This window comes from Pseudophryne corroboree, chromosome 3 (assembly GCF_028390025.1).
Source record: "Pseudophryne corroboree isolate aPseCor3 chromosome 3, aPseCor3.hap2, whole genome shotgun sequence".
Classification (NCBI taxonomy): domain Eukaryota; kingdom Metazoa; phylum Chordata; class Amphibia; order Anura; family Myobatrachidae; genus Pseudophryne; species Pseudophryne corroboree.
The window spans coordinates 141,715,849-141,786,633 of NC_086446.1; the positions used below are offsets into that span (position 1 = coordinate 141,715,849).

Genomic DNA, 70,785 nt, shown 5'->3' on the forward strand with positions numbered 1-70,785 from the left:
TGATAACAGCGGAGCCTCTAAAAAGAAGGCTCACAACAATAATAACCCGATTTTTGTAACAATAACTATGTACAAGTATTGCAGACAATCCGCACTTGGGATGGGCGCCCAGCATCCACTACGGACTACGAGAAATAGATTTATCGGTAAGTAAAATCTTATTTTCTCTGACGTCCTAGTGGATGCTGGGACTCCGTAAGGACCATGGGGATTATACCAAAGCTCCCAAACGGGCGGGAGAGTGCGGATGACTCTGCAGCACCGAATGAGAGAACTCCAGGTCCTCCTCAGCCAGGGTATCAAATTTGTAGAATTTAGCAAACGTGTTTGCCCCTGACCAAGTAGCTGCTCGGCAAAGTTGTAAAGCCGAGACCCCTCGGGCAGCCGCCCAAGATGAGCCCACTTTCCTTGTGGAATGGGCTTTCACAGATTTTGGCTGTGGCAGGCCTGCCACAGAATGTGCAAGTTGAATTGTACTACAAATCCAACGAGCAATAGTCTGCTTAGAAGCAGGAGCACCCAGCTTGTTGGGTGCATACAGGATAAACAGCGAGTCAGACTTTCTGACTCCCGCCGTCCTGGAAACATATATTTTCAGGGCCCTGACAACGTCAAGTAACTTGGAGTCCTCCAAGTCCCTAGTAGCCGCAGGCACCACAATAGGTTGGTTCATGTGAAAAGCAGAAACCACCTTAGGGAGAAATTGAGGACGAGTCCTCAATTCTGCCCTGTCAGAATGAAAAATTAAGTAAGGGCTTTTATATGATAAAGCCGCCAATTCTGACACACGCCTGGCTGAAGCCAGGGCTAACAGCATCGTCACCTTCCATGTGAGATATTTTAAGTCCACAGTGGTGAGTGGTTCAAACCAATGTGACTTAAGGAACCTCAAAACAACATTGAGTTCCCAAGGTGCCACTGGAGGCACAAAAGGAGGTTGTATATGCAGTACCCCTTTTACAAATGTCTGAACTTCAGGTACTGAAGCCAGTTCTTTCTGGAAGAAAATCGACAGGGCCGAAATTTGAACCTTAATGGACCCTAATTTTAGGCCCATAGACAGTCCTGTTTGCAGGAAATGGAGGAAACGACCCAGTTGAAATTCCTCTGTAGGGGCCTTCTTGGCCTCACACCACGCAACATATTTTCGCCAAATGCGGTGATAATGTTTTGCGGTTACATCCTTCCTGGCTTTGACCAGGGTAGGGATGACTTCATCTGGAATGCCTTTTTCCTTCAGGATCCGGCGTTCAACCGCCATGCCGTCAAACGCAGCCGCGGTAAGTCTTGGAACAGACAAGGCCCCTGTTGGAGCAGGTCCTTTCTTAGAGGTAGAGGCCACGGGTCTTCCGTGAGCATCTCTTGAAGTTCCGGGTACCAAGTCCTTCTTGGCCAATCCGGAACCACGAGTATCGTTCTTACTCCTCTCCTTCTTATGATTCTCAGTACTTTTGGTATGAGAGGCAGAGGAGGGAACACATACACTGACTGGTACACCCACGGTGTCACCAGAGCGTCCACCGCTATTGCCTGAGGGTCCCTTGACCTGGCGCAATATCTGTCTAGTTTTTTGTTTAGACGTGACGCCATCATGTCCACCTTTGGTTTTTCCCAACGGTTTACAATCAGGTGGAAGACTTCTGGGTGAAGTCCCCACTCTCCCGGGTGAAGGTCGTGTCTGCTGAGGAAGTCTGCTTCCCAGTTGTCCACTCCCGGAATGAACACTGCTGACAGAGCTACCACATGATTTTCCGCCCAGCGAAGAATCCTTGCAGCTTCTGCCATTGCCCTCCTGCTTCTCGTGCCGCCCTGTCTGTTTACGTGGGCGACTGACGTGATGTTGTCCGATTGGATCAATACCGCCTGACCCTGAAGCAGGGGTTTCGCTTGACTTAGGGCATTGTAAATGGCCCTTAGTTCCAGAATGTTTATATGAAGAGATGTTTCCATGCTTGACCACAAGCCCTGGAAATTTTTTCCCTGTGTGACTGCCCCCCAGCCTCTCAGGCTGGCGTCCGTGGTCACCAGGACCCAATCCTGAATGCCAAATCTGCGGCCCTCTAGTAGATGAGCACTCTGCAGCCACCACAGAAGAGACACCCTTGTCCTTGTCGACAGGGTTATCCGCTGATGCATCTGAAGATGCGATCCGGACCATTTGTCCAGTAGATCCCACTGAAACGTTCTTGCATGGAATCTTCCGAATGGAATCGCTTCGTAAGAAGCCACCATTTTTCCCAGGACCCTCGTGCACTGATGCACTGACACCTGGTCTGGTTTTAGGAGGTTCCTGACTAGCTCGGATAACTCCCTGGCCTTCTCCTCCGGGAGAAACACCTTTTTCTGGACTGTGTCCAGAATCATTCCTAGGAACAGTAGACGTGTCGTTGGAATCAGCTGCGATTTTGGAATATTTAGGATCCACCCGTGCTGACGTAACACTACCTGAGATAGTGCTACTCCGATTTCTAACTGTTCCCTGGACCTTGCCCTTATCAGGAGATCGTCCAAGTAAGGGATAATTAAGATGCCTTTTCTTCGAAGAAGAATCATCATTTCGGCCATTACCTTGGTAAAGACCCGAGGTGCCGTGGACAACCCAAACGGCAGCGTCTGAAACTGATAATGACAGTTTTGTACTACAAACCTGAGGTACCCTTGGTGAGACGGGTAGATTGGGACGTGGAGATAAGCATCCTTGATGTCCAGAGACACCATATAGTCCCCTTCTTCCAGGTTTGCTATCACCGCTCTGAGTGATTCCATCTTGAATTTGAACCTCTTTATGTAAGTGTTCAGGGATTTTAGATTTAAAATTGGTCTCACCGAGCCGTCCGGCTTCGGTACCACAAACAGCGTGGAATAATACCCCTTTCCCTGTTGTAGGAGGGGTACCTTGATTATCACCTGCTGGGAATACAGCTTGTGAATGGCTTCCAAAACTGCCTCCCTGTCGGAGGGAGACTTTGGTAGAGCAGACTTCAGGAACCGGCGAGGGGGAAACGCCTCGAATTCCAGTTTGTACCCCTGCGATACCACCTGTAGAATCCAGGGGTCCACTTGCGAGTGAGCCCACTGCGCGTTGAAATTCTTGAGACGGGCCCCCACCATGTCTGAGTCTGCTTGTAAAGCCCCAGCGTCATGCTGAAGACTTGGCAGAAGCAGGGGATGGCTTCTGCTCCTGGGAAGCGGCTGCATGGTGCAGTCTTTTTCCCCTTCCTCTGCCCCGGGGCAGGAAGGAATGGCCTTTAGCTCGCTTGTACTTATGGGAACGAAAGGACTGAGTTTGAAAAGACGGTGTCTTTTTCTGCTGATGTGAAGTGACCTGGGGTAAAAAGGTGGATTTTCCAGCCGTTGCCGTGGCCACCAGGTCCGATAGACCAGCCCCAAATAACTCCTCCCCTTTATACGGCAATACTTCCATATGTCGTTTGGAATCCGCATCGCCTGACCACTGTCGCGTCCATAACGCTCTTCTGGCAGAAATGGACATAGCACTTACTCTTGATGCCAGGGTGCAAATATCCCTCTGTGCATCACGCATATATAGTAATGCATCCTTCAAATGCTCTATAGTTAACAGTATATTGTCCCTATCCAGGGTATCAATATTTTCAGTCAGGGAATCCGACCACGCGACGCCAGCACTGCACATCCAGGCTGAAGCGATTGCTGGTCGCAGTATAACACCAGTATGTGTGTATATACTTTTAAGAATATTTTCCAGCCTTCTATCTGCTGGTTCTTTGAGGGTGGCCGTATCAGGAGACGGTAACGCTACTTGTTTAGATAAACGTGTGAGCGCTTTATCTACCCTAGGGGGTGTTTCCCAACGTGTCCTAACCTCTAACGGGAAAGGATATAGTGCCAATAATTTTTTAGAAATTAGCAGTTTTTTGTCGGGGGAAACCCACGCTTTATCACACACCTCATTTAACTCATCTGACTCAGGGAAAACTATTGGTAGTTTTTTCACACCCCACATAATACCCTTCTTTGTGGTACTTGTAGTGTCAGAAATGTTCAATGCTTCCTTCATTGCCGTGATCATGTAACGTGTGGCCCTACTGGACATTACGTTTGTCTCCTCACCGTCGACACTAGACTCAGTATCTGTGTCTGGATCTGTGTCGACCCACTGAGGTAACGGGCGTTTTAGGGCCCCTGACGGTGTCTGAGACGCCTGGACAGGCACTAATTGATTTGCCGGCTGTCTCATGTCATCAACCGTTCTTTGCAAAGTGCTGACATTATCACTTAATTCTTTAAATACGATCATCCAGTCAGGTGTCGACTCCCTAGGGGGTGACATCACTAACCCAGGCAATTGCTCCGCCTCCACATCATTTTCCTCCTCATACATGTCGACACACACGTACCGACACACAGCACACACACCGGGAATGCTCTGATAGAGGACAGGACCCCACAAGCCCTTTGGAGAGACAGAGGGAGAGTCTGCCAGCACACACCAAGCGCTATATATATATACAGGGATAACCTTATATAAGTGTTAATCCCTTATAGCTGCTGTTTATATAGTTTTTAGCTGCCAATAGTGCCCCCCCTTCTCTTTTTTACCCTGATTCAGTAGCAAGTCTGCAGGGGAGAGTCAGGGAGCCGTCCTTCCAGCGGAGCTGTGAGGGAAAATGGCGCTTGTGTGCTGAGGAGATAGGCTCCGCCCCTTCACGACCACCTTATCTCCCGCTTTTTCTGTAAAAAATGGCAGGGGTTAAAATACATCCATATAGCCCCAGAGCTATATGTGATGTATTCTTTAGCCAATCTAAGGTATATCATGTTATATTGCGTCTCAGGGCGCTCCCCCCCAGCGCCCTGCACCCTCAGTGACCGGAGTGTGAAGTGTGCTGAGAGCAATGGCGCACAGCTGCGGTGCTGTGCGCTACCTTAGTCTGAAGACAGGATCGTCTTCTGCCGCCGATTTCACCGGACCTCTTCGCTCTTCTGGCTCTGTAAGGGGGCCGGCGGCGCGGCTCCGGGACCCATCCATGCTGAACCTGTGATCGTCCCTCTGGAGCTAATGTCCAGTAGCCTAAGAAACCCGATCCACTCTGCACGCAGGTGAGTCCGTTTCTTCTCCCCTTAGTCCCACGATGCAGTGAGCCTGTTGCCAGCAGGACTCACTGAAAATAAAAAACCTAAAATATACTTTTATTCTAAGCAGCTCAGGAGAGCCACCTAGCCTGCACCCTTCTCGTTCGGGCACAAAAATCTAACTGGGGCTTGGAGGAGGGTCATAGGGGGAGGAGCCAGTGCACACCACCTGATCCTACAGCTTTTATTCTTGTGCCCTGTCTCCTGCGGAGCCGCTATTCCCCATGGTCCTTACGGAGTCCCAGCATCCACTAGGACGTCAGAGAAAATACCTATTAAAAAGGTACAGTTGGAGGGTATGTCACTGTGACTGGAATGATGACATATGCACAGTGACAGGACACTACCACAGCACCCTACAGCAGCCATATGCGGTACAAGACACTGGAGTATTAGTAATGTACTGTAGTATACTGAGCACCACAAGACAATGAGCAGTGATACGGAGCACTGATGAGATTACTAGAACTGACACAGAGCAGCCAGATGCAGCACTGGACTATTAGTAATGTTCTGTAGTATACTGAGCACCACAATGCAGCACAAAACAATGAGCAGTGATACTGAGCACTGATGAGGATACTAGAACTGACACTGAGCAGCAAGATGCAGCACTGGACTATTAGTAATGTACTCTAGTATACTGAGCACCACAATGCAGCACAAGACAATGAGCAGTGATACTGAGCACTGATGAGGATACTACTGAGAACTGACACTGAGCAGGAGAGACACACTACAATTTCATCTTGCGCCTCTTTTTTTATTTATCTTTGCATCATGTGCTGTTTGGGGCTATTTTTTTAAGTGCCATCTTGTCTGACACTGCAGTGCCACTCCTAGATGGGCCAGGTGTTTGTGCTGCCCACTTGGGTCGCTTAGCTTAGTCATCCAGGGACCTTGGTGCAAATTTTAGGACTAAAAATAATATTGGGAGGTGTGAGGTGTTCAGAATAGACTGGAAAGAAGTAGAAATTGGTTATTGAGCTTAATACTATAGGATCAAAATTTAGAGATGAGCGCCTGAAATTTTTCGGGTTTTGTGTTTTGGTTTTGGGTTCGGTTCCGCGGCCGTGTTTTGGGTTCGAACGCGTTTTGGCAAAACCTCACCAAATTTTTTTTGTCGGATTCGGGTGTGTTTTGGATTCGGGTGTTTTTTTCAAAAAACACTAAAAAACAGCTTAAATCATAGAATTTGGGGGTCATTTTGATCCCAAAGTATTATTAACCTCAAAAACCATAATTTACACTCATTTTCAGTCTATTCTGAATACCTCACACCTCACAATATTATTTTTAGTCCTAAAATTTGCACCGAGGTCGCTGTGTGAGTAAGATAAGCGACCCTAGTGGCCGACACAAACACCGGGCCCATCTAGGAGTGGCACTGCAGTGTCACGCAGGATGTCCCTTCCAAAAAACCCTCCCCAAACAGCACATGACGCAAAGAAAAAAAGAGGCGCAATGAGGTAGCTGTGTGAGTAAGATTAGCGACCCTAGTGGCCGACACAAACACCGGGCCCATCTAGGAGTGGCACTGCAGTGTCACGCAGGATGGCCCTTCCAAAAAACCCTCCCCAAACAGCACATGACGCAAAGAAAAAAAGAGGCGCAATGAGGTAGCTGACTGTGTGAGTAAGATTAGCGACCCTAGTGGCCGACACAAACACCAGGCACATCTAGGAGTGGCACTGCAGTGTCACGCAGGATGTCCCTTCCAAAAAACCCTCCCCAAACAGCACATGACGCAAAGAAAAAAAGAGGCGCAATGAGGTAGCTGTGTGAGTAAGATTAGCGACCCTAGTGGCCGACACAAACACCGGGCCCATCTAGGAGTGGCACTGCAGTGTCACGCAGGGTGTCCCTTCCAAAAAACCCACCCCAATCAGCACATGATGCAAAGAAAAAGAAAAGAAAAAAGAGGTGCAAGATGGAATTATCCTTGGGCCCTCCCACCCACCCTTATGTTGTATAAACAAAACACGACATGCACACTTTAACCAACCCATCATTTCAGTGACAGGGTCTGCCACACGACTGTGACTGATATGACGGGTTGGTTTGGACCCCCCCCAAAAAAGAAGCAATTAATCTCTCCTTGCACAAACTGGCTCTACAGAGGCAAGATGTCCACCTCATCTTCACCCTCCGATATATCACCGTGTACATCCCCCTCCTCACAGATTATCAATTCGTCCCCACTGGAATCCACCATCTCAGCTCCCTGTGTACTTTGTGGAGGCAATTGCTGCTGGTCAATGTCTCCGCGGAGGAATTGATTATAATTCATTTTAATGAACATCATCTTCTCCACATTTTCTGGATGTAACCTCGTACGCCGATTGCTGACAAGGTGAGCGGCGGCACTAAACACTCTTTCGGAGTACACACTTGTGGGAGGGCAACTTAGGTAGAATAAAGCCAGTTTGTGCAAGGGCCTCCAAATTGCCTCTTTTTCCTGCCAGTATAAGTACGGACTGTGTGACGTGCCTACTTGGATGCGGTCACTCATATAATCCTCCACCATTCTATCAATGTTGAGAGAATCATATGCAGTGACAGTAGACGACATGTCCGTAATCGTTGTCAGGTCCTTCAGTCCGGACCAGATGTCAGCATCAGCAGTCGCTCCAGACTGCCCTGCATCACCGCCAGCGGGTGGGCTCGGAATTCTGAGCCTTTTCCTCGCACCCCCAGTTGCGGGAGAATGTGAAGGAGGAGATGTTGACAGGTCGCGTTCCGCTTGACTTGACAATTTTGTCACCAGCAGGTCTTTCAACCCCAGCAGACCTGTGTCTGCTGGAAAGAGAGATCCAAGGTAGGCTTTAAATCTAGGATCGAGCACGGTGGCCAAAATGTAGTGCTCTGATTTCAACAGATTGACCACCCGTGAATCCTTGTTAAGCGAATTAAGGGCTGCATCCACAAGTCCCACATGCCTAGCGGAATCGCTCCGTGTTAGCTCCTCCTTCAATGCCTCCAGCTTCTTCTGCAAAAGCCTGATGAGGGGAATGACCTGACTCAGGCTGGCAGTGTCTGAACTGACTTCACGTGTGGCAAGTTCAAAGGGCATCAGAACCTTGCACAACGTTGAAATCATTCTCCACTGCACTTGAGACAGGTGCATTCCACCTACTATATCGTGCTCAATTGTATAGGCTTGAATGGCCTTTTGCTGCTCCTCCAACCTCTGAAGCATATAGAGGGTTGAATTCCACCTCGTTACCACTTCTTGCTTCAGATGATGGCAGGGCAGGTTCAGTAGTTTTTGGTGGTGCTCCAGTTTTCTGTACGTGGTGCCTGTACGCCGAAAGTGTCCCGCAATTCTTCTGGCCACCGACAGCATCTCTTGCACGCCCCTGTCGTTTTTTAAAAAATTCTGCACCACCAAATTCAAGGTATGTGCAAAACATGGGACGTGCTGGAATTGGCCCAGATTTAATGCACACACAATATTGCTGGCGTTGTCCGATGCCACAAATCCACAGGAGAGTCCAATTGGGGTAAGCCATTCCGCGATGATCTTCCTCAGTTGCCGTAAGAGGTTTTCAGCTGTGTGCGTATTCTGGAAAGCGGTGATACAAAGCGTAGCCTGCCTAGGAAAGAGTTGGCGTTTGCGAGATGCTGCTACTGGTGCCGCCGCTGCTGTTCTTGCGGCGGGAGTCCATACATCTACCCAGTGGGCTGTCACAGTCATATAGTCCTGACCCTGCCCTGCTCCACTTGTCCACATGTCCGTGGTTAAGTGGACATTGGGTACAGCTGCATTTTTTAGGACACTGGTGACTCTTTTTCTGAGGTCTGTGTACATTTTCGGTATCGCCTGCCTAGAGAAATGGAACCTAGATGGTATTTGGTACCGGGGACACAGTACCTCCAACAAGTCTCTAGTTGGCTCTGCAGTAATGATGGATACCGGAACCACGTTTCTCACCACCCAGGATGCCAAGGCCTCAGTTATCCGCTTTGCAGTAGGATGACTGCTGTGATATTTCATCTTCCTCGCAAAGGACTGTTGAACAGTCAATTGCTTACTGGAAGTAGTACAAGTGGGCTTACGACTTCCCCTCTGGGATGACCATCGACTCCCAGCGGCAACAACAGCAGCGCCAGCAGCAGTAGGCGTTACACGCAAGGATGCATCGGAGGAATCCCAGGCAGGAGAGGACTCGTCAGACTTGCCAGTGACATGGCCTGCAGGACTATTGGCATTCCTGGGGAAGGAGGAAATTGACACTGAGGGAGTTGGTGGGGTGGTTTGCGTGAGCTTGGTTACAAGAGGAAGGGATTTACTGGTCAGTGGACTGCTTCCGCTGTCACCCAAAGTTTTTGAACTTGTCACTGACTTATTATGAATGCGCTGCAGGTGACGTATAAGGGAGGATGTTCCGAGGTGGTTAACGTCCTTACCCCTACTTATTACAGCTTGACAAAGGGAACACACGGCTTGACACCTGTTGTCCGCATTTGTGGTGAAATACCTCCACACCGAAGAGCTGATTTTTTTGGTATTTTCACCTGGCATGTCAACGGCCATATTCCTCCCACGGACAACAGGTGTCTCCCCGGGTGCCTGACTTAAACAAACCACCTCACCATCAGAATCCTCCTGGTCAATTTCCTCCCCAGCGCCAGCAACACCCATATCCTCCTCATCCTGGTGTACTTCAACACTGACATCTTCAATCTGACTATCAGGAACTGGACTGCGGGTGCTCCTTCCAGCACTTGCAGGGGGCATGCAAATAGTGGAAGGCGCATGCTCTTCACGTCCAGTGTTGGGAAGGTCAGGCATCGCAAACGACACAATTGGACTCTCCTTGTGGATTTGGGATTTCAAAGAACGCACAGTTCTTTGCGGTGCTTTTGCCAGCTTGAGTCTTTTCAGTTTTCTAGCGAGAGGCTGAGTGCTTCCATCCTCATGTGAAGCTGAACCACTAGCCATGAACATAGGCCAGGGCCTCAGCCGTTCCTTGCCACTCCGTGTGGTAAATGGCATATTGGCAAGTTTACGCTTCTCCTCCGACAATTTTATTTTAGGTTTTGGAGTCCTTTTTTTTCTGATATTTGGTGTTTTGGATTTGACATGCTCTGTACTATGACATTGGGCATCGGCCTTGGCAGACGACGTTGCTGGCATTTCATCGTCTCGGCCATGACTAGTGGCAGCAGCTTCAGCACGAGGTGGAAGTGGATCTTGATCTTTCCCTAATTTTGGAACCTCAACTTTTTTGTTCTCCATATTTTATAGGCAGAACTAAAAGGCACCTCAGGTAAACAATGGAGATGGATGGATTGGATACTAGTATACAATTATGGACGGACTGCCACGGTTAGGTGGTATAAAAAAACCACGGTTAGGTGGTATATATTATAATAATAATACAATTATGGATGGACGGACTGCCTGCCGACTGCCGACACAGAGGTAGCCACAGCCGTGAACTACCGCACTGTACACTGGTTGATAAAGAGATAGTAGTATACTCGTAACAATTAGGATGACACTATGACGGTATAAAGAATGAAAAAAAAACCACGGTTAGGTGGTAGGTATATAATAATAAATAATACAATTCTGGTCGGACGGACTGCCTGCCGTGTGCCGACACAGAGGTAGCCACAGCCGTGAACTACCGCACTGTACACTGGTTGATAAAGAGATAGTAGTATACTCGTAACAATTAGGATGACACTATGACGGTATAAAGAATGAAAAAAAAAACCACGGTTAGGTGGTAGGTATATAATAATAAATAATACAATTCTGGTCGGACGGACTGCCTGCCGTGTGCCGACACAGAGGTAGCCACAGCCGTGAACTACCGCACTGTACACTGGTTGATAAAGAGATAGTAGTATACTCGTAACAATTAGGATGACACTATGACGGTATAAAGAATGAAAAAAAAACCACGGTTAGGTGGTAGGTATATAATAATAAATAATACAATTCTGGTCGGACGGACTGCCTGCCGTGTGCCGACACAGAGGTAGCCACAGCCGTGAACTACCGCACTGTACACTGGTTGATAAAGAGATAGTAGTATACTCGTAACAATTAGGATGACACTATGACGGTATAAAGAATGAAAAAAAAAACCACGGTTAGGTGGTAGGTATATAATAATAAATAATACAATTCTGGTCGGACGGACTGCCTGCCGTGTGCCGACACAGAGGTAGCCACAGCCGTGAACTACCGCACTGTACACTGGTTGATAAAGAGATAGTAGTATACTCGTAACAATTAGGATGACACTATGACGGTATAAAGAATGAAAAAAAAAACCACGGTTAGGTGGTAGGTATATAATAATAAATAATACAATTCTGGTCGGACGGACTGCCTGCCGTGTGCCGACACAGAGGTAGCCACAGCCGTGAACTACCGCACTGTACACTGGTTGATAAAGAGATAGTAGTATACTCGTAACAATTAGGATGACACTATGACGGTATAAAGAATGAAAAAAAAAACCACGGTTAGGTGGTAGGTATATAATAATAAATAATACAATTCTGGTCGGACGGACTGCCTGCCGTGTGCCGACACAGAGGTAGCCACAGCCGTGAACTACCGCACTGTACACTGGTTGATAAAGAGATAGTAGTATACTCGTAACAATTAGGATGACACTATGACGGTATAAAGAATGAAAAAAAAACCACGGTTAGGTGGTAGGTATATAATAATAAATAATACAATTCTGGTCGGACGGACTGCCTGCCGTGTGCCGACACAGAGGTAGCCACAGCCGTGAACTACCGCACTGTACACTGGTTGATAAAGAGATAGTAGTATACTCGTAACAATTAGGATGACACTATGACGGTATAAAGAATGAAAAAAAAACCACGGTTAGGTGGTAGGTATATAATAATAAATAATACAATTCTGGTCGGACGGACTGCCTGCCGTGTGCCGACACAGAGGTAGCCACAGCCGTGAACTACCGCACTGTACACTGGTTGATAAAGAGATAGTAGTATACTCGTAACAATTAGGATGACACTATGACGGTATAAAGAATGAAAAAAAAACCACGGTTAGGTGGTAGGTATATAATAATAAATAATACAATTCTGGTCGGACGGACTGCCTGCCGTGTGCCGACACAGAGGTAGCCACAGCCGTGAACTACCGCACTGTACACTGGTTGATAAAGAGATAGTAGTATACTCGTAACAATTAGGATGACACTATGACGGTATAAAGAATGAAAAAAAAACCACGGTTAGGTGGTAGGTATATAATAATAAATAATACAATTCTGGTCGGACGGACTGCCTGCCGTGTGCCGACACAGAGGTAGCCACAGCCGTGAACTACCGCACTGTACACTGGTTGATAAAGAGATAGTAGTATACTCGTAACAATTAGGATGACACTATGACGGTATAAAGAATGAAAAAAAAAACCACGGTTAGGTGGTAGGTATATAATAATAAATAATACAATTCTGGTCGGACGGACTGCCTGCCGTGTGCCGACACAGAGGTAGCCACAGCCGTGAACTACCGCACTGTACTGTGTCTGCTGCTAATATAGACTGGTTGATATTTAAAGAGATATTAGTAGTATACAACAATACTATACTGGTGGTCAGGCACTGGTCACCACTCCTGCAGCAAAAGTGTGCACTGTTAATTAATATAATTGTACTCCTGGCTCCTGCTAACAACCTGCAGTGCTCCCCAGTCTCCCCCACAATTAATTATAAGCTTTTAATTTATACATTGATGACTGTGCAGCACACTGGGCTGAGCTGAGTGCACACAGACTGAGTCACACTGTGTGACTGACTGTGCTGTGTATCGTTTTTTTTTTCAGGCAGAGAACGGATATAGCAGAGAGAAGTGAACGGATATATTATATTAAATAAAAGTTAACTAGCAACTGCACTGGTCACTGACTGTGGTAAACTAACTCTGTCTGCGACTCTGCACAATCTCTCTCTCTCTATCTAATCTATCTCTATTCTAATGGAGAGGACGCCAGACACGTCCTCTCCCTATCAATCTCAATGCACGAGTGAAAATGGCGGCGACGCGCGGCTCCTTATATAGAATCCGAGTCTCGCGATAGAATCCGAGCCTCGCGAGAATCCGACAGCGTCATGATGACGTTCGGGCGCGCTCGGGTTAACCGAGCAAGGCGGGAAGATCCGAGTCGCTCGGACCCGTGAAAAAAAACATGAAGTTCGGGCGGGTTCGGATTCCGAGGAACCGAACCCGCTCATCTCTATCAAAATTACCCCCAAATTCTATGATTTTAGCTGTTTGAGGTTTTAAAAAAAAATCACCCGAATCCAAAACCCGAAAGGGTGGTTTTGCCAAAACGCGTCCGTATCCAAAACACAACTGCGGATCCGAAACCAAAACCAAAACATGAAACACGAAAAATGCCCGCTGCACATCTCTAGTTAGGGGAGAAGCATGTAGCCTTGTAGACTATGCACAGCTATATCTAGAAAAATATACGATCTAATCTTTAACCAACCAATGCAAGAAAGTATTTAATGTGAAAATACGAAACACTAGACTAATTGGAGGTGCGCCCTAAAGCAAATTACAATGTTAGGATTAGGGGGTTCGGAAAGACCTCTAGTGTATACACTACTATATACATTTTAAGATAGGAAGGTACAAATTACATATTCACATTGCATCTATGGGCTGGATTCAAATGTCCCTTTCCTCCCTCAATCGTGCCCGTCAGCAGCTATTCTAATGTTGCTGCCAACGGGTGCGACATGTTTATTTCAGCTCGCTACCCCCAGGGGAAACAAGCTGAAATGTGTGCAAAGAGACCCATTTGGGCAACCAAACGGTGTCTTTTCACGATCGCGCCCATTACTTTATTCAGGTTTAGGTGCTTTGTGCACCTAAACCAGAGTGTAATGGGCGCAATAATTGAATGCATTTGAATTTCCCTTATATGTGTGTGTGTGATATACAAACAGACACACATACTGTATTTCTTTATATAATGGACACCTCAGTTTCTATTCATTCATGTCCTGCCCCCTACTCTGTCAGACCCCTTCCCCTCTACTTTTTTGACCCCAAACGCCACTCATTCTTGTTGAGTGCTGGTGGGCCCATTCAGAATTTTGCTATGGGGCCCACAAAGGTCTAGTTACGCCACTGGGCAGGGTTATAGAGGAGGCGGTGCAAGGCATCCTGGGAACAGTCAAAGCTTTAGCCTGTTGGTGCCTTGGATCAACATCCAACTCTACACCCCGATGTTAGTGTAGTGCCTTTTGGGGTTAAGGTTTTACAGAAAGTTACAGTTTTTTTTAATTTAGTAAAATATGCCCCATTTTAAAGATAGGGCATTTAAATTTGTTGCACCTGTGCAGTACATAGCAGCCTGCAGGGCATGTACAGTGGCTTCATTTGGGTGCACATACATTGCCGACTCCTGGTCGCAAACTGAAATTATTGTGTGTAAGTGGAATTAGCGGTGTTTATGTCATACAGGGGGGTGGGGGAGGTTTGTGGTTGGCGGGGGGCACGCTGTGCGATTATTATCCTGCATCTATACATACATGCGCTAACACCTGGACATACACTGATGTACCCACACCTAATATCCATACATACACGCCCTGACACCTGGACATACACCAACATTCCCACACCTGCATCTATACATACACATGCTGACACCTGGACATACACCAACATACAAGCACCTGCATCTATATATACACGCGCTGACAAATGGACATACACCGACGTACCCACACTTGCATCTATACATACATGCACTGACATCTGGACATACAAGCACCTGCATCTATACATACACGCGCTGACACCTGAACCTACACTGACGTTCCCACACCTGCATCTATACATACACATTCTGACACCTGGACATACACAGACGTACCCACACCTGCATCTATACATACACGCGTTGACACCTGGACGTACACTGACGTACACACACCTACATCTATATATGCATGGATGCAAATGTGGGTACGTCTGTATACGTCCAGTTGTTAGCATGTGTATGTATAGATGTTAGGTGTGGGTACATCAGTGTATGTCCAGGTGTCAGCACATGTATGTATAGATTCACATGTGGGTACGTTGGTGTACGTTTAGGGGTCAGCGTGTTTATGTATAGATGTTGGTGTGTGTATATCAGTGTACGTACAGATATAGGTGTGTGTATGTATGTATGTATGTATGTATATGTATAGAGGAAGGTGTGATACATACATATAACACATACATGATAGATACATACATATATCACACACACGATAGATAGATAGATAGATAGATAGATAGATAGATAGATAGATAGAACACATACATACAAGATAGATAGATACATACATACATACATACATACATACATGATAGATACATATATACACACACATACGATAGATAGATAGATAGATAAATAGATAGATAGATAGATAGATAGATACATATATATATATATATATATCACAAACATATATGATTCATACATATATCACACACACATACATGATACATACATGAGAAAGACCTGGGATGGTGATGAGGCCCGGGCCCCCTGCTGATGTTGCGTTGAGGAAGGCAGTGTTCCAGGGCGGATGCCAGTCGGGGAGAGCGCTGCGCAGCCCGGGAAAAATACTGCTGAGGAGCTACATCTGGAAGAGCCCCAGGGAGGGAGAGTGTCACATGCCCCATCCTGCGCGGCACACTCTGCAGGCCTGCACATGGGAAGGGAGGTCTCTGGCCACACATACTCACCCTGCTGCTGAAGCCCGCTGCTGTCCCCATCAGCGCTCTCCAGCGGGGAGCGGGGCCAGGATGAACCTCAACCTGTGAGAACTATCTTCATGATCAAGAGATCTCATATGCAAGATAAGTATGTGTTGGGAAAGGGCTGGGGAGGGCGGCTGCTCGGGCACACCCTCGTCAAGTTAAGGAGATTTAACTGAGGAACACAAGGGAACTCTCGTCTGGGGACAACAACTGCAGGGAGACCACATCTTTTCAGATGAACATGGGAGGGCGGAAGGCTGCCTAATACTGAAGCACCCTCAGACATTAAACCATATGCAACAACTATTGCAAGCATTCCTGGGGGAAGGTCTGCAGCAGACGGATTTGCATTCAGTGATGTCATCCAAGCAGTGGGCCAAAGTTGGCTGGAACCCTCATCTGTATATGAAAAGAGAAAAGGGGCATGTGGGGCATGGCGGTCTTTTGCGGCGCTTGGATAACCCCAAGTTTGCATTAAACACCCCCACCCTCCTTCGGTGTGGGGCTCATGTTGGCCATGCCCAAGCCCCTGAAGCATTCAAGCTGATTTCTTGCAGCAGCTGGGCACTGTAACAGCTTCAGAGCTGATCTACAAGACAAGTAAAAGGGTGTGGGCCCTGCAGCACCACCGGTAGTTTGCATACACACATATATAGGACAGCATCTCTTATATGCCCCAGGGTCAATAAAATAGTATCCTTGTCTAGGCTATCCATCCCCTCAGATAAGGCATTTGTCCATGCCGCTACAGCACTACACACCCAGGTCGACGCAATTGCCGGTCTGAGTAAGGTACCTGAATGTGTATAAATGGACTTCAGGGTAATCTCCTGTTTGCGGTCAGCACACTCTTTGAGGGTAGCCGTATCCTGGGACGGGAGGGCTACCTTCTTGGATAAGCGTGTTAATGCTTTGTCCACCCTAGGGGAGGATTCCCATCGTAACCTATCCGTTGATGGGAAAGGATACGCCATAAGAATCCTTTTGGAAATCTGCAGTCTTTTATCTGGAGATTTCCAAGCTTTTTCACATAACTCGTTCAGCTCGTGTGAGGGGGGAAAGGTTACCTCAGGCTTCTTTCCCTTGTACATATGTACCCTCTTGTCAGCGACAGGGGGTTACTCTGTGATGTGCAAAACATTTTTTATTGCCATAATCATAAATCGAATGGATTTTGCCAATTTTGGCTGTAACTTTGCATCATCTTAATCGACACTGGAGTCAGAATCCGTGTCGGTATCTGTGTCAACAAACTGGGATAGTGGGCGCTTATGAGACCCTGACAGTCCCTGCAACATAGGATCAGGCATGGGTTGAGACCCTGACTGTCCCAAAGCTTCTGCCTTGTCTAATCTTTTGTGCAATGAGTTTACACTAGCATTTAAAACATTCCACATATCCATCCAATCAGCTGTCGGCAGAGACACCACATTCATTTGCTCCCGCTCCTCTCTAATATAGCCTTCTTCCTCAGACATGTCGACACACGTGTACCGACACACCACACACACAGGGAATGCTTTTTCTGAAGACAGTTTCCCCACAAGGCCCTTTGGAGAGACAGAGAGGGAGTATGCCAGCACACACCCCAGCGCTATATAACCCAGGAATAAAACAGTAACTTAATGTTTGCCCAGTAGTGCTGCTGTATGTAATTTGCGAATTATGTGCCCCCCCCCCCTCTTTTCAACCCTCTTGTCTAACGTGGTATAAGCATGGTAGAGTCCGGGGAGCTTCCTCTCAGCGGTGCTGTGGAGAAAAAATGGCGCTGGTGAGTGCTGAGGGAGAAGCCCCGCCCCCTCGGAGGCGGGCTTCTGTCCCGCTTAAACTGTAAAATTGGTGGGGGCTCATACATATATACAGTGCCCAGCTGTATATATGTTATATTTTTGCGAAAGAGGTTTATATTGCTGCCCAGGGCGCCCCCCCTGCGCCCTGCACCCTTACAGTGACCGGAGTATGTGAGGTGTATGGGAGCAAAGGCACACAGCTGCAGTGCTGTGCGTTACCTCAGTGAAGATCATGAAGTCTTCTGCCGCCTCTGAAGTCTTCTTTTCTTCTCATACTCACCCGGCTTCTATCTTCCGGCTCTGCGAGGGGGACGGAGGCGCGGCTCTGGGACGGACGGCGAGGGTGAGATCCTGCGTACCAATCCCTCTGGAGCTAATGGTGTCCAGTAGCCTAAGAAGCAGGACCTTGCAACTCAGAGAGTAGGGCTGCTTCTCTCCCCTCAGTCCCTCGATGAGGGAGTCTGTTGCCAGCAGTGCTCCCTGAAAATTAAAAACCTAACAAAATACTTTCTGTCAGAAAGCTCAGGAGAGCTCCTGAAAAGCACCCAGTCTCCACTGGGCACAGTATCAAACTGAGGTCTGGAGGAGGGGCATAGAGGGAGGAGCCAGTGCACACCCAGAACTAAAGTCTTTCTTAAAGTGCCCATGTCTCCTGCGGAGCCCGTCTATCCCCATGGTCCTTACGGAGTCCCCAGCATCCTCTAGGACTTTAGAGAAAATAGGATTTTAATACCTACTGGTAAATCCTTTTCTCTTAGTCCGTAGAGGATGCTGGGCACCCGTCCCAGTGCGTACTGTGTCTGCAGTTATTAAATGGCCCTTAACTCCAGAACATTTATGTGGAGACAACTTTCCTGACTTGACCATCTTCCTTGGATGTTTTCCCCCTGTGTGACCGCTCCCCAGCCTCGGAGGGTTGCATCCGTGGTCCCTAGGATCCCGTCCTGGATCCCAAACCATCGCCCCTCTAGGTGGTGAGAACTGTGCACAGCCACCAATGGAGTGAGATTCTGGTCTTGGAAGACAGGATTATCCTCCGGTGCATGTGTAGGTGGGATCCGGACCACTTGTCCAACAGGTCCCACTGGAACACTCTGGCATGGAGCCTGCCAAACTGAATGGCCTCGTAGGCCGCAACCATCTTCCCCAGCAACCGAATGCATTGATGGATTAACACTCTTGCTGGTTTCAGAATTTGTTTGACCAGACTCTGGATCTCCAGAGCCATTCCACTAGAAGAAAACCTCTTCTGTGTCCAGTATCACTCCCAAAAACAACAACCGCGTCATTAGGACCAACTGCAATTTTGGCAAGTTTAGGAGCCAACCATGTTGTTAAAGAACTGTCAGGGAGAGTAGATGTTTTGCACCAACTGGTACCTGGATCTCGCCTTTATCAGGAGATCATCCAAGTACGGGATAATTGTGACTCCTTGCTTGCGAAGGAGAACCATCATTTCCGCCATCACCCTGGTGAAAATCCTCGGAGCCGTGGACAGACCAAACGGCAACGTCTGAAATTGATAATGACAATCCTGAATTGCAAACCTCAGGTAGCTTGATGCAGTGGCTAAATGGGAACATGTAAGTAGGCATCCTTTATGTCTACCAAAACCAGGAAATCTCCTTTATCCCCCGGACTGGAGATCACTACCCTGAGAGATTCCATCTTGAAATTGAATTTCTTTAGGTAGAAATTAAGGGATTTCAGATTTAAGATTGGTCTGACTGAGCCGTCCGGCTTCGGGACCACGAAGAGGCTTGAATAAAAACCTTCTCCCTGCTGACTAAGGCTGATTTGAACAATCGGTGAGGGGGAACTTCTTGAAACCCCAGTTTGTACCCTTGGGACACTATTTGTAAAACCCACGAGTCCAGGTCCGAATGAATCCAGAACTGACTGAAGAGTTTTAGACGTGCCCCCCAGTGGTGGAACTAGCGTGCAGTGGGCCTATGTGCGACAAAATGGCTTGGGCCCCCCCCCCCATCCCTTCCCATCCAAGTCCACCCCCTCACCCCTGAAGAGGATCTGGTTAGGGGGGCCTGCTCAGGGAAGTGGATACTTAGCAACAGTGCCGTAACTAGACATTTTAGCAGTGTGTGCAAGAAACGGCATTGGAGCCCCACCCCTGCATGCAAAACAGGGGCAGTGCGCGCCGTAGGCGCGCGCAAAAAAACATAGTGGCGTGGCTTCGTGGTTAAGGGGTGTGGCCACAAAATAATACCAATTCATAAAACGGTGCACAGTAGTCTCCATTATTCAAATTACGCCGCACAGTAGCACCACTACACCAGGTAGAGACCCTTTTACACCTTACGGCGGACAGATTCCTCTTTTTACACATTACAGCAGACAGCGTCCTCTTTTTACACATTACAGCAGACAGCGTCCCCTTTTTACACATTACGGCAGACAGCATCCCCCTTTTTTACACAACGGCAGACAGCGTGCCCTTGTTACACATAGCGGCAGACAGCGTACATTTTTTTCACATAACGGCAGACAGCCTGCCCTTGTTAAACATAGCGGCAGACAGCGTACACTTTTTACACATAACGGCAGACAGCCTGCCCTTGTTAAACATAGCGGCAGACAGCGTACACTTTTTTCACATAACAGCAGTCAGCCTGCCCTTGTTACACATAATGGCAGACATCGTACACTTTTTACACATTACAGCAGACAGCTTGCCCTTGTTACACATTACAGCAGACAGCTTGCCCTTGTTACACATTATGGCAGACAGCGTGCCCTTGTTACACATTACGGCAGACAGCATCCCCCTTGTTACACATTACGGCAGGCAGATTCCCCCTTGTTACACATTGCGGCAAGCAGATTCCCCCTTTTTACACATTGCGGCAAGCAGCTTCCCCCTTTTTACACATTGCGGCAGGCAGATTCCCCCTTTTTACACATTGCGGCAGGCAGTCCCCCTTTTTACACATAGCTGCAGGCAGATTCCCCCTTTTTACACATAGCGGCAGGCAGATTCCCCCTTTTTACACATTGCGGCAGGTAGTCCCCCTTTTTACACATAGCTGCAGGCAGATTCCCCCTTTTAACACATAGCTGCAGGCAGATTCCCCCCTTTTACACATAGCTGCAGGCAGATTCCCCCTTTTTACACATAGCGGCAGGCAGATTCCCCCTTTTTACACATAGCGGCAGGCAGATTCCCCCTTTTTACACATAGCGGCAGGCAGATTCCCCCTTTTTACACATAGCGGCAGGCAGTCCCAACAAAGAAAGAAAGAGACGAAAGAAAGAAAGAAAGAAAGAAAGAAAGAAAGAAAGAAAGAAAGAAAGAAAGAAAGAAAGAAAGAAAGAAAGAAAGAAAGAAAGAAAGAAAGAAAGAAAGAAAGAAAGAAAGAAGAATTATACTTACCCTCTCCGCTGGCTCAGGCTTCTCGTGCAGCTTGACGATTCCCGGGCAGTAGAGAAGGAGGAGGAGGGAGGTGGAGGAGGGAGCCGCAGCAGCGCTGTCTTATTGGTGGAGGCGCTGCTGCTGCTGCCCCTCTGCTTCACTATAGGCTGTTCTCGGAAGACAGCCTATAGTGAAGCAGAGGGGCAGCAGCAGCAGCGCCTCCACCAGTAACAAAGCGCTGCTGCGGCTCCTTCCTTCACCTCCCTCCTCCTCCTCCTCCCGCCCGTGCCGCTGCTCCTCTCATCTCCAAGCGACCCTCCTCCCTCTTCGTGTGTTACAGAGGCGGCAGCGTGTCTGGTGCTGCGGCTGCTGCCCGTAGTGCCCTGGCCTGATCTGTTCGTTACGACGGGCGGGCGGCGGGAGTCGCAGGACGCAGACCTGACGGGAGCGCTGGTGTGCGGCTGCGGCATAATACAATGAGTCATTGTGACTCATTGTAATGCCGGCGGCTGTGGGCCCTTGAGTGCGGTGGGGCACCAGTGCAATGCACTGCCTGCCCTGCCAGTAGTTCCGCCCCTGGTGCCCCCCACTGGTGTGGGCTCCTGCAAGAGAGCCCCAGCGTCATGCAGTGGATTTGGCAGAAGCAGAGGACTCTGCTCCTGCGATCTTGAAGAGGCTTCTTGGAGTCAGCATCAGCATTCCCTTGGTGAATCCACAATGCCCTTCTATCCGAGACTGCCATGAAATTGGCCCGTGAGCACTTGTGCCCGGTGTAGGATTTTTAAATATGTGTAGTTTACTGTATGCAAGGGTTTAAAACCTTTTAGGAACTGAGATCTAAGGTGTATTACATGTAGTTTAAAAAAAACAAAAAAGGTTTATTTTATGGCAGTAGTTTCCAAACTGGGGTTCTTGCACTGGTAGCATAGTTTGGTGGTCCAGGACCAATTAAAATTATTTATACTTTATTAAATTGGCAAAACCATTCCCTCACAACATAACTGAACCTGAGGATGACATGCTATAAACACAATTTACTTAATTTTATATTTTTTTCTGAATTTCTCAATTAAAAAAAACTTTGGCCTAGGGGTGCCGTGAAACAAATTTTGATACTATTTATTTATATAGTGCTCTTTCTCCAACAGGACTTGAGATATGGCTTCTGGAACTGAACACAGGATTCTAAATGTGGCTGTACCAAGGACCTATACAGTGGCATTACAGGTTGAGTATCCCTTATCCAAAATGCTTGGGACCAGAGGAATTTTGGATATCGGATTTTTCTGTATTTTGGAATAATTGCATACCATAACGAGATATTATGGTGATGGGACCTAAATCTAAGCACAGAATGCATTTATGTTTCATATATACCATATATACACAGCCTGAAGGTAATTTTAGCCAATATTTTTTATAACTTTGTGCATTAAACAAAGTGTGTGTACATTCACAGAATTCATTTATGTGTCATATACACCTTATACACACAGTCTGAAGTTCATTTAATACAATATTTTTAATAACTTTGAGTATTAAACAAAGTTTGTGTACACTGAGCCATCAAAAAACAAAGGTTTCACTATCTCAGTCTCACTCAAAAAAGTCCGTATTTCGGAATATTCCGTATTTCGGAATATTTGGATATGGGATACTCAACCTGTATTACTTTTTTCTGCTACTGGTTCTTTACCTAAGCATCTGACTTGCCTTTCCTATTGCTTTGTTACATTGCTCACCTGAAATAGTAATACTTAGATAGCTTTCCTCTTGCCATTATAATGCCCTTAATATTATAGTTAGCCTTTGTATTTTTGAGACGTGTATGATTTTGCATTTTTTGGCATTAAATGTTGCCATGTTCTTGACCATTCCTCTAGTCCAGGGGCGGAACTGCCAGAGACAACGGAGTCAGTTGCCGCCGGGCTCCAGCCCTAAAGGGGCTTCCTCCATTGCCCTCCGGCTGTTACGTGCCCTTCCTACTAAATAGACAAAGGCTCTACCAGCAGGGTCTCGCAGTTTGTACATTCCATGCCGTAACACCCTTCTTTCCACCTTTTTCAAGACCCAGCCCAGCAGCCTCGCCGCTGCCACCACCGCTAGCTGCAGCACTGCCAGCGGTGGGGTGCCCCTGCTTCTTCTCACACCACAGATAGCTGGGCAGCACTGCAACTGCCTGCCTGATTGCTCCGCCCCTTCCGGCTCCCAAGCACCTCTGCTGCCCAGTGATCCAGGAGCCTGCTGCTAGGAAGAAGTGGCCGAGCTTCAGCAAGCGAGTCTGGACACTGGCGGAGGAAGCCATGATAACCAGATAATGGGGAGTGGAGAGCCAGTTCCAAGGTAATACTTTATACAGCTGGTTGAGATCCTGGTCGGTGGATATGGATTCCAAGAAAACCCTGGAGGTGCTTCCTTTCAAGGGAGACACTCTCTTTGGAGAAGACCTCAATAAGATTGTAGCTGATCTGGCTACTGCTAAAACAGCTTGCCTACCTAGTATGACTCCTACCACGCAGAAGGCTAAAAGTACTTTCCCTTGGCCCTTTCATCCTCAAGGTAAAGCGTACCCAAGGTCAGGCATACCCAAAGCAAGCTCATGCTTCCAGACCTGCCAAGCCCAGACTGAAGCAAGCCTGGGCTGCCCATCAGCCTGCTTCCAAAACGGACAAGCCTGCCGCATGACGGTGCAGGCCTCCCTCTGGGGGATCCCAGGGTGGGGGGCCCGACTTCTAGGTTTGGCATAATTCTAAGCTAGAGAATTCTGTTTGGAGCTTACCTTGTACTTTGTGAAGAAATAATCAGCATTGTGGCTGAGCAGATACATGTAGTGTGTGGCTGCAAACTGCATGGATCTGCTGCGTTGTAATGCTGATACTTTTTTTTTCAAAGTACCAATAGCTTCATATAATGTTCACAATTTTTATGCAGGATAAAATAGCTCAATAGGTAGGGTGTTTGATTAGAATTCAACAGGTTATAGGTTTGAATCCTGGGTATGGTAGTTTGAGATGTGTTATTTAATAAAGTATGTTGTTCTGACTGCCGGCATCCTATCACCTGGGATATCATACTAAATAAATGGAGTTGATCAATTTTTTTTTATTTTTTTTATAAACTAGGGACAATTTCCAGATACTTTTCTTTATAACTGAGATTGCCCCCTTGAACTTCACATCAGTTGACAACTATGCATGAGTGGGCAGTGCTTGCTCTGGATCTGCCCACCCATTTATGTGCCGTCATAAAAGAAAGCACAACTGACAGTTATCCTGGGCGTACACTACACAATTATCTGTCAGGCTATCTATCCAGTCTGGATGGATGGAATGAAAATCTGGTAATGTATAGGAGCAAATGTCAATTAACCATTTGCTCCCAAACACTAGAAAAGTGGTCAAAAATGGTCATTACACAAATTGGTTAAACCCAAAATTTAACCAATTTGTTTAGGGGACCATTTTTGTCCATTTTCTAGTGTTTGAGAGTAAATCGTTGATGGTCATTTGCTCACATAGATAACCGGATTTCTATTCCAACCAGCCAGTGTTGGAGATATGGTCTGCCAGATTACATAATGCATACCAGAGCCATAACTAGACTTTTTGGTGCCCTGTGACAGATCATTATATGCCCCCCCCCTCCCCATTTTTGCAATATGGACAAAAGGCGCATGCCTTGTGGGGAAGGGGCATAACAAGATTGGTCTCAGAGAAAGCACATGAGATATGAAGATATATCTAGTATACTTGACACTCAATGGTTTGTGGTATTGCCGGGGTGCCCTCCTTAAATGCATATACAGTCACACATGGCGTGTTTGTGCAAATGGCATATCAGCAGTCAGCACTAACTGGTGACATGCCATTTGTACAAGTAAGCCATGTGTGACTAATATATAAACATACTTTATTAAATAACACCTCAAACTATCATACCCAGGATTCAAACCTATAACCTGTTGAATTCTAATCAAATACCTTACCCATTGAGCTACTTGATCCTGCATCTATTCAAACCTCCAAAAACAGATTCAGTTGCATTTTCCAGCGTGTTTTGTTTGCGCCTTTGCAAATGTCTTACATCGACAAACTTATTTAGTACTATTTTGCAAATAGGGTTACATTGTCGCAACATTGTGTTCCCTAATTGCTTGATTTTTTTAAATGCAACAATTGATAAAGACACCTGATAATTGCTCTGTGGAGTCTTATTTTGTGTCTACTTCTTATCTACATTTAATTCCCTACCTCTAATCAAGGCATTTTTAAATGCTGGGGGCTGCCAGGACGTGAGGCCTACCTAGACTTTAGATCTGAATTTGAATGTACTTGTGAACTAACTTAATTTTCTACTTCTAAATTCATTCCTAAATTCACTACTTACATTAATCCTGTAGTTGGGCATTTTGAGCCTTCAATTGTGGGCATTGTTTTGTGTCCAGACCAGCAGCTGGTGGTGTGCATTTGCTGGAAAGGCATCGAAGACCTCCGATATGCTGCATCTCCTGATGTGTGTCTCCCTCAAGTGGCTGTCAGCAAATGCATGATAGACACCCCATTCCAAGCTGATTGTGACATCACGGAACATGCATCATAGAACAGGCATGCTAGAATATGGGTCTTCAACCTGCGACCCTCCAGCTGCTGTGGAACTACATATACCAGCATGCCCTGCCTCAGTTTTAGCATACCTTAATAGCAAAACTGTGGCAGGGCATGCTGGGATGTGTAGTTTCACAGCAGCTGGAGAGCCACAGGATGAAGACCCATGTGCTAGAGCCAAGCCGCAGGTACATTGAATGCTAGCAAGCTGAATGTTTAAATCATTTTTGTTCCGCAGCATTCCAATGCGGAAGATTCCATGGAACCAGAGATTATTCCATTGAGAAGGACATGCTGCCTTGATGACTGCACTGTGCAAATTAAATCACGGAGCCAGTTGGCTTGTGGGTGGCTCTGGTGACTGGGTGGTTGGGTGGGCTGTGTGTCGGAGGTGGAGCACATGCAAATGAATGTGTATCATCCAGCTAGTGAGAGTGAAAACTCATGCAGGAGTGTGCCTGCTTGTCAGTGGGTTATGCACCTTGCCAGGCGTCAAATCTACATGGAGCAGCTGGAGGGGACAAGAGCAGGTTTGCAAAATATAGATAGAAGAGCATATATGCTGGCGCATTCTCCATGATTGTGTCAGCTTATGTTTTGGTGCACTGCACTTTCCTTCACTAAGTTTTAGCCATTTTGGTTAAACGCAAGTGTAGTTGCTACTCGCCCTTTTGGCTGTGATCTTGTATCGTGGTTGAAGAGTCTGCTGGAGGGATTGTTTTCTTCATTGGCGAGAGACTGAAGATATTCCAGGATGGAAGGCTTGGGAACACTATCCGTTTTTCAGTTGTGGAAGAGTTGAAAGACCGGATTGGACTACATTCTATAGTAAAGGATATCTTTGTATTTATTAATCCTCCATTTATATGTGTCTGTCTTTCAATAAAGCTTCGGGCTTGTGATTCCTTCACCCTCTTACACTCCACACCCATAGCCTTATTAACTGTTGTATTATTGTATTGTTTAAATGTATAGTGCAGTTCATGATTTATAGTGTAGGCTGGCCTGTGCTGTAGTTCTTGAACTGTACTATACCGACAGCATTTGTATTGTGTTTTGGCTGTGCTGCAACACGGTACTTATGTGTGTAATGTTTATGTATGTTTTTTTGCTTCTTTATGTCAATAAAGACTGCTTTTTCAATCCAATATCTGAAAACAATCAATGTTTATCTTTGATGGCAATAGAAGTGGTATGATATTTGCTGCTTTTTAAAGGCAATATCTGATATGTCCCCTATCTGGGAACCATATATTAAATGGCTTTTCAGAAAAGGGAGATGGGAGAAGAGCTTTCAGTACTTGTAGGACCGATGCTCATTTCCTATTCTAGCCTCCAAAAACAGATTCAGTTGCATTTTCCAGCGTGTTTTGGATGCGCCTTTGCAAATGTCTTACATCGACAAACTTATTTAGTACTATTTTGCAAATAGGGTTACATTGTTGCAACATTGTGTTCCCTAATTGCTTGATTTTTTAAATGCAACAATTGATAAAGACAGCTGATAACTGCTCTGTGGAGTCTTATTTTGTGTCTACTTCTTATCTACATTTAATTCTCTACCTCTAATCAAGGCATTTTTAAATGCTGGGGGCTGCCAGGACGTGAGGCCTACCTAGACTTTAGATCTGAATTTGAATGTACTTGTGAACTAACTTAATTTCCTACTTCTAAATTCATTCCTAAATCCACTACTTACATGAATCCTGTAGTTGGGCATTTTGGGACTTCGATTGTGGGCATTGTTTTGTGTCCAGACCAGCAGCAGGTGGTGTGCATTTGCTGGAAAGGCATCGAAGACCTCCGATATGCTGCATCTCCTGATGTGTGTCTCCCTCAAGTGTCTGTCAGCAAATGCCTGCTAGACACCCCATTCCAAGCTGATTGTGACATCACGGTACATGCATCATAGAACAGGCATGCTAGAACATGGGTCTTCAACCTGCGACCCTCCAGCTGCTGTGGAACTACACATCCCAGCATGCCCTGCCTCAGTTTTAGCATACCTTAATAGCAAAACTGTGGCAGGGCATGCTGGGATGTGTAGTTTCACAGCAGCTGGAGGGCCACAGGATGAAGACCCATGTGCTAGAGCCAAGCCGCAGGTACATTGAATGCTAGCAAGCTGAATATTTAAATCCTTTTTGTTCCGCAGCATTCCAATGTGGAAGATTCCATGGAACCAGAGATCCTTCCATTGAGAAGGACATGCTGCCTGGATGACTACACTGTGCAAATTAAATCACGGAGCCAGTTGGTTTGTGGGTGGCTCTGGTGACTGGGTGGTTGGGTGGGTGGTGTGTCGGAGGTGGAGCACATGCAAATGATTGTGTATCATCCAGCTAGTGAGAGAGAAAACTCATGCAGGAGTGTGCCTGCTTGTCAGTGGGTTATGCACCTTGCCAGACGTCAAATCTACATAGAGCAGCTGGAGGGGACAAGAGCAGGTTTGCAAAATATAGATAGAAGAGCATATCTGCTGGCACATTCTCCATGATTGTGTCAGCTTATGTTTTGGTGCACTGCACTTTCGTCCACTAAGTTTTAGCCATTTTTGTTAAGCTCAAGTGTAGTTGCTTCTCGGCCTTTTGGCTGTGATCTTGTATCGTGGTTGAAGGGTCTGCTGGAGGGAGGGATTGTTTTCTTCATTGGCGAAAGACCAAAGATATTCCAGGATGGAAGGCTTGGGAACACTATCCGTTTTTCAGTTGTGGAAGAGCACAGAGGTCGGATTGGACTACATTCTATAGTAAAGGATACCTTTCTATTTATTGCCCCTCCCCTTATATGTGTCTGTGTTACAATAAAGCTTCGGTCTTGTGATTCCCTCACCCTCTTACACTCCACACACATAGCCTTATTAACTGTTGTATTATTGTATAGTTTAAATGTATAGTGCAGTTCATGATTTATAGTGTAGGCTGGCCTGTGCTGTAGTTCTTGAACTGTACTATACCGACAGCATTTGTATTGTGTTTTGGCTGTGCTGCAACACAGTACTTATGTGTGTAATGTTTATGTATGTTTTTTTGCTTCTTTATGTCAATAAAGACTGCTTTTTCAATCCAATATCTGAAAACAATCAATGTTTATCTTTGATGGCAATAGAAGTGGTATGATATTTGCTGCTTTTGAAAGGCAATATCTGATATGTCCCCTATCTGGGAACCATATATTAAATGGCTTTTCAGAAAAGGAAGATGGTAGAAGAGCTTTCAGTACTTGTTGGACCGATGCACATTTCCTATTCTAGCCTCCAAAAACAGATTCAGTTGCATTTTCCAGTGTGTTTTAAATGCGCCTTTGCAAATGTCTTACATCGACAAACTTATTTAGTACTATTTTGCAAATAGGGTTACATTGTTGCAACATTGTGTTCCCTAATTGCTTGATTTTTTAAATGCAACAATTGATAAAGACACCTGATAACTGCTCTGTGGAGTCTTATTTTGCGTCTACTTCTTATCTACATTTAATTCCCTACCTCTAATCAAGGCATTTTTAAATGCTGGGGGCTGCCAGGACGTGAGGCCTACCTAGACTTTAGATCTGAATTTGAATGTACTTGTGAACTAACTTAATTTCCTACTTCTAAATTCATTCCTAAATTCACTACTTACATGAATCCTGTAGTTGGGCATTTTGGGACTTCGATTGTGGGCATTGTTTTGTGTCCAGACCAGCAGCAGGTGGTGTGCATTTGCTGGAAAGGCATCGAAGACCTCCGATATGCTGCATCTCCTGATGTGTGTCTACCTCAAGTGGCTGTCAGCAAATGCCTGCTAGATACCCCATTCCAAGCTGATTGTGACATCACGGAACATGCATCATAGAACAGGCATGCTAGAACATGGGTCTTCAACCTGCGACCCTCCAGCTGCTGTGGAACTACACATCCCAGCATGCCCTGCCTCAGTTTTAGCATACCTTAATAGCAAAACTGTGGCAGGGCATGCTGGGATGTGTAGTTTCACAGCAGCTGGAGGGCCACAGGATGAAGACCCATGTGCTAGAGCCAAGCCGCAGGTACATTGAATGCTAGCAAGCTGAATGTTTAAATCCTTTTTGTTCCGCAGCATTCCAATGCGGAAGATTCCATGGAACCAGAGATTATTCCATTGAGAAGGACATGCTGCCTGGATGACTGCACTGTGCAAATTAAGTCACGGAGCCAGTTGGCTTGTGGGTGGCTCTGGTGACTGGGTGGTTGGGTGGGCGGTGTGTCGGAGGTGGAGCACATGCAAATGAATGTGTATCATCCAGCTAGTGAGAGTGAAAACTCATGCAGGAGTGTGCCTGCTTGTCAGTGGGTTATGCACCTTGCCAGACGTCAAATCTACATGGAGCAGCTGGAGGGGACAAGAGCAGGTTTGCAAAATATAGATAGAAGAGCATATATGCTGGCGCATTCTCCATGATTGTGTCAGCTTATGTTTTGGTGCACTGCACTTTCCTCCACTAAGTTTTAGCTATTTTGGTTAAACAAAAGTGTAGTTGCTTCTCGCCCTTTTGGCTGTGATCTTGTATCGTGGTTGAAGAGTCTGCTGGAGGGATTGTTTTCTTCATTGGCGAGAGACTGAAGATATTCCAGGATGGAAGGCTTGGGAACACTATCCGTTTTTAAGTTGTGGAAGAGTTGAAAGACCGGATTGGACTACATTCTATAGTAAAGGATATCTTTGTATTTATTAATCCTCCCTTTATATGTGTCTGTCTTTCAATAAAGCTTCGGGCTTGTGATTCCCTCACCCTCTTACACTCCACACCCATAGCCTTATTAACTGTTGTATTATTGTATTGTTTAAATGTATAGTGCAGTTCATGATTTATAGTGTAGGCTGGCCTGTGCTGTAGTTCTTGAACTGTACTTTACCGACAGCATTTGTATTGTGTTTTATCTGTGCTGCAACACAGTACTTATGTGTGTAATGTTTATGTATGTTTTTTTGCTTCTTTATGTCAATAAAGACTGCTTTTTCAATCCAATATCTGAAAACAATCAATGTTTATCTTTGATGGCAATAGAAGTGGTATGATATTTGCTGCTTTTGAAAGGCAATATCTGATATGTCCCCTATCTGGGAACCATATATTAAATGGCTTTTCAGAAAAGGGAGATGGGAGAAGAGCTTTCAGTACTTGTAGGACCGATGCACATTTCCTATTCTAGCCTCCAAAAACAGATTCAGTTGCATTTTCCAGCGTGTTTTGGATGCGCCTTTGCAAATGTCTTACATCGACAAACTTATTCAGTACTATTTTGCAAATAGGGTTACATTGTTGCAACATTGTGTTCCCTAATTGCTTGATTTTTTAAATGCAACAATTGATAAAGACACCTGATAACTGCTCTGTGGAGTCTTATTTTGTGTCTACTTTTTATCTACATTTAATTCTCTACCTCTAATCAAGGCATTTTTAAGTGCTGGGGGCTGCCAGGACGTGAGGCCTACCTAGACTTTAGATCTGAATTTGAATGTACTTGTGAACTAACTTAATTTCCTACTTCTAAATTCATTCCTAAATTCACTACTTACATGAATCCTGTAGTTGGGCATTTTGGGACTTCGATTGTGGGCATTGTTTTGTGTCCAGACCAGCAGCAGGTGGTGTGCATTTGCTGGAAAGGCATCGAAGACCTCCGATATGCTGCATCTCCTGATGTGTGTCTCCCTCAAGTGGCTGTCAGCAAATGCCTGCTAGACACCCCATTCCAAGCTGATTGTGACATCACGGTACATGCATCATAGAACAGGCATGCTAGAACATGGGTCTTCAACCTGCAACCCTCCAGCTGCTGTGGAACTACACATCCCAGCATGCCCTGCCTCAGTTTTAGCATACCTTAATAGCAAAACTGTGGCAGGGCATGCTGGGATGTGTAGTTTCACAGCAGCTGGAGGGCCACAGGATGAAGACCCATGTGCTAAAGCCAAGCCGCAGGTACATTGAATGCTAGCAAGCTGAATATTTAAATCCTTTTATTCCGCAGCATTCCAATGTGGAAGATTCCATGGAACCAGAGATCCTTCCATTGAGAAGGACATGCTGCCTGGATGACTACACTGTGCAAATTAAATCACGGAGCCAGTTGGCTTGTGGGTGGCTCTGGTCACTGGGTGGTTGGGTGGGTGGTGTGTCGGAGGTGGAGCACATGCAAATGATTGTGTATCATCCAGCTAGTGAGAGAGAAAACTCATGCAGGAGTGTGCCTGCTTGTCAGTGGGTTATGCACCTTTCCAGACGTCAAATCTACATGGAGCAGCTGGAGAGGACAAGAGCAGGTTTGCAAAATATAGACAGAAGAGCTCTCCAGCCTAGTTTGCTGTCTGTTTCCACTTCTCTTTTCTTGAGCCGCTCCCTTCTATGCCCTTGCGCACTATCCTGACTTCTCCCATCTGCTTACTTTGTGCCTTCCAACGCACAATGCGAACTACAGGTAGTGCTGCAGGGCCCACACCCTTTTACTTGCCATACAGAGCAGCTCTGGAGTTGTTACAGTGCCCAGCTTCTGCAAGAAATCAGCTTGAATGCTTCAGGGGCTGGGGCATAGCCAACATGAGCCCCGCACCGAAGGAGGGTGGAGGTGTTTAATGCGAACTATAGGTCATCCAAGCGCCGCAAAAGGCCGCCATGCCCTGCATGCCCCTTTTCTCTTTTCATATGCAGACGAGGGTTGAAGCCAACTTTGACCCACTGCTTGGATGACATCACCATATGCAAATCCATCTGCTGCAGGCCTTCCCCCAGGAATGCTTGCACTAGTTGTTGCATTTGGTTTGTTGTTTGGGGGTGCTTCAGTATTAGGCAGCCTTCTGCCCTCCCATGTTCATCTGAAAATATGTGTTCTCCCTGCAGTTGTTGTCCCCAGATGAGAGTTCCCTTGTGCTGCCTCAGTTGAATCTTCTTTACTTGACAGAGATGTGCCTGAGCATCGGCCCTCCCCAGCCCTATCCCAAATCATACTTATTTTGCATAGGAGATACCATGGTCATGAAGATTGTTCTCCCAGGGTGAGGTTCATTCATTGCATTCTGGGTATGCTGACTCCTGTGATTTCCCCAAATGTGGGAAACTTGACTGCATTATTTGTGGTAGTGGGGGAATGTGTTTGTGCTTTCCTCTGGTCAGCTCTGGTAAAAGTCAGATTTCTTTGTCTCAGATCTTCCTCTAGCCTTGTTCTTCTTTCGAGAGTTCCCTTGTGCTGCCTCAGTTGGATCTCCTTTACTTGACAGGGGGGTGCCCAAGCAGCGACCCTCCCCAGCTCTAGCCCAACTCCTACTTATCTGCCAGGTGAGATACTATGATCATGAAGGTGCTTCTCCCAGGGCAAGGCTCACCCATTGCACTCTGGGTGTGCTGCCCCTGTGATTTCCCCAAATGTGGGAAACTTGACTGCATAATTTGTGTTTCCACTGGTCGGCTTTCATATAATTCAGATCTCTTTGTCTCAGGTCTCTCTCCAGCCTAGTTTGCAGTCTGTTTCCACTTCTTTTTTTTTTGAGCCCCTCCCTTCTATACCCTTGTGCACTATCCTGACTTCTCCTCCTGTCTGCTTACTTTGTGCCTTCCAATGCACAATGCAAACTACAGGTAGTGCTGCAGGGCCCACAAACTTTTACTTGCATTACAGAGCAGCTCTGGAGCTGTTACAGTGCCAAGCTGCTGCAAGAAATCAGCTTGAATGCTTCAGGGGCTGGGGCATTGCCAACATGAGCCCCACACCGAAGGAGGGTGGGGGTGTTTAATGCGAACTAAGGGTCATCTAAGCGCCGCAAAAGGCCGCCATTCCCTGCATACCCCTTTTCTCTTTTCATATGCAGATGAGGGTTCCAGCCAACTTTGGCCCACTGCTTGGATGACATCACTGTATGCAAATCCGTCTTCTGCAGACCTTCCCCCAGGAATGCTTGTACTAGTTGTTGCATTTGGTTTGTTGTTTGGGGGTGCTTCAGTATTAGGCAGCCTTCTGCCCTCCCATGTTCATCTGAAAATATGTGTTCTCCCTGCAGTTGTTGTCCCCAGATGAGAGTTCCCTTGTGCTGCCTCAGTTGAATCTCCTTTACTTGACAGAGATGTGCCTGAGCAGCGGCCCTCCCCAGCCCTATCCCAAATCATACTTATTTTGCATAGGAGATATCATGGTAATGAAGACTGTTATCCCAGGGTGAGGTTCATTCATTGCATTCTGGGTATGCTGACCCCTGTGATTTCCCCAAATGTGGGAAACTCGACTTCATTATTTGTGGTAGTGGGGGACTGTGTTTGTGCTTTCCTCTGGTCAGCTCTGGTAAAAGTCAGATTTATTTGTCTCAGATCTTCCTCTAGCCTTGTTCTTCTTTCGAGAGTACCCTTGTGCTGACTCAGTTGGATCTCCTTCACTTGACAGGGAAGTGCCCGAGCAGCGACCCTACCCAGCTCTAGCCCAACTCCTACTTACCTGCCAGGTGAGATACTATGATCATGAAGGTGCTTCTCCCAGGGCAAGGCTCACCCATTGCACTCTGGGTGTGCTGCTCTTGCGATTTCCCCAAATGTGGGAAACTTGACTGCATAATTTGTGTTTCCCCTGGTCGGCTCTCGTATAATTCAGATCTCTTTGTCTCAGGTCTCTCTCCAGCTTAGTTTGCTGTCTGTTTCCACTTCTCTTTTCTTGAGCCGCTCCCTTCTATGCCCTTGCGCACTATTATGACCTCTCCTTGTCTGCTTACTTTGTGCCTTCCAACGTCAATGCAAACTACAGGTAGTGCTGCAGGGCCCACACCCTTTTACATGCTTTACAGAGCAGCTCTGGAGCTGTTACAGTGCCCAGCTGCTGCAAGAAATCAGCTTGAATGCTTCAGGGGCTGGGGCATAGCCAACATGAGCACCACACCGAAGGAGGGTGGAGGTGTTTAATGTGAATTAGGGGTCATCCAAGCGCCGCAAAAGGCCGCCATGCCCTGCACATCCCTTTTTTCTTTTCATATGCAGACGAGGGTTGAAGCCAACTTTGACCCACTGCTTGGATGACATCACCATATGCAAATCCATCTGCTGCAGGCCTTCCCCCAGGAATGCTTGCACTAGTTGTTGCATTTGGTTTGTTGTTTGGGGGTGCTTCAGTATTAGGCAGCCTTCTGCCCTCCCATGTTCATCTGAAAATATGTGTTCTCCCTGCAGTAGTTGTCCCCAGATGAGAGTTCCCTTGTGCTGCCTCAGTTGAATCTCCTTTACTTGACAGAGATGTGCCTGAGCAGCGGCCCTCCCCAGCTCTATCCCAAATCATACTTATTTTGCATAGGAGATACCATGGTCATGAAGATTGTTCTCCCAGATTGAGGTTCATTCTTTGCATTCTGGGTATGCTGACCCCTGTGATTTCCCCAAATGTGGGAAACTTGACTGCATTATTTGTGGTAGTGGGGGACTGTGTTTGTGCTTTCCTCTGGTCAGCTCTGGTAAAAGTCAGATTTCTTTGTCTCAGATCTTCCTCTAGCCTTGTTCTTCTTTCGAGAGTTCCCTTGTGCTGCCTCAGTTGGATCTCCTTCACTTGACAGGGGGGTGCCCGAGCAGCGACCCTCCCCAGCTCTAGCCCAACTCCTACTTACCTGCCAGGTGAGATACTATGATCATGTAGGTGCTTCTCCCAGGGCAAGGCTCACCCATCGCACTCTGGGTGTGCTGCCCCTGTGATTTCCCCAAATGTGGGAAACTTGACTGCATAATTTGTGTTTCCCCTGGTCGGCTCTCGTATAATTCAGATGTCTTTGTCTCAGGTCTCTCTCCAGCCTAGTTTGCTGTCTGTTTCCACTTCTCTTTTCTTGAGCCGCTCCCTTCTATGCCCTTGCGCACTATCCTGACTTCTCCCGTCTGCTTACTTTGTGCCTTCCAACGCACAATGCGAACTACAGGTAGTGCTGCATGGCCCACACCCTTTTACTTGCCTTACAGAGCAGCTCTGGAGCTGTTACAGTGCCCAGCTGCTGCAAGAAATCAGCTTGAATGCTTCAGGGGCTGGGGCATAGCCAACATGAGCCCCACACCGAAGGAGGGTGGAGGTGTTTAATGCGAACTAGGGGTCATCCAAGCGCCGCAAAAGGCCGCCATGCCCTGCACGCCCCTCTTCTCTATTCATATGCAGATGAGGGTTGAAGCCAACTTTGACCCACTGCTTGGATGACATCACCATATGCAAATCCATCTGCTGCAGGCCTTCCCCCAGGAATGCTTGCACTAGTTGTTGCATTTGGTTTGTTGTTTGGGGGTGCTTCAGTATTAGGCAGCCTTCTGCCCTCCCATGTTCATCTGAAAATATGTGTTCTCCCTGCAGTTGTTGTCCCCAGATGAGAGTTCCCTTGTGCTGCCTCAGTTGAATCTCCTTTACTTGACAGAGATGTGCCTGAGCAGCGGCCCTCCCCAGCTCTATCCCAAATCATACTTATTTTGCATAGGAGATACCATGGTCATGAAGATTGTTTTCCCAGGGTGAGGTTCATTCATTGCATTCTGGGTATGCTGACCCCTGTGATTTCCCCAAATGTGGGAAACTGGACTGCATTATTTGTGGTAGTGAGGGACTGTGTTTGTGCTTTCCTCTGGTCAGCTCTGGTAAAAGTCAGATTTCTTTGTCTCAGATCTTCCTCTAGCCTTGTTCTTCTTTCGAGAGTTCCCTTGTGCTGCCTCAGTTGGATCTCCTTCACTTGACAGGGGGGTGCCCGAGCAGCGACCCTCCCCAGCTCTAGCCCAGCTCCTACTTACCTGCCAGGTGAGATACTATGATCATGAAGGTGCTTCTCCCAGGGCAAGGCTCACCCATTGCACTCTGGGTGTGCTGCTCCTGCGGTTTCCCCAAATGTTGGACACATGACTGCATAATTTGTGTTTCACCTGGTCGGCTCTCGTATAATTCAGATCTCTTTGTCTCAGGTCTCTCTCCAGCCTAATTTGCAGTCTGTTTCCACTTCTCTTTTCTTGAGTTGCTCCCTTCTATGCCCTTGCGCACTATCCTGACTTCTCCTGTCTGCTTACTTTGTGCCTTCCAACGCACAATGCAAACTACAGGTAGTGCTGCAGGGCCCACACCCTTTTACTTGCCTTACAGAGCAGCTTTGGAGCTGTTACAGTGCCCAGCTGCTGCAAGAAATCAGCTTGAATGCTTCAGGGGCTGGGGCATAGCCATCATGAGCCCCACACCGAGGGAGCAACTCGAAAGAAGAACAAGGCTAGAGGAAGATCTGAGACAAAGAAATCTGACTTTTACCAGAGCTGACCAGAGGAAAGCACAAACACAGTCCCTCACTACCACAAATAATGCAGTCCAGTTTCCCACATTTGGGGAAATCACAGGGGTCAGCATACCCAGAATGCAATGAATGAACCTCACCCTGGGAGAACAATCTTCATGACCATGGTATCTCCTATGCAAAATAAGTATGATTTGGGGATAGAGCTGGGGAGGGCCGCTGCTCAGGCACATCTCTGTCAAGTAAAGGAGATTCAACTGAGGCAGCACAAGGGAACTCTCATCTGGGGACAACAACTGCAGGGAGAACACATATTTTCAGATGAACATGGGAGGGCAGAAGGCTGCCTAATACTGAAGCACCCCCAAACAACAAACCAAATGCAACAACTAGTGCAAGCATTCCTGGGGGAAGGCCTGCAGCAGATGGATTTGCATATGGTGATGTCATCCAAGCAGTGGGTCAAAGTTGGCTTCAACCCTCGTCTGCATATGAAAAGAAAAAAGGGATGTGCAGGGCATGGCGGCCTTTTGCGGCGCTTGGATGACCCCTAATTCACATTAAACACCTCCACCCTCCTTCGGTGTGGGGCTCATGTTGGCTATGCCCCAGCCCCTGAAGCATTCAAGCTGATTTCTTGCAGCAGCTGGGCACTGTAACAGCTCCAGAGCTGCTCTGTAAAGCATGTAAAAGGGTGTGGGCCCTGCAGCACTACCTGTAGTTTGCATTGTGCATTGGAAGGCACAAAGTAAGCAGACAGGAGGAGAAGTCAGGATAGTGCACAAGTGTATAGAAGGGAGGGGCTCAAAAAAAAAGAAGTGGAAACAGACTGCAAACTAGGCTGGAGAGAGACCTGAGACAAAGAGATCTGAATTATATGAAAGCCGACCAGTGGAAACACAAATTATGCAGTCAAGTTTCCCACATTTGGGGAAATCGCAAGAGCAGCACACCCAGAGTGCAATGGGTGAGCCTTGCCCTGGGAGAAGCACCTTCATGATCATAGTATCTCACCTGGCAGGTAAGTAGGAGTTGGGCTATAGCTGGGTAGGGTCGCTGCTCGGGCACTTCCCTGTCAAGTGAAGGAGATCCAACTGAGTCAGCACAAGGGAACTCTCGAAAGAAGAACAAGGCTAGAGGAAGATCTGAGACAAAGAAATCTGACTTTTACCAGAGCTGACCAGAGGAAAGCACAAACACAGTCCCCCACTACCACAAATAATGCAGTCAAGTTTCCCACATTTGGGGAAATCACAGGGGTCAGCATACCCAGAATGCAATGAATGAACCTCACCCTGGGATAACAGTCTTCATTACCATGATATCTCCTATGCAAAATAAGTATGATTTGGGATAGGGCTGGGGAGGGCCGCTGCTCAGGCACATCTCTGTCAAGTAAAGGAGATTCAACTGAGGCAGCACAAGGGAACTCTCATCTGGGGACAACAACTGCAGGGAGAACACATATTTTCAGATGAACATGGGAGGGCAGAAGGCTGCCTAATACTGAAGCACCCCCAAACAACAAACCAAATGCAACAACTAGTACAAGCATTCCTGGGGGAAGGTCTGCAGAAGCCGGATTTGCATACAGTGATGTCATCCAAGCAGTGGGCCAAAGTTGGCTGGAACCCTCATCTGCATATGAAAAGAGCAAAAGGGGTATGCAGGGAATGGCGGCCTTTTGCGGCGCTTGGATGACCCTTAGTTCGCATTAAACACCCCCACCCTCCTTCGGTGTGGGGCTCATGTTGGCAATGCCCCAGCCCCTGAAGCATTCAAGCTGATTTCTTGCAGCAGCTTGGCACTGTAACAGCTCCAGAGCTGCTCTGTAATGCAAGTAAAAGTTTGTGGGCCCTGCAGCACTACCTGTAGTTTGCATTGTGCATTGGAAGGCACAAAGTAAGCAGACAGGAGGAGAAGTCAGGATAGTGCACAAGGGTATAGAAGGGAGGGGCTCAAAAAAAAAGAAGTGGAAACAGACTGCAAACTAGGCTGGAGAGAGACCTGAGACAAAGAGATCTGAATTATATGAAAGCCGACCAGTGGAAACACAAATTATGCCGTCAAGTTTCCCACATTTGGGGAAATCGCAAGAGCAGCACACCCAGAGTGCAATGGGTGAGCCTTGCCCTGGGAGAAGCACCTTCATGATCATAGTATCTCACCTGGCAGGTAAGTAGGAGTTGGGCTAGAGCTGGGTAGGGTCGCTGCTCGGGCACTTCCCTGTCAAGTGAAGGAGATCCAACTGAGTCAGCACAAGGGAACTCTCGAAAGAAGAACAAGGCTAGAGGAAGATCTGAGACAAAGAAATCTGACTTCTACCAGAGCTGACCAGAGGAAAGCACAAACACAGTCCCCCACTACCACAAATAATGCAGTCAAGTTTCCCACATTTGGGGAAATCACAGGGGTCAGCATACCCAGAATGCAATGAATGAACCTCACCCTGGGTTAACAGTCTTCATTACCATGATATCTCCTATGCAAAATAAGTATGATTTGGGATAGGGCTGGGGAGGGCCGCTGCTCAGGCACATCTCTGTCAAGTAAAGGAGATTCAACTGAGGCAGCACAAGGGAACTCTCATCTGGGAACAACAACTGCAGGGAGAACACATATTTTCAGATGAACATGGGAGGGCAGAAGGCTGCCTAATACTGAAGCACCCCCAAACAACAAACCAAATGCAACAACTAGTACAAGCATTCCTGGGGGAAGGTCTGCAGAAGCCGGATTTGCATACAGTGATGTCATCCAAGCAGTGGGCCAAAGTTGGCTGGAACCCTCATCTGCATATGAAAAGAGAAAAGGGGTATGCAGGGAATGGCGGCCTTTTGCGGCGCTTGGATGACCCTTAGTTCGCATTAAACACCCCCACCCTCCTTCGGTGTGGGGCTCATGTTGGCAATGCCCCAGCCCCTGAAGCATTCAAGCTGATTTCTTGCAGCAGCTTGGCACTGTAACAGCTCCAGAGCTGCTCTGTAATGCAAGTAAAAGTTTGTGGGCCCTGCAGCACTACCTGTAGTTTGCATTGTGCATTGGAAGGCACAAAGTAAGCAGACAGGAGGAGAAGTCAGGATAGTGCACAAGGGTATAGAAGGGAGGGGCTCAAAAAAGAAGAAGTGGAAACAGACTGCAAACTAGGCTGGAGAGAGACCTGAGACAAAGAGATCTGAATTATATGAAAGCCGACCAGTAGAAACACAAATTATGCAGTCAAGTTTCCCACATTTGGGGAAATCACAGGGGCAGCACACCCAGAGTGCAATGAGTGACCCTTGCCCTGGGAGAAGCACCTTCATGATCATAGTATCTCACCTGGCAGGTAAGTAGGAGTTGGGCTAGAGCTGGGGAGGGTCGCTGCTTGGGCACCCCCCTGTCAAGTAAAGGAGATCCAACTGAGGCAGCACAAGGGAACTCTCGAAAGAAGAACAAGGCTAGAGGAAGATCTGAGACAAAGAAATCTGACTTTTACCAGAGCTGACCAGAGGAAAGCACAAACACAGTCCCCCACTACCACAAATAATGCAGTCAAGTTTCCCAAATTTGGGGAAATCACAGGGGTCAGCATACCCAGAATGCAATGAATGAACCTCACCCTGGGAGAACAATCTTCATGACCATGGTATCTCCTATGCAAAATAAGTATGATTTGGGGATAGAGCTGGGGAGGGCCGCTGCTCAGGCACATCTCTGTCAAGTAAAGGAGATTCAACTGAGGCAGCACAAGGGAACTCTCATCTGGGGACAACAACTGCAGGGAGAACACATATTTTCAGATGAACATGGGAGGGCAGAAGGCTGCCTAATACTGAAGCACCCCCAAACAACAAACCAAATGCAACAACTAGTGCAAGCATTCCTGGGGGAAGGCCTGCAGCAGATGGATTTGCATATGGTGATGTCATCCAAGCAGTGGGTCAAAGTTGGCTTCAACCCTCGTCTGCATATGAAAAGAAAAAAGGGATGTGCAGGGCATGGCGGCCTTTTGCGGCGCTTGGATGACCCCTAATTCACATTAAACACCTCCACCCTCCTTCGGTGTGGGGCTCATGTTGGCTATGCCCCAGCCCCTGAAGCATTCAAGCTGATTTCTTGCAGCAGCTGGGCACTGTAACAGCTCCAGAGCTGCTCTGTAAAGCATGTAAAAGGGTGTGGGCCCTGCAGCACTACCTGTAGTTTGCATTGTGCATTGGAAGGCACAAAGTAAGCAGACAGGAGGAGAAGTCAGGATAGTGCACAAGGGTATAGAAGGGAGGGGCTCAAAAAAGAAGAAGTGGAAACAGACTGCAAACTAGGCTGGAGAGAGACCTGAGACAAAGAGATCTGAATTATATGAAAGCCGACCAGTAGAAACACAAATTATGCAGTCAAGTTTCCCACATTTGGGGAAATCACAGGGGCAGCACACCCAGAGTGCAATGAGTGACCCTTGCCCTGGGAGAAGCACCTTCATGATCATAGTATCTCACCTGGCAGGTAAGTAGGAGTTGGGCTAGAGCTGGGGAGGGTCGCTGCTTGGGCACCCCCCTGTCAAGTAAAGGAGATCCAACTGAGGCAGCACAAGGGAACTCTCGAAAGAAGAACAAGGCTAGAGGAAGATCTGAGACAAAGAAATCTGACTTTTACCAGAGCTGACCAGAGGAAAGCACAAACACAGTCCCCCACTACCACAAATAATGCAGTCAAGTTTCCCAAATTTGGGGAAATCACAGGGGTCAGCATACCCAGAATGCAATGAATGAACCTCACCCTGGGAGAACAATCTTCATGACCATGGTATCTCCTATGCAAAATAAGTATGATTTGGGATAGGGCTGGGGAGGGCCGCTGCTCAGGCACATCTCTGTCAAGTAAAGAAGATTCAACTGAGGCAGCACAAGGGAACTCTCATCTGGGGACAACAACTGCAGGGAGAACACATATTTTCAGATGAACATGGGAGGGCAGAAGGCTGCCTAATACTGAAGCACCCCCAAACAACAAACCAAATGCAACAACTAGTGCAAGCATTCCTGCGGGAAGGCCTGCAGCAGATGGATTTGCATATGGTGATGTCATCCAAGCAGTGGGTCAAAGTTGGCTTCAACCCTCGTCTGCATATGAAAAGAGAAAAGGGGCGTGCAGGGCATGGCGGCCTTTTGCGGCGCTTGGATGACCTATAGTTTGCATTAAACACCTCCACCCTCCTTCGGTGTGGGGCTCATGTTGGCTATGCCCCAGCCCCTGAAGCATTCAAGCTGATTTCTTGCAGAAGCTGGGCACTGTAACAGCTCCAGAGATGCTCTGTATGGCAAGTAAAAGGGTGTGGGCCCTGCAGCACTACCTGTAGTTCGCATTGTGCGTTGGAAGGCACAAAGTAAGCAGATGGGAGAAGTCAGGATAGTGCGCAAGGGCATAGAAGGGAGCGGCTCAAGAAAAGAGAAGTGGAAACAGACAGCAAACTAGGCTGGAGAGCTCTTCTGTCTATATTTTGCAAACCTGCTCTTGTCCTCTCCAGCTGCTCCATGTAGATTTGACGTCTGGAAAGGTGCATAACCCACTGACAAGCAGGCACACTCCTGCATGAGTTTTCTCTCTCACTAGCTGGATGATACACAATCATTTGCATGTGCTCCACCTCCGACACACCACCCACCCAACCACCCAGTGACCAGAGCCACCCACAAGCCAACTGGCTCCGTGATTTAATTTGCACAGTGTAGTCATCCAGGCAGCATGTCCTTCTCAATGGAAGGATCTCTGGTTCCATGGAATCTTCCACATTGGAATGCTGCGGAATAAAAAGGATTTAAATATTCAGCTTGCTAGCATTCAATGTACCTGCGGCTTGGCTTTAGCACATGGGTCTTCATCCTGTGGCCCTCCAGCTGCTGTGAAACTACACATCCCAGCATGCCCTGCCACAGTTTTGCTATTAAGGTATGCTAAAACTGAGGCAGGGCATGCTGGGATGTGTAGTTCCACAGCAGCTGGAGGGTCGCAGGTTGAAGACCCATGTTCTAGCATGCCTGTTCTATGATGCATGTACCGTGATGTCACAATCAGCTTGGAATGGGGTGTCTAGCAGGCATTTGCTGACAGCCACTTGAGGGAGACACACATCAGGAGATGCAGCATATCGGAGGTCTTCGATGCCTTTCCAGCAAATGCACACCACCTGCTGCTGGTCTGGACACAAAACAATGCCCACAATCGAAGTCCCAAAATGCCCAACTACAGGATTCATGTAAGTAGTGAATTTAGGAATGAATTTAGAAGTAGGAAATTAAGTTAGTTCACAAGTACATTCAAATTCAGATCTAAAGTCTAGGTAGGCCTCACGTCCTGGCAGCCCCCAGCACTTAAAAATGCCTTGATTAGAGGTAGAGAATTAAATGTAGATAAAAAGTAGACACAAAATAAGACTCCACAGAGCAGTTATCAGGTGTCTTTATCAATTGTTGCATTTAAAAAATCAAGCAATTAGGGAACACAATGTTGCAACAATGTAACCCTATTTGCAAAATAGTACTAAATAAGTTTGTCGATGTAAGACATTTGCAAAGGCGCATCCAAAACACGCTGGAAAATGCAACTGAATCTGTTTTTGGAGGCTAGAATAGGAAATGTGCATCGGTCCTACAAGTACTGAAAGCTCTTCTACCATCTCCCTTTTCTGAAAAGCCATTTAATATATGGTTCCCAGATAGGGGACATATCAGATATTGCCTTTCAAAAGCAGCAAATATCATACCACTTCTATTGCCATCAAAGATAAACATTGATTGTTTTCAGATATTGGATTGAAAAAGCAGTCTTTATTGACATAAAGAAGCAAAAAAACATACATAAACATTACACACATAAGTACTGTGTTGCAGCACAGCCAAAACACAATACAAATGCTGTCGGTATAGTACAGTTCAAGAACTACAGCACAGGCCAGCCTACACTATAAATCATGAACTGCACTATACATTTAAACTATACAATAATACAACAGTTAATAAGGCTATGTGTGTGGAGTGTAAGAGGGTGAGGGAATCACAAGACCGAAGCTTTATTGTAACACAGACACATATAAGGGGAGGGGCAATAAATAGAAAGGTATCCTTTACTATAGAATGTAGTCTAATCCGACCTCTGTGCTCTTCCACAACTGAAAAACGGATAGTGTTCCCAAGCCTTCCATCCTGGAATATCTGTGGTCTTTCGCCAATGAAGAAAACAATCCCTCCCTCCAGCAGACCCTTCAACCACGATACAAGATCACAGCCAAAAGGCCGAGATGCAACTACACTTGAGCTTAACAAAAATGGCTAAAACTTAGTGGAGGAAAGTGCAGTGCACCAAAACATAAGCTGACACAATCATGGAGAATGTGCCAGCATATATGCTCTTCTATCTATATTTTGCAAACCTGCTCTTGTCCCCTCCAGCTGCTCTATGTAGATTTGACGTCTGGCAAGGTGCATAACCCACTGACAAGCAGGCACACTCCTGCATGTGTTTTCGCTCTCACTAGCTGGATGATACACAATCATTTGCATGTGCTCCACCTCCGACACACCACCCACCCAACCACCCAGTCACCAGAGCCACCCACAAACCAACTGGCTCCGTGATTTAATTTGCACAGTGTAGTCATCCAGGCAGCATGTCCTTCTCAATGGAAGGATCTCTGGTTCCATGGAATCTTCCACATTGGAATGCTGCGGAACAAAAAGGATTTAAATATTCAGCTTGCTAGCATTCAATGTACCTGCGGCTTGGCTCTAGCACATGGGTCTTCATCCTGTGGCCCTCCAGCTGCTGTGAAACTACACATCCCAGCATGCCCTGCCACAGTTTTGCTATTAAGGTATGCTAAAACTGAGGCAGGGCATGCTGGGATGTGTAGTTCCACAGCAGCTGGAGGGTCGCAGGTTGAAGACCCATGTTCTAGCATGCCTGTTCTATGATGCATGTACCGTGATGTCACAATCAGCTTGAAATGGGGTGTCTAGCAGGCATTTGCTGACAGACACTTGAGGGAGACACACATCAGGAGATGCAGCATATCGGAGGTCTTCGATGCCTTTCCAGCAAATGCACACCACCTGCTGCTGGTCTGGACACAAAACATTGCCCACAATCGAAGTCCCAAAATGCCCAACTACAGGATTCATGTAAGTAGTGAATTTAGGAATGAATTTAGAAGTAGGAAATTAAGTTAGTTCACAAGTACATTCAAATTCAGATCTAAAGTCTAGGTAGGCCTCACGTCCAGGCAGCCCCCGGCATTTAAAAATGCCTTGATTAGAGGTAGAGAATTAAATGTAGATAAGAAGTAGACACAAAATAAGACTCCACAGAGCAGTTATCAGGTGTCTTTATCAATTGTTGCATTTAAAAAATCAAGCAATTAGGGAACACAATGTTGCAACAATGTAACCCTATTTGCAAAATAGTACTAAATAAGTTTGTCGATGTAAGACATTTGCAAAGGCGCATCCAAAACACGCTGGAAAATGCAACTGAATCTGTTTTTGGAGGCTAGAATAGGAAATGAGCATCGGTCCTACAAGTACTGAAAGCTCTTCTCCCATCTCCCTTTTCTGAAAAGCCATTTAATATATGGTTCCCAGATAGGGGACATATCAGATATTGCCATTCAAAAGCATCAAATATCATACCACTTCTATTGCCATCAAAGATAAACATTGATTGTTTTCAGATATTGGATTGAAAAAGCAGTCTTTATTGACATAAAGAAGCAAAAAAACATACATAAACATTACACACATAAGTACTGTGTTGCAGCACAGCCAAAACACAATACAAATGCTGTCGGTATAGTACAGTTCAAGAACTACAGCACAGGCCAGCCTACACTATAAATCATGAACTGCACTATACATTTAAACAATACAATAATACAACAGTTAATAAGGCTATGGGTGTGGAGTGTAAGAGGGTGAAGGAATCACAAGCCCGAAGCTTTATTGAAAGACAGACACATATAAAGAGAGGATTAATAAATACAAAGATATCCTTTACTATAGAATGTAGTCCAATCCGGTCTTTCAACTCTTCCACAACTGAAAAACGGATAGTGTTCCCAAGCCTTCCATCCTGGAATATCTTCAGTCTCTCGCCAATGAAGAAAACAATCCCTCCAGCAGACTCTTCAACCACGATACAAGATCACAGCCAAAAGGGCGAGAAGCAACTACACTTGCGTTTAACCAAAATGGCTAAAACTTAGTGAAGGAAAGTGCAGTGCACCAAAACATAAGCTGACACAATCATGGAGAATGCGCCAGCATATATGCTCTTCTGCGGCCCACTAGTAGATGAGCACTCTGCAGCCACCACAGAAGAGACACCCTTGTCCTCGGAGACATGGTTATCCGCTGATGCATCTGAAGATGCGATCCGGACCATTTGTCCAGCAGATCCCACTGAAAAGTTCTTGCGTGAAATCTGCTGAATGGAATCGCTTCGTAAGAAGCCACCATTTTTCCCAGGACCCTTGTGCAATGATGCACTGACACTTTTCCTGGTTTTAGGAGGTTCCTGACTAGCTCGGATAACTCCCTGGCTTTCTCCTCCGGGAGAAACACCTTTTTCTGGACTGTGTCCAGAATCATCCCTAGGAACAGCAGACGTGTCGTCGGGATCAGCTGCGATTTTGGAATATTTAGAATCCACCCGTGCTGTTGTAGCAGTACCCGAGATAGTGCTACTCTGACCTCCAACTGTTCCCTGGACTTTGCCCTTATCAGGAGATCGTCCAAGTAAGGGATAATTAAGACGCCTTTTCTTCGAAGAAGAATCATCATTTCGGCCATTACCTTGGTAAAGACCCGGGGGGCCGTGGACAATCCAAACGGCAGCGTCTGAAACTGATAATGACAGTTCTGTACTACGAACCTGAGGTACCCTTGGTGAGAAGGGCAATTTGGGACATGAAGGTAAGCATCCTTGATGTCCAGGGACACCATATAGTCCCCTTCTTCCAGGTTCGCTATCACTGCTCTGAGTGACTCCATCTTGAATTTGAACCTTTGTATGTAAGTGTTCAAAGATTTCAGATTTAGAATAGGTCTCACCGAGCCGTCTGGCTTCGGTACCACAAATAGTGTGGAATAATACCCCTTTCCCTGTTGTAGGAGGGGTACTTTGATTATCACCTGCTGGGAATACAGCTTGTGAATTGCTTCCAATACTGCCTCCCTGTCGGAGGGAGACGTTGGTAAAGCAGACTTCAGGAACCTGCGAGGGGGAGACGTCTCGAATTCCAATCTGTACCCCTGGGATACTACCTGTAGGATCCAGGGGTCCACTTGCGAGTGAGCCCACTGCGCGCTGAAACTCTTGAGACGACCCCCCACCGCACCTGAGTCCGCTTGTAAGGCCCCAGCGTCATGCTGAGGACTTGGCAGAAGCGGTGGAGGGCTTCTGTTCCTGGGAAGAGGCTGTCTGCTGCAGTCTTTTTCCCTTTCCTCTACCCCGGGGCAGATATGACTGGCCTTTTGCCCGCTTGCCCTTATGGGGACGAAAGGACTGAGGCTGAAAAGACGGTGTCTTTTTCTGCTGAGAGGTGAGTTGGGGTAAAAAGGTGGATTTTCCAGCTGTTGCCGTGGCCACCAGGTCCGAAAGACCGACCCCAAATAACTCCTCCCCTTTATACGGCAATACTTCCATATGCCGTTTGGAATCCGCATCACCTGACCACTGTCGTGTCCATAAACATCTTCTGGTAGAAATGGACATCGCACTTACTCTTGATGCCAGGGTGCAAATATCCCTCTGTGCATCACGCATATATAGAAACGCATCTTTTAAACGCTCTATAGTCAATAAAATACTGTCCCTGTCCAGGGTATCAATATTTTCAGTCAGGGACTCCGACCACGCCACCCCAGCGCTGCACATCCAGGCTGAGGCAATCGCTGGTCGCAGTATAACACCAGTATGTGTGTATATACTTTTTAGGACATTTTCCAGCTTCCTATCAACTGGCTCCTTGAGGGCGGCCGTATCAGGAGACGGTAACGCCACTTGTTTTGATAAGCGTGTGAGTGCCTTATCCACCCTAGGGGGTGTTTCCCAACGCGCCCTAACTTCTGGCGGGAAAGGGTATAATGCCAATAATTTCTTAGATATCAGCAATTTTTTATCGGGGGAGACCCACGCATCATCACACACTTCATTTAATTCTTCTGATTCAGGAAAAACTACGGGTAGTTTTTTCACACCCCACATAATACCCTTTTTTGTGGTACTTGTAGTATCAGAAATATGCAAAGCCTCCTTCATTGCCGTGATCATGTAACGTGTGGCCCTACTGGAAAATACGTTTGTTTCTTCACCGTCGACACTGGAGTCAGTGTCCGTGTCTGTGTCGACCGACTGAGGTAATGGGCGCTTTAGAGCCCCTGACGGTGTTTGAGACGCCTGGACAGGCACTAACTGACTTGCCGGCTGTCTCATGTCGTCAACAGTTTTTTGTAAAGTGCTGACACTATCACATAATTCCTTAAATAAGACCATCCAGTCAGGTGTCGACTCCTTATCGGGTAATATCACTACTACAGGCAATTGCTCCGCCTCCACACCATTTTCCTCCTCATACATGTCGACACACGCGTACCGACACACAGGACACACACAGGGAATGCTCTGATAGAGGACAGGACCCCACTAGCCCTTTGGGGAGACAGAGGGAGAGTTTGCCAGCACACACCAGAGCGCTATATATGTATAGGGACAACCTTATAAATAAGTGTTTCTCCCTTATAGCTGCTATATATGTTTTTATATGCCAAATTAGTGCCCCCCCCTCTCTTTTTTACCCTGTTTCTGTAGTGCAGGACTGCAGGGGAGAGTCAGGGAGACGTCCTTCCAGCGGAGCTGTGAGGGAAAATGGCGCTTGTGTGCTGAGGAGATAGGCTCCGCCCCCTTCACGGCGGCCTTTCTCCCGCTTTTTATGAGGTAAAATGGCAGGGGTTAAATACATCCATATAGCCCAGGAGCTATATGTGATGTATTTTTTACCATAAATAGTGTTTTCATTGCGTCTCAGGGCGCCCCCCCCAGCGCCCTGCACCCTCAGTGACCGGAGTGTGAAGTGTGCTGAGAGCAATGGCGCACAGCTGCAGTGCTGTGCGCTACCTTTCTTGAAGACAAGATGCCTTCTGCCGCCGATTTCTGGACCTCTTCACTCTTCTGGCTCTGTAAGGGGGCCGGCGGCGCGGCTCCGGGACCCATCCATGGCTGGGCCTGTGATCGTCCCTCTGGAGCTAATGTCCAGTAGCCAAGAAGCCCAATCCACTCTGCACGCAGGTGAGTTCGCTTCTTCTCCCCTTAGTCCCTCGATGCAGTGAGCCTGTTGCCAGCAGGACTCACTGAAAATAAAAAAACCTAAGTCTATACTTTTATTCTAAGCAGCTCAGGAGAGCTACCTAGATTGCACCCTTCTCAGCCGGGCACAAAAACCTAACTGAGGCTTGGAGGAGGGTCATAGGGGGAGGAGCCAGTGCACACCACCTAGTCCTAAAGCTTTTACTTTTGTGCCCTGTCTCCTGCGGAGCCGCTAATCCCCCATGGTCCTGACGGAGTCCCCAGCATCCACTTAGGACGTCAGAGAAAATGATGCTTATCTTTTTGAAGATGGAGAGTCAGTGGAGGTACACCCAACGCGTTTCGTCCTTAGACTTCATCACCCCTTGATGAAGTCTAAGGACGAAACGCGTTGGGTGTACCTCCACTGACTCTCCATCTTCAAAAAGATAAGCATCATTTTTATCATCCTGAAATATTTTTTATCAGTATGAAATTGTTTTTACTGATTTTACATGATTTTGGATTCTAGCTAAATTATATACTCTATTTTTACCTGTTTATGTTTTTAAAATCTTTTTTTTTTACTGCATATCAAAAAAAAATTTTTTACCTACTTTTTTATCCCATCATTATATTATAAATTGCATAAATAAATATATTGTTACCCTTTTTCTAAAACCGTATCCTGCTATATTCTTCATAGTTACTTTAATTTGATAGACACTGTAAGTCGCTGGTACCCCTATTCCCCTTTTTTTCATATATATATATATATATATATATGCACACACACTCATGTATATACATGCATATACATGTATACACAAATACACGTATGTACATGTTTATGTATGTATAATACACTGATAGAGTACATTATATTTATGAATTAATTGCTTCCCGATTCTGCAGCATCATCATCAGCACCACCAGTGTTACTCACAGTCACTTCACACTGACTGCTGCACAACACATCACTTAATTTCCGGGCCGCCCGCCACCTGGTGAAGAGACATGGGAGATGAAGGACCAGCAGTGCCACGTTGAGCGGAAGTATTGTGAATTAGTTACCCACACACTCCTTGTGACACCTGCTCCCCGTCTGCCCTCCCACCCGCCGCCTGCCGTCCGGAACCCACACTGACAAGTAAGTCTCAGCAGAATGTGTCTGCCAGCAGCTCCCAGTCCCTCCTAGAGGAACACTGCCAGTGGTGTGGCGGCCGCGGCACACTAGGACTGAGAGACCGCAGCAGGAGGAAAGCACAGGTGGGCGGGAGGAGAGCATGGGCGGACATCACCACGTCACATTGCAAGGTGACGCCAGTCCCCCCAGTGAGGCTGCCGACGAATGCACTCAGCATAGTATTAGCAGCAGGCAGAGGGGGGGCGGGTGCAGCGGTGGTGGGAGGTACGGAAATGAGCTGCAGGCTAGGCTCCACCGATCACACACTCAGCGATCACTGTGCTACAGCAAGCGTGGCGTGCAGCGGTGCTGGACATTAGGGAGTGCCTGTGCGCACCAGGCACCCCCTGTACGCACGCCTATGCGCTACCACCCCCCATATGCCACACTACATCACTATGCTACAGCCCTCCCATATGCTGCACTTCATAATTACACTATACCCCCCATACAACATACTACATCACCACACTACACTACTCACAATAAAATTAAAACATCCCAGTTCCTAATTCTTAATGAGCTCACGTGAGTTCTCTCCCCAACGGAGCTCCAGACCAAGTAACAATGAAGACACCAGCAGCGTGTAGGGGGCAGGCCTGGTCCACTTGTCAGGAGAGAGCAGTCACAGGAGGGTAAGAAGGGGGCGGGGCCTAGTCCTACAGACGGGAGAGAGCACAGACAGGAGAGAGCAAGGTACAGGGGTAGAAGGGGACGGCTGATGTGAAGAAGGGGGCGGGGCCTATTCTTACAGGCTTTCAAAATTCGACTTTAAAATTCGACATTTGACAAATTCGACTTTTCTGCAATGGTACAAATGCGGCAATTCGACAAAAGTATATTCAATTGAAGTTTGTAAATTCGATAACAGTGCTTTTAAACAGTAAATTCGTCATTCTCAATCTGCAACACTTTGCTGGCGGAATCTAATTAAAAAAATTTAAAAACATGTTTTTTTTTGCTGTTTTTTTTTTTTTTTGGTAATAGCATATCTATTTATATTAGAAGGGATTAGGTACTTGGTTTGTCTTTTTTGGAGGCACAAGTATTATTTATATATTTTTTAAAATATTATTTATTTTTTAAATGGAATGTGAAAAACCCAGAAAAAAAATTGTGTGGGTCCCCCCTCCAAAGCATAACCAGCCTCGGGCTCTTCGAGCCGGTCCTGGTTCTAAAAATCCGAGGGAAAAACGGACAGGGGATCCCCCGTATTTTTAAAACCAGCACCGGGCTCTGCGCCTGGTGCTGGTGCAAAAAATACGGGGGACAAAAAGAGTAAGGATCCCCCGTATTTTTTACACCAGCATCGGGCTCCACTAGCTGGACAGATAATGCCACAGCCGGGGGTCACTTTTATACAGTGCCCTGCGGCCGTGGCATTTAATATCCAACTAGTCACCCCTGGCCGGGGTACCCTGGGGGAGTGGGGACCCCTTCAATCAAGGGGTCCCCCCCCCAGCCACCCAAGGGCCAGGGGTGAAGCCCGAGGCTGTCCCCCCCCATCCAAGGGCTGCGGATGGGAGGCTGATAGCCTTGAGAAAATTTAAAGAATATTGTTTTTTCTAGTAGTACTACAAGTCCCAGCAAGCCTCCCCCGCAAGCTGGTACTTGGAGAACCACAAGTACCAGCATGCAGGAGAAAAACGGGCCCGCTGGTACCTGTAGTTCTACTGGGAAAAAAATACCCAAATAAAAACAGGACACAGGCACCGTGAAAGTATAACTTTATTTCACACCTGCCGACACACACATACTTACCTATGTTGACATGAAGCAGTCGGTCCTCTTCTCCAAGTAGAATCCACGGGTACCTGAAAATAAGATAATTATACTCACCTGATCCAGGTTCCAGATTAAATCCACGTACTTGGCAAAACAACAAACCGAACACCCGGACCAGACGGACTGAAAGGGGTCCCATGTTTACACATGGGACCCCTTTCCACGAATGCAGACATCCGAATCTCGCGAGAATCCGACAGCGGGATGATGACGTTCGTGCGCGCTCGGGCTAGCCGAGCAAGGCGGGAAGGTTCGAACCTGCCTCGGACCCATGTAAAATGGGTGAAGTTCGGGGGGTTCGGATTCCGACGAACCGAACCCACTCATCACTAGTATGTACGTGTGTGTCAGGTGCCGTGCGCGTACGTACGTGTCAGTGCCTTGCGTGTACGTACGTGTGTGTCAGGTGTCGTGCGTGTATGTGTGTGTGTGTGTCAGGTGGCGCGTACCTACATGTGTGTATGTCAGGTGCTGTGCATGTGTGTACGTACACGCGTGTGTCAGGTGCCGCGCGTGTACGTGTGTGTGTGTGTGTGTGTGTGTGTGTGTGTGTGTGCCAGGAGCCGCGCGTGTACATGTGTGTGGGTGTCAGGAGCCGTGCGTATACGTACATACGTGTAGGTGTCAGGTGCCGAGCATATACGTACATACGTGTGTGTGTGTCAGGAGCAGCGCGTGTTCGTACATGTGTGTGTGTCAGGAGCCACGCGTGCTTGTGTGTGTGTGTGTCAGGAGCCATGCGTGTGCATACGTGTGTGTGTCAGGTGCCACACGTGTACGTACGTGTGTGTCAGGTGCCGCACGTGTATGTGTGTGTGTGTTAAATGCCGCGTGTGTATGTACGTATGTGTGTGCCTGGAGCCGCGCGTGTACATACATGTGTGTGTGTCAGGTGCTGTACGTGTATGTGTGTGTCTCAGGTGCTGCACGTGTATATGTGTGTATCTCAGGTGCTGCATTTGTATGCGTCAGCTGCCACGTGGGTGTCAGGTGTTGAGCGTGTATGTGTTTGTGTCGCATCTGTATGTGTGTGACTGTCAGGTGCTGCGCGTGTATGTGTGTGTCAGGTGCTGCATGTGTATATATGTGTGAGTGGCAGGTGCTGCGTGTGTATACGAGTGTTTGTGAGGTGCTGCGAGTGTATGTGTGTGTTAGGTGCTCTGAGTGTATATGATTGTGTGTCAGGTGCTGTGCGTGTGTGCGTTAAATGCCACATGTATGTATGTGTGTCAGGTGCTGTGTGTGTGTGTGGGTGTGTCAGGTGCTGCATGTCTGTGTGTGTGGGTGTCTCAGGTGCTGCGTGTGTGTGTGTGTCTGTCAGGTGCTGCATGTGTGTGTCAGGTGCTGCATGTCTGCGTGTGTGTGTCAGGCGCTGCATGTCTGTGTGTCAGGTGCTGCGTGTGTGTGTGTGTGTGTGTCAGGTGCTGTGTGTGTGTGTGTGTGTGTCAGGTGCTGCGTATGTGTGTGTGTGTCAGGTGCTGCGTGTGTGTGTCAGGTGCTGCGTGTCTGCGTGTGTGTGTCAGGTGCTGCGTGTCTGCGTGTGTGTGTCAGGTGCTGCGTGTGTGTGTCAGGTGCTGCGTGTCTGCGTGTGTGTGTCAGGTGCTGCGTGTGTGTGTGTCAGGCACTGCATGTCTGTCAGGTGCTGCGTGTGTGTGTGTGTGTGTCAGGTGCTGTGTGTGTGTGTGTGTGTGTTTCAGGTGCTGCGTGTGTGTGTGTGTGTCGGGTGCTGCGTGTGTGTGTGTCAGGTGCTGCGTGTCTGCGTGTGTGTGTCAGGAGCTGCGTGTGTGTGTGTGTCAGGTGCTGCCTGTCTGCGTGTGTGTCAGGTGCTGCGTGTGTGTGTGTGTGTGTGTGTGTGTGTGTGTCAGGTGCTGCATGTCTGTGTGTCAGGTGCTGTGTGTGTGTGTGTGTGTCAGGTGCTGTGTGTGTGTGTGTGTGTCAGGTGCTTTGTGTGTGTGTGTGTGTGTGTGTGTCAGGTGCTGCGTGTGTGTCAGGTGCTGCGTGTCTGCGTGTGTCAGGTGCTGCGTGTCTGCGTGTGTGTGTGTGTGTCAGGTGCTGCGTGTCTTCGTGTGTGTGTCAGGTGCTGCATGTCTGCGTGTTTGTGTGTCAGGTGCTGTGTGTGTGTCAGGTGCTGCGTGTCTGCGTGTATGTCAGATGCTGCGTGTGAGTGCGTGTGTCAGGTGCATGAGTATGAGTGTCAGGTGCGTGTGAGTGTGTGTGTCAGGTGCTGCGTGTGCGTGTGTGTCAGGTGCTGCGTGTGCGTGAGGTGCTGCGTGTGTGTCAGATGCTGCGTGTGCGTGTGTGTCAGGTGCGTAAGTGTGCGTGTGTGTCAGGTGCGTAAGTGTGCGTGTGTGTCAGGTGCGTGAGTGTGCGTGTGCGTCAGGTGCGTGAGTGTGTGTGTGTGTCAGGTGCGTGAGTGTGTGTGTGTCAGGTGCGTGAGTGTGTGTGTGTCAGGTGCGTGAGTGTGTGTGTGTCAGGCGCTGCGTGTCTGTGTGTGTCAGGCGCTGCGTGTCTGTGTGTGTCAGGCGCTGCGTGGCTGTGTGTGTCAGGCGCTGCGTGTCTGTGTGTGTCAGGCGCTGCGTGTCTGTGTGTGTGTCAGGTGCTGTGTGTGAGTGTGTGCGTGTGTGTCAGGTCCGTTTGAGTGTCAGGTGCTGCGTCTGTGTGTGTGTGTCAGGTGCTGCGTGTGTGTCAGGTGCTGCGTGTGTGCGTGTGTGTCAGGCGCTGCATATGCGTGTGTCAGGCGCTGCATGTGCGTGTGTCAGGCGCTGCATGTCTGTGTGTGTCAGGCGCTGCGTGTCTGGGGAAGGTGGCCGGACACACAGCAGGGAGGGGGGTGGCCGGACACACAGCAGGGAGGGGGGGTGGCCGGACACACAGCGGGGGGGGGGGGGGGTGGCCGGACACACAGCAGGGGGGAAGGGGGGGGCGGACACACAGCAGGGAGGAGGAGGAGGAGGGGGGGGTGGCTGGACACACAGCAGGGAGGGGAGGGTGACCGGACACACGGCAGGGAGGGATGGGGGTAGGGGGTGGCCGGACACAGCAAGAGGAGGGGGGGTGGCCGGACACACAGCAGGGGAGGGGAGGGTGGCCGGACACACAGCAAGGAGGGGGGGTGGCTGGACACACAGCAGGGAGGGGGGGGTGACGGGACACACGGCAGGGAGGGGAGGGGGTGGCCGGACACAGCAGGGAGGAGGGGGGGGTGGCCGGACACGCAGCAGGGGAGGGGAGGGTGGCTGGACACACGGCGGGGGGGGGGCTGGACACACGGCAAGGGGGGGGGAAACACGGCGGGGGGGGGTGGCTGGACACACGGCGGGGGGGGTGGCTGGACACACAGCAGGGAGGGGAGGGTGACCGGACACACGGAAGGGAGGAGGAGGGTGACCGGACACACGGAAGGGAGGAGGAGGTGTGGCCGGACACACAGCAGGGGGGGGGGGCGGACACAAAGCAGGGAGGGGAGGGGGTGGCCGGACACAGCGGGAGGAGGGGGGTTGGCCGAACACACAGCACGGGAGGGGAGGGTGGCTGGACACACAGCAGGGAGGGCGGGGGGACGGACACACAGCAGGGAGGGCGGCGGGGGGGGACACACAGCAGGGAGGGCGGGGGGTATGGAAGGACAAACAGCAGGGCGGACAGACACATAGCAGGGAGGGCAGGGGGGGCGGACGGACACACAGCAGGGAGGGGGGGACTAACGGACACACTGCAGGGGGGGGGGACACACCTGACACACTGCAGGGAGGGACGACACACTGCAGGGCGGGGGGGGGGGACACTGCAGGGAGGGCGAGGGGGGGGGAGACGGACACACAGCAGGGAGGGCGAGGGGGTGGGGGACGGCGGACACACAGCAGGGAGGGAGGGGAGGACTGGTGACCATAGAGACCTTGATAAATATCGCATACTGCAGGGAGGGAGGGCCGGACACAGCAGGAGGAGAAGGAGGGAGGAGTGGCCGGACACAGCTGCCCGAGACGGCTCCTACTGCCAGCCGCACCACAGACGCGGGGAGGAGACGCAGGCAGCAACCAGGGAAGGTCCGGCGGGCGGCCGGGCACACAGCGGGAGGGAGGGCGGACAAGCGGGGGAGAAGTGGAAGCTGGGTACACAGCGGTGGGCTGCCTGACAGAACTCACCCAGTGCTACGCAGCTCCGGCGAGCTCCTCCCGCTTCATGGACCTCAGTGAACTCACGCGCCGGGAACCGCTGGCTGTCCTCCTGCAGCTCCACGTGACTCCTTCCCACTCTGTCTCCTCGTGCCCAACTGCCAGAGCTACTCTCTGTACACCCCCTGCTGGCGGCCACTGCGCAGCCGCAACAAATTGAAAAGCCCTATCTTTATAATGGGGCATATTTTACTTAATTAAAAAAAAACTGTAACTTCCTGAAAAACCTTAACCCCAAAAGGCACTACACTGGGACATACTCTATCTAGTAAAACAAACCCCAAGTCTTAATTCGTCCTCTATCCTGAGTTATGCCTTCCCAAAAAAATCCTCATTCACTCTATGGGAATACGGTGTCAAAAAGCCACAGAGGGAGTGGCAGAAAAAAACTGACAGTTGGAACTTTAGGTTACTCCCAATTCCTCATTTTTTATTATTTTGCCCTGAAATTTGGCATGCAGCACCGTGTGACGATTCTACGCTCCCATGGCAAATTTCAGCTCAGTACGTCCAATCAGTTTTGAGGTGTAGCCCCTCAAACACCATGCCCCCATCTCAGAAGTTCCCTATGGGAGAATTCCGTTTGTTCGATTCAGCCTTAATATAAGGGCACGACCGTGACCTTATAATATATATATATATATATATATAAAATATATATAATATATATATATATATATATATATATATATAGATAGATAGATATAGATATAAATATATATATATATAGATATATAATATATGTATGTGGCTGTGTACATATATACACGCGTGTGTGTGTGTGTGTGTGTGTGTGTGTGTGTGTGTGTGTGTATATATATATATATATCTATCATGTGTGTATTACTGGTGTCTGCTGGTCTGAGGGATATCTGTGTTGAATTTGTTTGTTTCTTATTTTTTTTATTTTTCTATTTTATTATATATATATATATATATATATATATATATTTATTTATTTATTTATTTTTGGGGGGGGGGGGCGCAAAATTTCTGTCTTGCCCCGGGTGCCGGTAGTCCTAGTTTCGGCCCTGAGGAGGGGCATAGAGGGAGGAGACAGTTCACACCCTTTGAAAGTCTTAAAGTGCCCATGTCTCCTGCGGATCCCGTCTATACCCCATGGTTCTTAATGTGATCCCAGCATCCTCTAGGACGTATGAGAAAACAAATAACGCACACACGAGGAGGAGAGAACAAAGGAAGCTATAAGGAGGGGAGGGGAGGGGGGGGGGGAAGGTAAGGTAGTAAAGGGATATTGGATAAACTACAACCTTATACATATTCATTAATGTACCAGTAGTTAGAAGTAGAAGAGCTCTAACAGAAACCACAAAGCTTATCTAAAGCCACACCACACTGGATATGCCCAATCTCATTTGATCTTTGAAGCAAAGCAGTATTGGACTTTGTTAATACCAAGCAGTCTCCCATCCATGTATTATCAGATTATTTAGGTGTTTTTAAACTACCAACACCCTTTTCTTGGTACTGTACATTTAATTTTTACACATATTCTTTTATGTACCAGAAGTTAGAAGTAGAAGAGCTCTAACAGAAACCACAAGCTCATCTACAGCCACAGCACACTGGATTTGCCCAATCTCTCCTGATCATGGAAGCTGAGCAGTGTTGGTCCTGGTTTTAGTACTTGGATGGGAGACCACCAGGAAATACCAGGAGCTGTGTGTATTTTTACAATACCAACACCGTTCTCTTGATGCATTCCATTTTGAAACATTGGGGCAGATCTATTAAGCCTGGTGAACTGATAAAGTAAAAAAATACAAAAGAATATAACCAGGCGCTAATACATCATCACCATATTCTGGTGATCAAATTACTGGTATTAAAAATTATGTACAAATAATACTGCAATTAATGTATACTTAAGCTGCAGGAGAGAGCTTGACTTGGGGTAAATCAAGTAAAAAAAGAACCGGCACTTTAAAGTCTCCGGTAACACTGGAACACTGAACTAATCTCCTCTTGCGCTATAAATAGTATGATATGGCTCAAAGTTCAATAAAAACAAATAAATAATTTCATATATTCTATATTTTTTATTACATATAATATATATATATATATATATATATATATATATATATATACTTTACAATAAACTATTAGACCGGTCAAATAAAATCACTAACAATATATTTGCATAGCTATAGGAGGTGGATCTTAGATCTCTGTGCACAGAGAAATTTTCAAAAATAAAAATCAGTCCATATATTGGATTAAAAAATCAATTTACCAGCTGTAATTCGCACCCATGTAGTAGATAACATATTTATAAGTTGTTATATATTGGAATTCCTCAATATGCTGCCACTTGGCAAAGGAGATGATATTGTGCAAAATAACCGCTTCACACTGGAGCCTTACGTGTAGCTTGCACCAGTTGTTATAACACGGGAGAGTCCAATGACAGAAGAGACGGTCTCGGGCTGCGGGAACGGCGCTTCACTGGCGCCTGCTGTGCTGAATAATTACCCGACTTCCAAGCTTTATGAGTCCACGCCTCCAAGTGCCGTATGCAGACACCACAATCACGGTTGTGTTCTCCCGATCTCCGTTTAGTCCACGGATATTACCGCTAGATGATGGTATATTTTGGGGGTGCAAATAAGGCTGGTATAAGGGTCCAATGACTCTCCCGTGTTATAACAACTGGTGCAAGCTACACGTAAGGCTCCAGTGTGGAGCGGTTATTTTGCACAATATCATCTCCTTTGCCAAGTGGCAGCATATTGAGGAATTCCAATATATAACAACTTATAAATATGTTATCTACTACATGGGTGCGAATTACAGCTGGTAAATTGATTTTTTAATCCAATATATGGACTGATTTTTATTTTTGAAAATTTCTCTGTGCACAGAGTTTATCTAAGATCCACCTCCTATAGCTATGCAAATATATTGTTAGTGATTTTATTTGACCGGTCTAATAGTTTATTGTAAAGTGTATATATATATATATATATATATATATATATTTATATGTAATAAAAAATATAGAATATATGAAATTATTTATTTGTTTTTATTGAACTTTGAGCCATATCATACTATTTATAGCGCAAGAGGAGATTAGTTCAGTGAACTGATAAAGTGCAAGGTGATAAAGTACAAGCCAGTCTGCTCCTAACTGTCATTTTTCAAACCCAGCCTGTGACATGGCAATTCGGAGCTGATTGGCTGGTACTTTATCACCATGCAAATTATCATTTCACCAGGTTTAATAAATCGTCCGCTTATTCATTTATGTACGAGTAGTTAGAAGTAGAAGAACTCTAACAGAAACCACTAAGCTCATCTACAGCCACACCACACTGTATATGCCCAATATCACCTGATTTTAGGCCTGGTTTGTTCTTGGATGTGAGACCACCTGGGAATACCAGGTGCTGTAGGTAGTTTTATACTACCAACACCGTTCTCTTGATGCATTCTATTTTGAAACTTATTCATTGATGTTGAAGTTAGAAACAGCAAAAATCATCTACAGCCGCATCACACTGGATATGTCCAATCTCATCTGATGATGGAAGCTAAGCAGTGTTGTGCCTGGTTTGTTTTTGGATTTCAAGTCCTGCCTTCTAGTTTGGCCACGGCACCTCGGATATTTACCAAGGTCATGGCCGTGATGACGACCCTTCACCATCAGAGAATCAGGATCCTGCCAAATCTGGACGACTTGCTGATCCTGGTGAACTCCCAAGAGGTTCTCCACAGTTATCTGGAACTGGCGGTCCAATTCCTACAAGTCCACGGGTGGCTCATCAACTGAAAAAAGTCCTTGCTGGTCCCTGCTCGGAACATGGTGCACCTAGGGGCACTGCTGGACACACACAGCCAACAATTGTTTCTGTCTCCAGAGAAAGTCCTGAAAATTCAGGACAGTATCTTTCTCTCTCGCCCAAGAGTGTTGATACACATGGCGATGCAAGTACTAGACCTCATGGTGTCGGCTTTCGATATGGTAGAGTACGCTCAATTTCATTACCGCCCTCTGCAGAGGTTAATCCTCTCCAAGTGGGACGGCCTGCCTCATTGGATAATGTCTCAAATGATCTCCTTGACTCCGGAGGTTCGTCTGACACTGAGCTGGTGGCTACAGGACCAACAGTTGAGCAGGAGCCATCCCTTCTGGATCTCCAGCTGTGTCCTCCTGACAATGGATGCCAGTCTTTTGGGCTGGGCCACGGTGTTGGAGCAACACTTTCTCCAGGGTCGGTGAACCAGGGAGGAATCTCTCCTCCTGATATACATTCTGGAATTGCAGGCAGTGTTCAATTAATTGACACTGGCCCTGCCTCTAGTACAGAACAGGCCTGTTCAAGTACAATCTGACAACGCCACCACGGTAGTGTACACAAATCATCAAGGCGGCACTCGAAACTTGGCGGCACTCGAAACTGCATGGCAAAGCTGGAAGTATCAAAAATCCTCCATTGGGTAGAATGTCATCTGACAGCAATATCGGCAGTGTTCATTCCCGGAGTCCTCAACTGGGAAGCGGATTTCCTCAGTCGTCAGGACGTTCACGCTGGAGAGTGGAGAGGCCGCAGCAGAAATGTCTGCACTGGTGTCATTAGGTGACTGAGGCAGGGATGACTGGGAGATAGTGGGTGACTGAAGCATGTATGAGTGGGAGATAGTGGGTGACTGAGGCCGGGGTGACTGGGAGATAGTGGGTTACTGAGGGAGGGGTGATAGGAAGGGGTTGGGTAAGTATGGGAAGAAAGTGGGTGACAGGGATAATAAATGACTAAGGCAGGGGTGATAGGGAGATAGTGGATGATTGTGGCAGGGGTGACAGGGACAGTAAGAGACTGAGGCAGGGGTGACAGGGATAGTGGCTGACTGAGGCAGGGGTGACTGGGAGATAGTGGGTGACTGAGGCAGGGTTGATAGGGATAGTGGGTGACTGAAGCAGGGGTGACAGTGGGTGACTAAAGCAGGGGTGACTGGTATAGTGGGTGACTGAGGCAGGGATCGCAGGTATTGTGGTTGACTGAGGCAGCGGTGACTGGGAGATAGTGGGTAACTGAGGCAGGGGTGACAGGGAAAGTGTGTGACTCAGGCAGGGGTGACAGGGAGATAGTGGGCAGCATATCTCTGCCTCACTGCAGCAGCACATTCCTGCTTCAATGACAGCAGCACATCCCTGCCTCGCTGACAGCAGCACATCCCTGCCTCGCTGACAGCAGCACATCCCTGCCTCGCTGACAGCAGCACATCCCTGCCTCGCTGACAGCAGCACATCCCTGCCTCGATGACAGCAGCACATTTCTGCCTCGCTGACAGCAGCACATCCCTGCCTCGATGACAGCAGCACATTTCTGCCTCGCTGACAGCAGCACAGCACTGCTTCGCTGACAGCAGCACATCACTGCTTCACTACCAGCAGCACATCCCTGCCTCACTGGCAGCAGCACATCCCTGCCTTACTGACAGCTGTATATAGGGCCTAATTCAGACCTGATCCCTGCTGTGCATATTCACACAACAGGAGATCAGGTCTGAAGTGCGTGTGTGCTGGTGCCGCAGTGCACCGGCACATGCCAGAGATGCGATCAGCATCTCTGCCCAGTGAGCGCCTCTGCCTGATTGACAGGCATAGGCGGTCACTGGGCAGGAGGAGTCGGGCCAGCGGCGTTGTGCCGCCATTTTGGGGGCACAGTCCGGACAACGCAGACATGGCCGGACCGTATGGGGGCGGGCCGTGACGGCTGCGTGACCCGGACAGCAACGGGCCTTATTTACTAAAATCTCAGATAAATGTTATGGCATTTATGTGCAGTCTAGTTTGCACAGTTGATAGAGTGTTGATCTTGCACTATCAATGTAAGCCTCACATAGGTTTGATACACATGTAAGTTTGTTTTTATTTTACTACATTGTGGTTTGTGGCTCTATACCATGTAATGCATGTCTTTTAACAGTAGTCAAGTCTTCCAATGTGCTTGTTAGTGAAACCCAATAGATAGCTTTATTTTATTTTGTTTCTTCAAATATTGAATGCATATGTCTTATAACTTTTTTTTTTTTAATATATATATATATACATTTTTATTATAAGATTTTCAATGACACAAAACCATCCAAGTTGCAGATTATGGATTGTGAAGGACAAATCAACCATATAAACAATTTAAGCAATTTAAATTGCATGCAGGTAGTAGAATATCAAACTCCTTGGATGAGAGTTGGTCGTAATAAACTAGGATAGAAAAGAATACAGTAGAAAATAAGATTTTAAACCTACCGGTAAATCTTTTTCTCGTAGTCCGTAGAGGATGCTGGGGACTCCGTAAGGACCATGGGGATAGACGGGCTCCACAGGAGACATGGGCACTTTAAGGAAGACTTTAGTTCTGGGTGTGCACTGGCTCCTCCCTCTATGCCACAGTTAGAGAAACTGTGCCCAGAGGAGACGGACAGTATGAGGAAAGGATTTTGTTAATCCAGGGCAAGATTCATACCAGCCACACCAATCACACCGTATAACTTGTGATAAACTACCCAGTTATCAGTATGAAAAAACAACATAGCATCAGTGCAGGACCGATGCAACTATAACATAGCCCTTATTGAAGCAATAACTATATACAAGTATTGCAGAAGTAGTCCGCACTTGGGACGGGCGCCCAGCATCCTCTACGGACTACGAGAAAAAGATTTACCGGTAGGTTTAAAATCTTATTTTCTCTAACGTCCTAGAGGATGCTGGGGACTCCGTAAGGACCATGGGGATTATACCAATGCTCCAAAACGGGCGGGAGAGTGCGGATGACTCTGCAGCACCGATTGAGCAAACATGAGTTCCTCCTCAGCCAGGGTATCAAACTTATAGTATTTTGCAAAGGTGTTTGAACCCGACCAAGTAGCAGCTTGACACAGCTGTAGTGCCGAGACCCCTCGGGCAGCCGCCCAAGAAGAGCCCACTTTCCTCGTGGAATGGGCCTTGACCGATTTCAGTAACTGCAATCCAGCCATAGAATGCGCTTGCTGAATCGTGTTACAAATCCGGCGAGCAATAGCCTGCTTTGAAGCAGGGGCACCAATCTTGTTGGTTGCATACAGGACAAACAGCGCTTCAGTTTTCCTGACTCTAGCCGTCCTGGCCACGTAAATTTTCAAAGCCCTGACCACATCAAGTAACTCGGAATCCTCCAAGTCACGCGTAGCCACAGGCACCACAATAGGTTGGTTCATATGAAAAGATTAAACCACTTTTGGTAGGAATTGAGGACGGGTCCGCAATTCCGCTCTATCCACATGGAATACCAAATATGGGCTTTTATGTGACAAAGCCGCTAATTCCGACACTTGCCTAGCCGAAGCCAAGGTTAATAACATGACCACCTTCCACGTGAGATAATTTAACTCCACTGTTTTAAGTGGTTCAAACCAGTGTGATTTTAGAAAACTTAACACCACGTTAAGGTCCCAAGGTGCCACCGGAGGCACAAAAGGAGGCTGAATATGCAGCACTCCTTTTACAAAAGTCTGAACTTCTGGAGGAGAAGCCAATTCTTTTTGAAAGAAAATGGATAAGGCCGAAATCTGGACCTTAATAGAGCCTAATTGTAGGCCCAAATTCACTCCAGTTTGTAGGAAGTGAAGGAAACGGCCCAGATGGAATTCTTCCGTAGGAGCATTCCTGGCCTCACACCAAGAAACATAATTTCGCCATATACGGTGTAATGTTTTAACGTTACATCCTTCCTAGCCTTTATCAGCGTAGGGATGACCTCAACCGGAATGCTAGGATCCGGCATTCAACCGCCATGCCGTCAAACGCAGCCGCGGTAAGTCTTGGAACAGACAGGGCCCCTGATGCAATAGGTCCTGTCTTAGAGGGAGAGGCCACAGATCTTCTGTGAGCATTTCCTGCAGATCCGGATACCAGGTCCTCCGTGGACAATGAGGATTGTTCTCACTTTTCTTTGTCTTATTATCCTCAACACCTTTGGTATGAGAGGAAGAGGAGGAAATACATAGACCGACCGGAACACCCACGGTGTCACTAGGGCGTCTACAGCTACTGCCTGAGGGTCTCTTGACCTTGCGCAATACCTCTGTAGCTTTTTGTTGAGCCGGGACGGCATCATGTCTATCTGTGGCAGTTCCCACCGACTTGTAATCTGTGCAAAGACTTCCTGATGAAGTCCCCACTCTCCCGGATGTAGGTCGTGTCTGCTGAGGAAGTCTGCTTCCTAGTTGTCCACTCCCGGAATGAACACTGCTGACAGTGCGCTTGCGTGATTCTCCACCCAGCGAAGAATTCTGGTGGCTTGTGCCATCGCCACTCTGCTCCTTGTGCCGCCTTGGCGGTTTACATGAGCCACTGCGGTGACGTTGTCTGACTGGATCAGAACCGATTGGTCGCAAAGTAAGGTCTCCGCTTGACGTAGGGCATTGTATATGTTGATGTGAAGACAAGTCTCTTGACTTGACCAAAGACCTTGGAAATTTCTTCCCTGTGTGACTGCTCCCCAACCTTGGAGGCTTGCGTCTGTGGTCACCAGGATCCAGCCCTGAATGCTGAATCTGCGTCCCTCGAGCCGCTAATCCCCCATGGTCCTGACGGAGTCCCCAGCATCCACTTAGGACGTCAGAGAAAATGATGCTTATCTTTTTGAAGATGGAGAGTCAGTGGAGGTACACCCAACGCGTTTCGTCCTTAGACTTCATCACCCCTTGATGAAGTCTAAGGACGAAACGCGTTGGGTGTACCTCCACTGACTCTCCATCTTCAAAAAGATAAGCATCATTTTTATCATCCTGAAATATTTTTTATCAGTATGAAATTGTTTTTACTGATTTTACATGATTTTGGATTCTAGCTAAATTATATACTCTATTTTTACCTGTTTATGTTTTTAAAATCTTTTTTTTTTACTGCATATCAAAAAAAAATTTTTTACCTACTTTTTTATCCCATCATTATATTATAAATTGCATAAATAAATATATTGTTACCCTTTTTCTAAAACCGTATCCTGCTATATTCTTCATAGTTACTTTAATTTGATAGACACTGTAAGTCGCTGGTACCCCTATTCCCCTTTTTTTCATATATATATATATATATATATATGCACACACACTCATGTATATACATGCATATACATGTATACACAAATACACGTATGTACATGTTTATGTATGTATAATACACTGATAGAGTACATTATATTTATGAATTAATTGCTTCCCGATTCTGCAGCATCATCATCAGCACCACCAGTGTTACTCACAGTCACTTCACACTGACTGCTGCACAACACATCACTTAATTTCCGGGCCGCCCGCCACCTGGTGAAGAGACATGGGAGATGAAGGACCAGCAGTGCCACGTTGAGCGGAAGTATTGTGAATTAGTTACCCACACACTCCTTGTGACACCTGCTCCCCGTCTGCCCTCCCACCCGCCGCCTGCCGTCCGGAACCCACACTGACAAGTAAGTCTCAGCAGAATGTGTCTGCCAGCAGCTCCCAGTCCCTCCTAGAGGAACACTGCCAGTGGTGTGGCGGCCGCGGCACACTAGGACTGAGAGACCGCAGCAGGAGGAAAGCACAGGTGGGCGGGAGGAGAGCATGGGCGGACATCACCACGTCACATTGCAAGGTGACGCCAGTCCCCCCAGTGAGGCTGCCGACGAATGCACTCAGCATAGTATTAGCAGCAGGCAGAGGGGGGGCGGGTGCAGCGGTGGTGGGAGGTACGGAAATGAGCTGCAGGCTAGGCTCCACCGATCACACACTCAGCGATCACTGTGCTACAGCAAGCGTGGCGTGCAGCGGTGCTGGACATTAGGGAGTGCCTGTGCGCACCAGGCACCCCCTGTACGCACGCCTATGCGCTACCACCCCCCATATGCCACACTACATCACTATGCTACAGCCCTCCCATATGCTGCACTTCATAATTACACTATACCCCCCATACAACATACTACATCACCACACTACACTACTCACAATAAAATTAAAACATCCCAGTTCCTAATTCTTAATGAGCTCACGTGAGTTCTCTCCCCAACGGAGCTCCAGACCAAGTAACAATGAAGACACCAGCAGCGTGTAGGGGGCAGGCCTGGTCCACTTGTCAGGAGAGAGCAGTCACAGGAGGGTAAGAAGGGGGCGGGGCCTAGTCCTACAGACGGGAGAGAGCACAGACAGGAGAGAGCAAGGTACAGGGGTAGAAGGGGACGGCTGATGTGAAGAAGGGGGCGGGGCCTATTCTTACAGGCTTTCAAAATTCGACTTTAAAATTCGACATTTGACAAATTCGACTTTTCTGCAATGGTACAAATGCGGCAATTCGACAAAAGTATATTCAATTGAAGTTTGTAAATTCGATAACAGTGCTTTTAAACAGTAAATTCGTCATTCTCAATCTGCAACACTTTGCTGGCGGAATCTAATTAAAAAAATTTAAAAACATGTTTTTTTTTGCTGTTTTTTTTTTTTTTTGGTAATAGCATATCTATTTATATTAGAAGGGATTAGGTACTTGGTTTGTCTTTTTTGGAGGCACAAGTATTATTTATATATTTTTTAAAATATTATTTATTTTTTAAATGGAATGTGAAAAACCCAGAAAAAAAATTGTGTGGGTCCCCCCTCCAAAGCATAACCAGCCTCGGGCTCTTCGAGCCGGTCCTGGTTCTAAAAATCCGAGGGAAAAACGGACAGGGGATCCCCCGTATTTTTAAAACCAGCACCGGGCTCTGCGCCTGGTGCTGGTGCAAAAAATACGGGGGACAAAAAGAGTAAGGATCCCCCGTATTTTTTACACCAGCATCGGGCTCCACTAGCTGGACAGATAATGCCACAGCCGGGGGTCACTTTTATACAGTGCCCTGCGGCCGTGGCATTTAATATCCAACTAGTCACCCCTGGCCGGGGTACCCTGGGGGAGTGGGGACCCCTTCAATCAAGGGGTCCCCCCCCCAGCCACCCAAGGGCCAGGGGTGAAGCCCGAGGCTGTCCCCCCCCATCCAAGGGCTGCGGATGGGAGGCTGATAGCCTTGAGAAAATTTAAAGAATATTGTTTTTTCTAGTAGTACTACAAGTCCCAGCAAGCCTCCCCCGCAAGCTGGTACTTGGAGAACCACAAGTACCAGCATGCAGGAGAAAAACGGGCCCGCTGGTACCTGTAGTTCTACTGGGAAAAAAATACCCAAATAAAAACAGGACACAGGCACCGTGAAAGTATAACTTTATTTCACACCTGCCGACACACACATACTTACCTATGTTGACATGAAGCAGTCGGTCCTCTTCTCCAAGTAGAATCCACGGGTACCTGAAAATAAGATAATTATACTCACCTGATCCAGGTTCCAGATTAAATCCACGTACTTGGCAAAACAACAAACCGAACACCCGGACCAGACGGACTGAAAGGGGTCCCATGTTTACACATGGGACCCCTTTCCACGAATGCAGACATCCGAATCTCGCGAGAATCCGACAGCGGGATGATGACGTTCGTGCGCGCTCGGGCTAGCCGAGCAAGGCGGGAAGGTTCGAACCTGCCTCGGACCCATGTAAAATGGGTGAAGTTCGGGGGGTTCGGATTCCGACGAACCGAACCCACTCATCACTAGTATGTACGTGTGTGTCAGGTGCCGTGCGCGTACGTACGTGTCAGTGCCTTGCGTGTACGTACGTGTGTGTCAGGTGTCGTGCGTGTATGTGTGTGTGTGTGTCAGGTGGCGCGTACCTACATGTGTGTATGTCAGGTGCTGTGCATGTGTGTACGTACACGCGTGTGTCAGGTGCCGCGCGTGTACGTGTGTGTGTGTGTGTGTGTGTGTGTGCCAGGAGCCGCGCGTGTACATGTGTGTGGGTGTCAGGAGCCGTGCGTATACGTACATACGTGTAGGTGTCAGGTGCCGAGCATATACGTACATACGTGTGTGTGTGTCAGGAGCAGCGCGTGTTCGTACATGTGTGTGTGTCAGGAGCCACGCGTGCTTGTGTGTGTGTGTGTCAGGAGCCATGCGTGTGCATACGTGTGTGTGTCAGGTGCCACACGTGTACGTACGTGTGTGTCAGGTGCCGCACGTGTATGTGTGTGTGTGTTAAATGCCGCGTGTGTATGTACGTATGTGTGTGCCTGGAGCCGCGCGTGTACATACATGTGTGTGTGTCAGGTGCTGTACGTGTATGTGTGTGTCTCAGGTGCTGCACGTGTATATGTGTGTATCTCAGGTGCTGCATTTGTATGCGTCAGCTGCCACGTGGGTGTCAGGTGTTGAGCGTGTATGTGTTTGTGTCGCATCTGTATGTGTGTGACTGTCAGGTGCTGCGCGTGTATGTGTGTGTCAGGTGCTGCATGTGTATATATGTGTGAGTGGCAGGTGCTGCGTGTGTATACGAGTGTTTGTGAGGTGCTGCGAGTGTATGTGTGTGTTAGGTGCTCTGAGTGTATATGATTGTGTGTCAGGTGCTGTGCGTGTGTGCGTTAAATGCCACATGTATGTATGTGTGTCAGGTGCTGTGTGTGTGTGTGGGTGTGTCAGGTGCTGCATGTCTGTGTGTGTGGGTGTCTCAGGTGCTGCGTGTGTGTGTGTGTCTGTCAGGTGCTGCATGTGTGTGTCAGGTGCTGCATGTCTGCGTGTGTGTGTCAGGCGCTGCATGTCTGTGTGTCAGGTGCTGCGTGTGTGTGTGTGTGTGTCAGGTGCTGTGTGTGTGTGTGTGTGTGTCAGGTGCTGCGTATGTGTGTGTGTGTCAGGTGCTGCGTGTGTGTGTCAGGTGCTGCGTGTCTGCGTGTGTGTGTCAGGTGCTGCGTGTCTGCGTGTGTGTGTCAGGTGCTGCGTGTGTGTGTCAGGTGCTGCGTGTCTGCGTGTGTGTGTCAGGTGCTGCGTGTGTGTGTGTCAGGCACTGCATGTCTGTCAGGTGCTGCGTGTGTGTGTGTGTGTGTCAGGTGCTGTGTGTGTGTGTGTGTGTGTTTCAGGTGCTGCGTGTGTGTGTGTGTGTCGGGTGCTGCGTGTGTGTGTGTCAGGTGCTGCGTGTCTGCGTGTGTGTGTCAGGAGCTGCGTGTGTGTGTGTGTCAGGTGCTGCCTGTCTGCGTGTGTGTCAGGTGCTGCGTGTGTGTGTGTGTGTGTGTGTGTGTGTGTGTGTGTGTCAGGTGCTGCATGTCTGTGTGTCAGGTGCTGTGTGTGTGTGTGTGTGTCAGGTGCTGTGTGTGTGTGTGTGTGTCAGGTGCTTTGTGTGTGTGTGTGTGTGTGTGTGTCAGGTGCTGCGTGTGTGTCAGGTGCTGCGTGTCTGCGTGTGTCAGGTGCTGCGTGTCTGCGTGTGTGTGTGTGTCAGGTGCTGCGTGTCTTCGTGTGTGTGTCAGGTGCTGCATGTCTGCGTGTTTGTGTGTCAGGTGCTGTGTGTGTGTCAGGTGCTGCGTGTCTGCGTGTATGTCAGATGCTGCGTGTGAGTGCGTGTGTCAGGTGCATGAGTATGAGTGTCAGGTGCGTGTGAGTGTGTGTGTCAGGTGCTGCGTGTGCGTGTGTGTCAGGTGCTGCGTGTGCGTGAGGTGCTGCGTGTGTGTCAGATGCTGCGTGTGCGTGTGTGTCAGGTGCGTAAGTGTGCGTGTGTGTCAGGTGCGTAAGTGTGCGTGTGTGTCAGGTGCGTGAGTGTGCGTGTGCGTCAGGTGCGTGAGTGTGTGTGTGTGTCAGGTGCGTGAGTGTGTGTGTGTCAGGTGCGTGAGTGTGTGTGTGTCAGGTGCGTGAGTGTGTGTGTGTCAGGCGCTGCGTGTCTGTGTGTGTCAGGCGCTGCGTGTCTGTGTGTGTCAGGCGCTGCGTGGCTGTGTGTGTCAGGCGCTGCGTGTCTGTGTGTGTCAGGCGCTGCGTGTCTGTGTGTGTGTCAGGTGCTGTGTGTGAGTGTGTGCGTGTGTGTCAGGTCCGTTTGAGTGTCAGGTGCTGCGTCTGTGTGTGTGTGTCAGGTGCTGCGTGTGTGTCAGGTGCTGCGTGTGTGCGTGTGTGTCAGGCGCTGCATATGCGTGTGTCAGGCGCTGCATGTGCGTGTGTCAGGCGCTGCATGTCTGTGTGTGTCAGGCGCTGCGTGTCTGGGGAAGGTGGCCGGACACACAGCAGGGAGGGGGGTGGCCGGACACACAGCAGGGAGGGGGGGTGGCCGGACACACAGCGGGGGGGGGGGGGTGGCCGGACACACAGCAGGGGGGAAGGGGGGGGCGGACACACAGCAGGGAGGAGGAGGAGGAGGGGGGGGTGGCTGGACACACAGCAGGGAGGGGAGGGTGACCGGACACACGGCAGGGAGGGATGGGGGTAGGGGGTGGCCGGACACAGCAAGAGGAGGGGGGGTGGCCGGACACACAGCAGGGGAGGGGAGGGTGGCCGGACACACAGCAAGGAGGGGGGGTGGCTGGACACACAGCAGGGAGGGGGGGGTGACGGGACACA

The 70,785-nt window shown here is 47.9% G+C and overlaps 17 non-coding genes across 17 annotated transcripts; 8 read left to right on the top strand and 9 right to left on the bottom strand.

Moving 5' to 3' along the window:
• The first annotated feature begins 32,620 nt into the window (after positions 1–32,620).
• On the top strand, positions 32,621–32,784 carry LOC134898893 (U1 spliceosomal RNA). Its single transcript, XR_010172581.1, has one exon. It is a non-coding gene; the product is annotated as a U1 spliceosomal RNA (small nuclear RNA).
• Positions 32,785–32,936: 152 nt separating this feature from the next.
• LOC134899381 (U1 spliceosomal RNA) lies at positions 32,937–33,099 on the top strand. The gene has a single exon (XR_010173057.1). It is a non-coding gene; the product is annotated as a U1 spliceosomal RNA (small nuclear RNA).
• Positions 33,100–33,774: 675 nt separating this feature from the next.
• On the top strand, positions 33,775–33,938 carry LOC134899176 (U1 spliceosomal RNA). Its single transcript, XR_010172858.1, has one exon. It is a non-coding gene; the product is annotated as a U1 spliceosomal RNA (small nuclear RNA).
• Positions 33,939–34,090: 152 nt separating this feature from the next.
• On the top strand, positions 34,091–34,253 carry LOC134899292 (U1 spliceosomal RNA). The gene has a single exon (XR_010172972.1). It is a non-coding gene; the product is annotated as a U1 spliceosomal RNA (small nuclear RNA).
• A 671-nt stretch (positions 34,254–34,924) lies between these two features.
• On the top strand, positions 34,925–35,088 carry LOC134899142 (U1 spliceosomal RNA). The gene has a single exon (XR_010172824.1). It is a non-coding gene; the product is annotated as a U1 spliceosomal RNA (small nuclear RNA).
• Positions 35,089–35,240: 152 nt separating this feature from the next.
• On the top strand, positions 35,241–35,403 carry LOC134899482 (U1 spliceosomal RNA). The gene has a single exon (XR_010173154.1). It is a non-coding gene; the product is annotated as a U1 spliceosomal RNA (small nuclear RNA).
• A 671-nt stretch (positions 35,404–36,074) lies between these two features.
• On the top strand, positions 36,075–36,238 carry LOC134898978 (U1 spliceosomal RNA). Its single transcript, XR_010172666.1, has one exon. It is a non-coding gene; the product is annotated as a U1 spliceosomal RNA (small nuclear RNA).
• Positions 36,239–36,390: 152 nt separating this feature from the next.
• LOC134899610 (U1 spliceosomal RNA) lies at positions 36,391–36,553 on the top strand. Its single transcript, XR_010173263.1, has one exon. It is a non-coding gene; the product is annotated as a U1 spliceosomal RNA (small nuclear RNA).
• Positions 36,554–36,910: 357 nt separating this feature from the next.
• Positions 36,911–37,074, bottom strand: LOC134898941 (U1 spliceosomal RNA). Its single transcript, XR_010172629.1, has one exon. It is a non-coding gene; the product is annotated as a U1 spliceosomal RNA (small nuclear RNA).
• Positions 37,075–37,749: 675 nt separating this feature from the next.
• LOC134899332 (U1 spliceosomal RNA) lies at positions 37,750–37,912 on the bottom strand. Its single transcript, XR_010173011.1, has one exon. It is a non-coding gene; the product is annotated as a U1 spliceosomal RNA (small nuclear RNA).
• A 152-nt stretch (positions 37,913–38,064) lies between these two features.
• Positions 38,065–38,228, bottom strand: LOC134899121 (U1 spliceosomal RNA). Its single transcript, XR_010172804.1, has one exon. It is a non-coding gene; the product is annotated as a U1 spliceosomal RNA (small nuclear RNA).
• Positions 38,229–38,903: 675 nt separating this feature from the next.
• On the bottom strand, positions 38,904–39,066 carry LOC134899438 (U1 spliceosomal RNA). The gene has a single exon (XR_010173116.1). It is a non-coding gene; the product is annotated as a U1 spliceosomal RNA (small nuclear RNA).
• Positions 39,067–39,218: 152 nt separating this feature from the next.
• On the bottom strand, positions 39,219–39,382 carry LOC134899193 (U1 spliceosomal RNA). Its single transcript, XR_010172874.1, has one exon. It is a non-coding gene; the product is annotated as a U1 spliceosomal RNA (small nuclear RNA).
• A 674-nt stretch (positions 39,383–40,056) lies between these two features.
• On the bottom strand, positions 40,057–40,219 carry LOC134899414 (U1 spliceosomal RNA). The gene has a single exon (XR_010173090.1). It is a non-coding gene; the product is annotated as a U1 spliceosomal RNA (small nuclear RNA).
• Positions 40,220–40,371: 152 nt separating this feature from the next.
• LOC134898850 (U1 spliceosomal RNA) lies at positions 40,372–40,535 on the bottom strand. The gene has a single exon (XR_010172538.1). It is a non-coding gene; the product is annotated as a U1 spliceosomal RNA (small nuclear RNA).
• Positions 40,536–41,210: 675 nt separating this feature from the next.
• LOC134899415 (U1 spliceosomal RNA) lies at positions 41,211–41,373 on the bottom strand. The gene has a single exon (XR_010173091.1). It is a non-coding gene; the product is annotated as a U1 spliceosomal RNA (small nuclear RNA).
• Positions 41,374–41,525: 152 nt separating this feature from the next.
• LOC134898851 (U1 spliceosomal RNA) lies at positions 41,526–41,689 on the bottom strand. Its single transcript, XR_010172539.1, has one exon. It is a non-coding gene; the product is annotated as a U1 spliceosomal RNA (small nuclear RNA).
• Positions 41,690–70,785: the final 29,096 nt, after the last annotated feature.